The sequence below is a fragment of the Toxorhynchites rutilus genome, chromosome 1 (assembly GCF_029784135.1).
Source record: "Toxorhynchites rutilus septentrionalis strain SRP chromosome 1, ASM2978413v1, whole genome shotgun sequence".
In the NCBI taxonomy this organism is placed as follows: domain Eukaryota; kingdom Metazoa; phylum Arthropoda; class Insecta; order Diptera; family Culicidae; genus Toxorhynchites; species Toxorhynchites rutilus.
The window spans coordinates 130,917,899-130,989,987 of record NC_073744.1 but is presented as its reverse complement, the minus strand read 5'-3'; the positions used below and the strand labels follow the sequence as shown (position 1 = coordinate 130,989,987).

At 39.8% G+C, this 72,089-nt stretch overlaps 3 protein-coding genes across 9 annotated transcripts; 2 read left to right on the top strand and 1 right to left on the bottom strand.

Moving 5' to 3' along the window:
- The first annotated feature begins 272 nt into the window (after positions 1-272).
- On the top strand, positions 273-3,650 carry LOC129770504 (phosphoribosyl pyrophosphate synthase-associated protein 2). Of its 5 annotated transcripts, none has more exons than XM_055773402.1 (7): positions 286-426; positions 633-779; positions 1,058-1,177; positions 1,330-1,449; positions 1,517-1,805; positions 2,664-3,086; positions 3,147-3,650. In XM_055773402.1, the coding sequence occupies exons 2-7, from the start codon at positions 760-762 to the stop codon at positions 3,303-3,305; spliced, it is 1,131 nt and encodes a 376-aa protein (XP_055629377.1). In that variant the 5' UTR covers positions 286-426; positions 633-759; the 3' UTR covers positions 3,306-3,650. The 5 variants fall into 5 exon arrangements, with proteins under 5 accessions (XP_055629392.1, XP_055629377.1, XP_055629383.1 ...); XM_055773408.1 differs by lacking the exon at positions 286-426 and adding an exon at positions 823-990 and having other exon boundaries at positions 439-754; XM_055773417.1 differs by lacking the exon at positions 633-779 and having other exon boundaries at positions 273-426.
- Positions 3,651-4,478: 828 nt separating this feature from the next.
- On the top strand, positions 4,479-5,909 carry LOC129761446 (uncharacterized). Its single transcript, XM_055759166.1, has one exon. The coding sequence runs from the start codon at positions 4,479-4,481 to the stop codon at positions 5,907-5,909; it is 1,431 nt and encodes a 476-aa protein (XP_055615141.1).
- A 15,138-nt stretch (positions 5,910-21,047) lies between these two features.
- LOC129762827 (sodium-independent sulfate anion transporter-like) lies at positions 21,048-63,471 on the bottom strand. Of its 3 annotated transcripts, none has more exons than XM_055761376.1 (5): positions 63,140-63,471; positions 31,170-31,321; positions 23,213-23,451; positions 22,371-23,151; positions 21,048-22,310 (listed from the first exon to the last, which is right to left on the bottom strand). In XM_055761376.1, the coding sequence occupies exons 1-5, from the start codon at positions 63,142-63,144 to the stop codon at positions 21,517-21,519; spliced, it is 1,971 nt and encodes a 656-aa protein (XP_055617351.1). In that variant the 5' UTR covers positions 63,145-63,471; the 3' UTR covers positions 21,048-21,516. The 3 variants fall into 3 exon arrangements, with proteins under 3 accessions (XP_055617351.1, XP_055617350.1, XP_055617352.1); XM_055761375.1 differs by lacking the exon at positions 63,140-63,471 and adding an exon at positions 52,262-52,400; XM_055761377.1 differs by lacking the exons at positions 31,170-31,321; positions 63,140-63,471 and adding an exon at positions 29,951-30,500.
- Between the last annotated feature and the right edge of the window lie 8,618 nt (positions 63,472-72,089).

Here is a 72,089-nt window from a genome sequence, read left to right as displayed (position 1 = left end):
ATAGTTTTGCCGCTGTGCATGAAAATGTGATGTGATGAAACGCTGATTAAATAAATAAAAAAAAAACAATATTAGGGCAAGATAAAAATATATTGAATAAGGAACTTTTTTTATAAACATTTGGTCAATTATTGACATTTTTACGGAAAATGCACAAGTTTAACATATTTTGGAACTTCTTTACAAAATTAAAGTTAAACTTTTGTGTTACACTTCTCATCTGGCACCTCTGCCTCCGAGACTGTTTTTCTATCATCTCGCTTTCTCGTTCCATTCTTTGTTTTGATTGTGTGCAGAACAGACGAACCAACGTTTTCGCCCATCGAAAGTCAACAATACCACAAGAAATTAAGTGCCGAGAAGATTGGAGAAGAACAGTTCGGCTCAGAGATAGAAATTCACTGTTTTCGATCCAAACTTTACTGTGTGCGTAGTTATTTTTTTGTTACTTCGTATATTTCTCATTCGTTGCGGGTCCCTTCCTCGGCATCGAGTGTCAAAATATTGCTGTCAAATTATTTCCAGCATCCTTGTTGACACCCCTGTGTTTTTAATTGAAACTTCCATCTGCTCTCGCGGTGTCTATATTTTCGTTCATTTCTCCTATCTTATTCGATAACGAATCTTCGCAGCAAAGGAAAAGCGTGTGATCTACCGAAAGAAACTTTGCGCTAATTGAATTATATAAGTAGAAAGTTTGGATACCACACGCCACGGCTCAATCCTGCACCCCAAAACAGGAGGAGAACCAAAAGTACGATGCTTCTGGGCCGAAATAAGTAAATCTGGATCATTTTTTATTGTTTCTTCCGTTCTGTTTAGCGTTCTTCTGCAAGCAATTCACCTCCCGTTTTAGGCGTTTCCTCGTTTTTCTACGTTGGTTGAAACCGAATAACCTCGTTTTTTGTTGCTCGATTCCACGCTTACGGAATCCTTGTTCGCTTCCGAAAATGCGCTTTTCATTGGCGAAGTTAATGCTTTTTGTTGATGGTTTGAGTGCTTCGAGTTGTTTTGAAATTATTTTTGCAGTTCATTTATTCGTACCTTTCTAACGTAGATTTGGAGGGTTCCGACCGGCTAAAATTTTGAAAATCGATAAAATGGATGCCCCGGCCACCACGGACATTGTGATCATCAACGGGAACTCCTATCCGGATCTGGCTAACTTGATCGCTAGGTAACTATGGCGATGAAAATATCTATGCAAGGGAATTATACAATATCGATTAAGCAAGTCTGAAAATTCAAGGTCTTGATTTTAATTTTAACGTGCCGGTTGTTATTTAACTCTCGATTGAGCATTCACCTCAATATTATATCGTCTCACAGCCGACTTGGTGTTAAGAATGGAGGCGTTTCGGTGTACCACAAAACCAATCGGGAGACCATGGTCGAAATTGGAGACTCGGTTCGTGGCAAAGATATTTACATCATCCAAACGGGAACAAAGTAAGTTTACCACCGTTGAGCCCATTTTTCTTCGTTTACTAATCAACAATAAATGTCCTCCTCTCAGGGACGTGAACAACAACATCATGGAACTGCTGATTATGGCATACGCGTGCAAAACATCGTCCGCAAAATCCATCGTTGGTGTCATTCCCTATCTGCCCTATTCCAAGCAGTGCAAAATGCGCAAACGAGGTTGCATCGTGTCGAAACTGCTGGCCAGGATGATGTGCACCTCGGGTTTGACCCATATCATCACGATGGATTTGCACCAGAAGGAAATTCAAGGGTTTTTCGATTGCCCAGTGGATAATCTCCGAGCTTCCCCGTTCTTGCTGCAGTATATCCAAGAAAGCGTAAGTATAGGGTTGGGGAAAAAGAAATGTATTTCTGATCGAAATTTGACGCTTTATTGAACGTACTTAAAATTATTTGAGTCAAATATGCGCCGTTTTGTTGGCAAACTTGTTGCCATTTAGAAGGCAGCTTCATTATTCCCCCCCCCCCCTTTTTAACCATCCACCCACCTCTTTATTTGCAAAAAAAAAACTCAGCCATTTTTCGCAAGTCTTATTTGAGGCCAACTAAGCGTTTTGCATGGACCGGAAGAGATGACAATCACTTGGAGCCAGGTCGGGACTATACGGTGGGTGCAATAGGACATCCCATCCGAGCTCCCGTAGCTTCTAGCGGGTCATCAAATATGTGTGAGGCCGAGCGTTGTCCTGGTTCAAACGGTCAAGCTGCTCACAGTAGAGAACCGAGTTAAAGGTCTGGCCATAGTTGAGCAGCTCATAGTGGATGATCCCCTTCCAATCCCACCAAACACAGCAAAACCTTCCTGGCCGTCAATCCGGGCTTGGCGATGGTTTGGGCCAGCTCACCGCGCTTCGACTTCGACTTTTTTCGCTTCAGGTTGTCGTACATGATCCACTTTTCATCACCAGTCACACTCTTCTTCAAAAATGGATGGAGTCCACCATCTTTGACGCGCTATAACTTGAGACTGAAAAGGACAATCACAACACTGTCAAAACGACACTTCTAGCACAGATCGTCTTTAAATAGCCGTATAGTATGACCCGATGCGATAAGTACAACACAAGATATGTTTAAGTGTTGCCATATATTGACAATATACGACATTTCTTTTTCCCCAACCCAATATTTCGTTATAACTTTGAACCACTTTGCATCGGTTTCTGTTTCCTCAGATCCCGGATTATCGCAACTCAGTGATCGTGGCTCGGAATCCAGGTTCAGCCAAAAAGGCTACCTCTTACGCCGAACGTTTGCGGCTGGGAATTGCCGTGATCCACGGGGAACAGAAGGAATCCGAGACGGATGAGGTCGACGGCAGGAATTCGCCGCCAACGCTGCCGAAGTCACGCACAATGGACGTTTCCGGTGGTGTCCCTGTGCATCCGGCCAAGGAGAAACCTCCGATCAATGTGGTTGGGGATGTTGGAGGACGCATTGCTATCATGGTGGACGACCTCATTGACGACGTTCAATCGTTTGTGGCTGCCGCAGAGGTCCTGAAGGAGAGGGGTGCGTACAAAATTTACGTCTTAGCCACGCACGGACTGCTCAGCCAGGATGCTCCTCGATTGATCGAGGATTCACCGATAGATGAGGTATATATTCACATGTCTTCCCTGTTGATTGTTCTGATCTGATGCCCATCCCTTTCACAGGTCGTCGTTACAAACACCGTTCCACACGAGATCCAGAAAATGCAATGCCACAAAATCAAAACCGTTGACATCAGTGTTCTGCTGTCGGAGGCAATACGCCGTATTCACAACAAGGAGTCTATGTCTTATCTGTTCAAGAATGTGACCCTCGAGGACTAAGGATTGGGTTTCGGGCAGACCGATGATGTATTTACAAAAGTAAAGCATTTCCTGGAAATCAGAGATAGGATGAACGGTGTTCTATCACGGACAGTCTTTTTCTTTTGTACTCTGTTAGAACTTAGAATGCTTATCAATTTACTCTCCTTCGTTAAAGTATTTTATCACAGATGGAAACAAAACAAAAAACAAACTCACCTGAAGATTTAGTCAGTTTTAGGAGCAACGCTGGCAAGTGATTGCGTATCATGTCGTATACACAATTTTTTATAAATTGTACACTTCTGTGAGACGAAACATATGTAGATGTACGAAGAGAATCAGCAAATATAAATCTATCGTGTATGTTTTTTTTTTGCCATTTCAATGAACAAAGAGCAGTTATCCCACAAAATAATTTTTCATTCCCATTCCAATCGTTATCTCTATCCAATCCACTCCCTTGCTAAAAATGAAGTGTACGACACAACTAGGAACAATCACGTTATATTTCGACCCAGAACATTGGAAGTGCTGTTTGATGATTTGAAATGGATTATCTCAAAATGGAATGGTTTAGATTGATTTTCCTGCCTTCCCTGCGGAACCTGCCAGCCCTACAGTGATAAGCATAAAAAAGCCCACCTTGCATATTTAAAAATATTTCTCAATTCCTGGACTAATTCATCAAAACCTACTACCGTAATTTCCTAGAATTGTATATAAACTATTACTCTTTCAAGTAATTAACCCGCTTGTACTCACGTACAAAATCACACGTATACTCGCGCACGGTGTTACAGACCGAAAATTGAACTTCTCTATAATGTTGCCATTGTGTATTTTTCAGGCTTTATTGGCATTTGAAGAAGGGGGTATGATTGAATGAAAAAACTCCAAAAAATGTTTTCTTCGTCTTTATTAAGTTTTAATAGTCATCTAATTCAGCCTCCTCAAAACAGAGTAATTTTGGATACTCCAACACAACCTCCTGATAGCGACGAACAGCCTGTTCCGGGTTATACCGAAGGGAGTATGCGTATTCACGTATGCGGACGACATCCTTTTGGTAGTGGTGGGGAACACGCACAGGGCACCACGCATCAAGATCCACGCAGCTACCAATGCTATCGGTAAATGGGCTGTCGAACGAGGTTTTCGACTTTCGGCGCAAAATAGTGGTCACATGGTGGTATGCAAATCTACAACGACCGCATTCCCCGCCGTAGAACGTTGAGAATCCTGAGAGTGGTGGTCGATTGCAACCTGAACTTCCAGCACCATTTCCACGAGGTGAAGAAAAGCTGTGCCACCCGGTTAAACCTCATAAAAACCATCTCCAAACCTCACCGGAGTAACAACCGAACGATCCGTTTACGGGTGGCCAAAGCCATCATCAATAGCCGCCTCACCTACAGTCTCGAAGTGACATGCCTGGCCAGAGATAAACTCATAAAAACTCTATCCCCGGTTTACAACAATGCACTACGGATTATCTCTGGTCTGCTACCATCAACACCAGCAGCCTCGGTATGCGCCGAAATAGCAGAACCTCCGTTTGACATTTTTGTGGACGCGGCGATAGTTTCCAGAACTGCGAGCTTTCTCGCTAAAACCAGCGGAGATAAGGAGACACACCTGACTGTTTTAACGAACGAAATCTTGCAGCAGGTGACACACTCAAACCTCCCATCGATAGCTAAACAGCTTTGGTTTGGGACTAACGACTGGAGGTTGCCGGTGGTCCAAGTGGATGATACAATCAGGAACAACTTTCGAGCTGGGGCGAGCTCTGCGGGTCTGAAGCAAACCTTTGTCGAACTTGTCTCAAGAAAATATCACAATTATGAAATTCGCTACACGGACGGTTCCAAAGGGATGCAAGGATTTGGTTTCGGGGTAAGCGGTCATAATAACTCTCTTATTTCCAGCAAGAAGCTCGTCGACATTTGCCAGGTTTTCTCGGCCGGAGTCGCCGGAATATTTGAAGCTGCCACTATACCGTCAAGCAAATCGATCCTGATAGTTACCGACTCGGCTAGCGTCATCGATGCCGTTGGCGCGGCTATAACCAGGCATCCATGGATACAAGCTATCAGGAGGTATCTGCTGCCGGATACAGTCCTCATGTGGGTCCCCGGACATAGTGACATAGCCGGCAATGAAGCGGCCGACCGTTTTGCTGGAATCGGTCACCTTGGACAACTTTTGACGCGCAAAGTACCGCTAGACGACATCAGACTATGGATCGCCAACACGTTCAAAATTTTTTGGGCGAAAAAATGGTCCGTTGAAGCGACGCTGTTCTTCCGGAGAATCAAAGGATTCATCACCAGATTCGAAGACGTCAAAACGATGAGACAGCAACGAATCTTATCCAGGTTAAGAACCGGCCACTGCAACATGTCACACAACTTCAACAGAGGACCCTTTCATCCCCTTTGTAACTTGTGCGAGGTTCGCAATTCAGTCGAACACATCCTCTGTATTTGCCCAAAGTATGAGAACCTCCGGAACTTACACGGGATCAGCGGGAGCATTCGAGATGTGCTTGGCGACGACCCTTCACAAACTACTGCACTGCTCTGTTTTTTGAAAGATGCCGATCTGTACTTTAAAATTTGAACAAAAAACAGGACGGCGTTTCAGGTCAGGTCAGGCGATATAATCGGCCTGATTCTACGCGGCATGTGAGGTGAGATGACAATTGTCACATCACCATCACGCAACTCTCCTCACTCTATTCCTACAGTCGTTTCGGATGCCGTGAGAGGTTCATTTGATGTATGTGAGAGGATGAACAGCAAGTGACAAGGCGTTCATTCTGCTGGTTGCCAAATCTGATCAGAGATGCCACATTCGCACATGTGTTCACGAATTTGCAGACATTTAACTTTTATCACAACCTTTTATTCCTGCTGCAGGCTATTTAAAATAGTGACAAAACATTATTGATTCCATATGATAAACGAAGCTGGTCAGTATGTCAGACATTAGCACACATTTACAAATATTTCAGATTTTTATCGCATATATTTGAGAAAAAACATCTGGCATCCCAGAATTTTATTTGTTTCGCTCAGAGAGGTCAGATATTTGTTTTGCTGCAGTCAGTACCGTATCTATAGATCTGATTTAACCTGGCCTGTTGTTAGTGTATCAGGACATTCTGCCGAATTTGCAGGTATTTGATTTAGATTTGGTGAAACAGTTGATTGCATCCTGTAAAGTTTAGCATTTTTGTGTGTTTTGGTCGTAGTTGCTGCTGCTCTCTGCACTCTCAGTGTTAAATTGTTGCTCTGGCTCCGGCTCGGGCATATACCACGGCTTCTGAAATGGATATGCAGTTCGGTGACGATGACTCGCGGATAGATAGATGAAACACAAGACCCATATGATAGATATATTTTAGAGAAAATAAATAGATTTCATGAAATGAAAATAATTTTTGTGTGCTTATTCGTCCAATTGAGGAATAACAGACTCACTACCGCTTTCACAAAAAAAACAAACTACTTGCAATTTGTCTTTCGTACTGTGAAAATTGAAGATAAATTGAATTTATTGATACATATAATACCATTACTATCGATTCTATACGACCCAAAAAAACACTTATTATTCCTCTTCCTTTTTTCATTTGTTTTCATGCACTGTCAACACCTCAAGACATGTCGACGATTGTCACCTAGAAATCCCAGTACATGTGACAATCGTCACGTATATTTGAGAGCGGGAATAAAGTGAGAGTTCATTCAAGTGAGATTTCTCACGGCATACGCCTGGTGGAATCGCGTGACATAAGTGACAATTGTCATCTCACCTCACACGCCACGCAGAATAAGGCCGAATAAATAACCCGATCCCTCGCCGTCCAGCTCAGCCAGCCCGTTCATATCGTTCAGTTCGGTCAGCTCGTTCAGTAACGATGTTGTCTTGTCGATGTCCTCACGAAAAATGAATGCGTTTCACCACCAGAATATCGCTTAAGTATGCTTTTTGTCCGTGATTGAATCGAAAGAAGGTATGGGTTACGATGGCAATTTGGAAGGTAAACTAGAGGCGAATGAACTTTTTGAGTTTGAAACTTTCGGCGACTGAGCAATAATTGATTGAAAATTATATGATTTTCGCGATGCAAAACATTTGCCATTTCGCGCGCAAACTGTATTCGATACGAAAATATTCTACCGATGGGGGAGAATAATCTTCAGAAGCTTTCTGCTAATTACACTTGATTGAAAAATTATAAAATCAAATGTATTTGGTCGCTGTTTATATGGTTAGAAAACATTAAAATAAACTCTTTCGCATGAATGTATTTTTCAATTCCCACGGAAACTGGCAGATTATTTTTCAGCAGCGATTAGATCTTTCCGGAATTTTCTCGATGCTGATTGGCATCCAAACGAAAAGTTCCGCGTGTGTATGTGTTTGTGTGGCGGCTGCTTCGATGTCTTCCCGGGGAACCTTTATTCGATGCTGATACTCTCTTGGTCACCTTCTCTTCTCCTTCTGATGGCTCGACTTTTCTGCCCTCCCTTACAGTTCCAAACAAACTGCATGTCTTTCAGGTCAGGTCAGGATAGGTAATGAATCCTTCGATCCCTCGCCGTCCAGCTCGTCCAGCACGTTCAGCTCGCTCAATTACGATGTTGCCTTGTCGATGTCCTCACGAAAAATGAATGCGTTTCACCACCAAGCGATATTCTGGCTTAAGTATGCTTTTTGCCCGTGATTGAATCGAAAGAAGGTGTGGTTTACGAAGGCAATTTGGAAGGCAAACTAGAGGGGAATGCACTCTCTGAGTTTGAAACTTTCGGCGACTGAGCAATAATTGATTGAAAATTATATAATTTTCGCGATGCGAAACATTTTCCGTTGCGCGCGCATACAATATTGGATACGATACGTGTTACATGGATAGAAAACATTAAAATAAACTCTTTCACATGAATGTATTTTTCAATTCCCAGGGGAACTAGCAGATTATTTTTCAACAACGATTAGGTCTTTCCAGATTTTCCTCGATACTCGGCGCCCACCAGTAATTAATGCTAACTCGATAACCACCTGTTAATAGCACTTGATTGAAAAATATTTGGTCGTTGTGTTACATGGTTAGAAAACATTAAAATAAACTCTTTCGCATGAATGTATTTTTCAATTCCCAGGGGAACTGGCAGATTATTTTTCAGCAACGATTAGATTTTTCCAGATTTTCCTCGATACTCGAAGCCCACCAGTGGTTAATGTTAACTCGATAACCACCCGTTAATAGCACTTAATTGAACAATATTTAGTCGCAGTGTTACATGGATAGAAAACATTAAAATGAACTCTTTCGCATGAATGTATTATGCAGTTCCCAGGGGAACTAGCAGATTATTTTTCAGCAACGATTGAATCTTTCCGGAATTTTCTCGACGCTGAATGGCATCCAAACGAAGAGTTCCGCGCGTGTATATGTGTGTGTATGTGTGCTCCGATCTCTTCCCGGGGAACCGTTTGTGGCATCACTCTCCTCCTGATAGATTCCCTTCTGGCGCACAAACAGGCTCTTGGTGACACCGTTCATCCGCGCTTTCATGATAAACATGATAAACGAAGAGCTTCACCACAACAGCGACAACATGCTCCAATCGCTGTTCAATTTGAACTGAGTGGATTTCCGAGCGGCGCTCGCTTATATACCGATTGGTGATTTCAATAGCCTGTTTTGAAAGGGATTTTAAGACTATTGAAACAAGTTTTTGGATCAAAAAGTAACAAGTATATAACGCGTAGATATTTTATCTTTCGAATGAAGTGTTTATCATACCATTTCGTTCAGTTGTTTAGGAGCTATTAACGCTCAAAATCTCGGTCTCCGGCGTAACGCTTTCGTTTTCGAAACTTTGATTTTACACCCCGGTATAGAAATGAAAGACGTAGTCCTACGTCAAAAAACGCACAAAAACAGGTTTTACTGTATACGAAAGTCAAACATTTATATTTTGCTTTTGAACGTATGAATCTAAAGACGAATATATCGACGAATAGTTCATATATGGATCCGTTCAATGCAGTTACAAAAGGGACTGAAATCAAATAAGAATAGTCCGTAATGATCTTATGCGTTATCTTCTATCTATATACAGTGGAACCCCGATTATCCGCGGAATAGTCGGGCTAGCTCACCGCGAATCACGGAAATCGCGGATAACACAACAAATGACTAAAAATGAGGTGCAAACACGAAAAAAAACAGATATTTCAGTATGAAAACAATGTTTTATCAATACAGGAATCATTGAACTATCCATCTGTAAGGTCGTGTACACCAGTAGTCAAATGATGGGCCTGATTCTCGAATACACTTCGAATACACTTCACGGTGGAAACGGAATGAAACGTATCTGCGATGACAACGGTACGGTGTCGACATCTGGAAATGAAATTTTTTCCCATTAAAACTTATCATTACAATATCAAATTATCTTCAGATAAAATTTTGAACACCAGTTTGATATGAAGACTTTAATTTTCACTAATGATTTTTATTTGAAAAGTGCTCATTCTGCCTGAAAACTCATTATTATCTTTGACACTTCACTAACTCTTAAAACGTAGTTCAGTGGCGTGCCGTTTATTTCGTTTCCACCGTGAAGTGTATTCGAGAATCAGGCCCGGTTAGTTTATTTCATGCGACGCTTGGAAAACAATTCTGTAACTGTGAACACATCAGCTGGTTACTTATATTCGAAGATGTTAAGTTTTCATTGCTTCTGCCTCTGTTCGATCCTTTGATGATTAGGTTTACCCTCGGCGTGAAGTTGATCCATACGATTTTCGAGGCGGTCCAGAATCTGATCCCGTGTCGATGGATCTATTTTGAATTCGTCGAAAATCTTTTGGGTCTCATTGCGGATGCTGGGTCGGGGTCCTCTCATGTTTTCCTCAAGGGTGGCACCGGCACCATTCGTCATTCGTCCAGCGGCAGGTTGATTTGCCAGACTCAAATTTATCGCTCCGAAGAAGCACACTGCGCAGAGTAGAATCAATACCGTTTTGAAGGCCATCGCCCTTAACTGGATGTGTTTGTTGCACTTCGGTTGTCCAGTGGCTGTCCAGTGACACTTCTGGGTTTGATCCATTGCTTTTATACCAACGACATGTTTGTGGTGATGAGATTTTAATCATCATTTTCGGAACGAGTTCATAATGCCATCGCTAATTCATATTACATTATTGCTATTCATGTGGATAAAAAAAACTCTAACACCATCCAAACGAAGCTTCCGGTCACTGAAAAATCATTCAATTACCCTCCCACCGAATGACATAAATTCTTCCGCACGGTCGGTACGCTTCAGCAGATTCCACAAACGGCGGTCAATTGCACAGTTTCCAAGTGGATGGAGACATCGCCCCATCGCATCGCCCACTTAGCCCCGGTATGGTACACCTCAAGCTTGCCAGGAATTTCCCCATTGAATAGAGTGAATGAATAGAAAGTTGTCAAATTTAGGGTAGGTTCATAAAATTACTATGGAACTAACTTTCGCGGATCATCCGCTCGCGGATAATGGGGGTTCTACTGTATATGAAAATGGATTTCTGTCTGTCTGTCTGTCTGTCTATCTGTCTGATTCTTAGGGATTCTTATCAACATGAAAATTGGTATGTAGGGGTTTTTGGGGCCGGGGAAAGTTTTCGTGATAGTTTGAGACCCCTCCCCCTCTCCAAAAGCCCCCCAAACATGTCGTTGGTATAAAAGCAATGGATCACACCCAGAAGTGTCACTGGACAGCCACTGGACAACCGAAGTGCAACAAACACATCCAGTTAAGGGCGATGGCCTTCAAAATACAAATTAAACACAAATTTCTGCATAACTCGAAAACTAGTCAAGCAAATGGAGCCAAATTAGGCATGTGAAGGTTTTACGGGGCACGAAACGTTTCTATGGTGAATACACTCCTCCCCCCTTCTCTAAGGGGGGCTGCCATACAAACGAAACACAAACTTCTGCATAACTCGAGATTTTTGGATATGAGAAATGTTTCTATAATGGTATGACTGGTATGACCTCCCTCCTCTGGAATGAAGAGGGAGAAATCGGAAATACTCGGAAAATAATCAATCAAATGAAACCAAATTAGGCATATTGAGATTTTAGGGTGCAACAAATATTTCTATGGTGGTTAGACTATCCACCCCCCACCCCTCTAAGGGGGGTTGCCATACAAATGAAACACAAATTTCTGCATTACTCGAGAATTCTTCAAGCAAATGAAATCAAATTAAGCATATTGAGGTTTTAGGGTGTAATAAATGTTTCTATGATGATTAGACTCCTCACCCCCGTCTCTAAGGGGGGGCTGCCATACAAATGAAACACAAGTTTCTGCATTACTCGAGAATTAATCAAGCAAATGAAACCAAATTTGGTATGTGGAGGTTTTAGGATGTAATAAGTATTTCTATGGTGGTTAGACACTACTTCCGCTCTCTAAGGGTGGGCTGTCATACAAATGAAACACAAATTTCTGCATAACTCGAAAACTAGTCAAGCAAATGGAGCCAAATTAGGCATGTGAAGGTTTTACGGGCCACGAAACGTTTCTATGGTGAATACACTTCTCCCCCCTTCTCTAAGGTTTTAGGATGTAATAAGTATTTCTATGGTGGTTAGACACTCCTTCCGCTCTCTAAGGGTGGGCTGTCATACAAATTAAACACAAATTTCTGCATATCTCGAAAATTAGTCAAGCAAATGGAGCCAAATTAGGCATGTGAAGGTTTTACGGGGCACGAAACGTTTCTATGGTGAATACACTCCTCCCCCCTTCTCTAAGGGGGGCTGCCATACAAAGGAAACACAAACTTCTGCATAACTCGAGATTTTTGGATATGAGAAAAGTTTCTATAATGGTATCACTGGTATGACCTCCTTCCTCTGGAATGAAGAGGGGGCCCCAAAAAATATTACACATATTTCAATCAAAAATATTCCAACCAAACATGACAATTGATAATTTTCGAAAAACTTTGAAGGAAAAAGGGGAAATTCGGAAAATTAAATTCCCATATGTTCTACAATCACATAGTGACAAGTGCTGTTAGTCCATTTGATGTTTGCGCTAGCGAAATTGATCTTTGTTCGAAACTGGAAATGGAATTTAATGTGAAGAAACGCATTAAAAAAGAATCGCCGGATGTGTTGATAAGAGCAGAACTCGAGGGAGGAATTGTCCGATTTAGGGCTGTCTTTATTCTATGATATTTTCTGTATAAAACATTTATTCCATGTAACGGAGAAACATGTTATTTGCAAGTGGTTGAAAATCTTGAACGAGAATTATGTCTGAAAATAATCTGATATTATAATGATGAGTTTTGTTAGAAATACTAGGAATTTTATAGTAAAAGATAAATTCAACGGGGTCGATTAGAAGATCAATCAATGAACAGTTCTGCGATTGGACCCATGAACTTGCTCATAGTAAGAAAACGTGAATGTTTGAAGGTATTGATAACAAAAAAACAAATTTTGGGCGGGACGAAGTTTGCCGGGTCAGCTAGTAAAATAAAAAAAACATCACATCCCCATCCGTGTGTAGTCGTATATGGTCCTTCATCACACCTCCGCCCGCGAGGATTTTCTTTGGAGCATCCAAACAACCTTTTATGGCAATCGGAACTATAAAAGTGTTGTTTGCTGCTTCGTCTATCGGGAATGTTGTTGACGGTTGTGAACTCTTGGCGTTATTTCTCGCACGAAGGATAACTGCTTAACTGGGAAGTAAAACTGCTCAATTTCTTCAAAATAGTTTATAGTTTCTTCTTTCAATAGTAAGTTGGAACCAGTTCGTGAAATTTCCCATTCTATGTGTTAGAGTAAAAGCTGCACTGGTCACTGGAATATGCATACGAATAACAAATGCGACTTGCAATGATACGGTTTCTCAATAAACTTACATGTTGTAGCTGATAAACGCCTTCTCCCTCTTCCAGTGAAATTTTATTTATCCGAATGAAGGTTTCTCGAATAGTTTACCGACAGCTAGGGCTTCCACTTTTCTTAATGGCATAATTTCAAATGGAGAAAATTACATTGCATGTTTCATTTGATTGAACAGTTCCCTCTCACCGCTAAGATTGACATCGAACCAATCACAGTAGATAGTTCTGGTTTCATTAAGGTAAACTGACCAGACGACCCGCTTTACGCGGGACAGTCCCGCATTTGGCAAAAGAAACGAAAATGTCCCGCGATATCAATATATTTCAATATCACAATTTGATCATGTTGATTTTCTTTAATGGATGAACCTCAAAAAAGATGGGTGAGTAATGTCGGGGACACATTATTCGAATATCATGGAGCACAGATCCCAGAATGAGCAGCTTTTCATGTACAAAATTACACAAAAAAAATCAAAGAATAAAACAAAACCTCAGCACTCAGCAAACACTCAAACGTTTGGATTCAAATACGAAAAAATCAAAAGTCGTCGTGCAAATGTCGTGCGGTGCAAATGTTGTAGGAGTTATTGTTCAGACGGCAACGAACACACACTTGATGGAAAGCATATCATAATAGGAATTTACCGTCTGGTATCGTGATATAATTGGGCTTTGCACTCCTCATGAATAACTGTGTTCTACTAGTCAAGTCCTTCATTTGATACCCATATTGATGGGGCTTTGAGAAACTATGTAATCCGCCATTTTGTAGCGGTCGCCATCTTGGATTTTCAAGATCATGAAATACGCAGTTTTATAATGACTGCGGAGATAAAGGTGTGTTCCAAATTTCAGATCAGCCGGTCAACAGGAAAGGGGTCAAATTTCAATTAATGTGGTACCGCGCCATAGACAAAGATGTTACATATGAACATACAAATATGTCACAGCTAAATAAAACCGTTTAAAAACTCCAGCATTTTATCAAATCGAGCGCTATTAGCCACTCATTCACCCGGCGCGACGCTTCCACCGCTTCTAACACACTTCGATAGGCTCTCCTGCTCCACATCCCATTTAAACTACTGTCTCTCACTCTTGCGGTATCGCACTGCATACATCCCTGGCAAATGCAGCGATATCTCTTTTGCTGACAATCAATTTCAAGATATCGTCGATCCTGCTTGGCGTCCGATGATAGAATGTGGCCAAGCCCCACCATCGCTCACTTTAACGTTTACGTTGTAGCGACCGCCTATATTTATTTATAATCTTTTTTTTTGTCTCCCTCCTTTACATTGTCCATACGTTTCGCTCGAACCCGTGGTTGCTTGTAATGAATAGCTGTTTGCTGCGGGAGCGTAGATTGGAGAGTAGGGAATTCTCTCCAATGTATTGGAGAATGTATTGGAGAGTGTGGAATCTTTTCTTCCAATTTTTCATCAATTTGAACTTTATATGAGCTGAAAACCCGTGATGTGTAGCATATAAACAATTGTTGAGGATATTTCCTATCAATGTGTGTATTTGGAATCAAAATCCATTCATTAATTGAGGAGGTATTAGCGTTCAAAAACTGTACACTTATTGAAATCGAAATATTGAAATGGGCCCCTATATTGAAAGGTTAGACGTAGTCCTACGTCAAAAAACTTTTAGATGGCAGACTGTTCAAGAACGCTTCTAATGCATCCAAAGATTAATACGTTAGGCTGGTTTCATCGCACCGACATTGGGCTTTTTGTTTAGAGAGTGTCAACTGGAAGCGACAGCAACACAATTGGAAAATGATTTTTATAAAAGTCCCCTCCGCAGGGACCAACGTGAGTCATACGAAAAGTTCATCTTTGATCTCCTAGCTCGATCAGGGCTTAACGTTTCAAATAAGCCGGAAGAACTAGTGTATACTCGACAGGAAGAGGCAGAGTTGTTTTATGAAGTATCGTAAATGAAGCGCTGAGCGGTCTTACGGAAGTTGGCCGGAACCTGAACCATGGCCAATGAAAAAATGTATATCGGCGTGTTATTTTACCTTTTCGTGGCTTTGGTGGTCGTCTGTCTCTCTATTTTGGCCATTCGCCCAAAAGTTTTCTATCGGGCGCACTCCTTCTGGATGATTGCCTGTTGCTCAGATACGGCCGGTCTCGTCTGACGCTTCCGCATAAAAATGTCCATTTTGGCCAGATTCTTCTTCACCGTTTGGCCAGTTGCTTTGATTTCCCGTCTTAAGGAGCGACAGAGAGATGATATTGTAAATACCAGATCGGCCATATCTGACGGATACAAAGTGCCTCAGGATGTCCAACTCTTTCGCTGTGGAGTGGAGCTTGCAGTATGGAAAAATAATCAAGTTACTTGACAGTGCTGCCGCAGCGAATCAACAGCCTTGAATCATTTTTGTTGTAGACTTAATAAACGTAAGATTTAAAGAAAATTTGTTCCTATAAATTATCTTTCATCGCCATCCGAAATTAGTCCATTTTTTTGAATGCATACGTTAACACTAAAATCGATGAAAAATGAATTGGAATTTTCGAGCATTCCATTCGGTAATTTGAAGAAAATTGTAGAATTTAAATCGTACTTGCCAGGCGTAAATGCTCTGATTGAGCGAGTGATTCTCGGGCGTAAACAAAATCTAAACCACCGAAAAATCACAACTGAGTGCCGATACTCAGAAAGAAATAATACTGATCAGTCTAGACTCGCTAAACTATGGCTTATGTTCACATAACGTTATCAATACGATCAACGAAGGGAAAGTATTAAGGAATTATCATCACCGAGTTACTATGCGGAAGAACTTGTTAATACCAAAAGAGCCCCAATTCGCATGTATTATAAATTTGCTCATGTTACGCTCGCGTATAATCAGAATTTTACTTCATATGCAAATGCACCTTCTATATATTTATATTAGGCTGTCAAAAAAGTCCTGCGGTATTTCCGCGAGGTGTCGTTGTAAGCGCGTAGTTCTAGTTGTATTCATTGTATCGAGTTATACTATAGCTTGTTGGAAAGGTAATTTAATATAGTCCTTGACAGTGTTTTGTTTGGTTAAGTCGTTCGTGAGTTATAGTGTCGCAAATATGGAGCAAAATAAAGAGATAATCCGACATATTTTACAGTACTACTATGACGAAGGCAAAAATGCATCTCAAGCTGCCAATAAAATTTGTGCAGTTTATGGACCCGATACAGTTTCCATTTCCACCGCACAACGATGGTTTCAACGTTTTCGTTCTGGTGTAGAGGTCGTCGAAGATGCGCCACGCTCCGGAAGGCCTGTCGTCGAAAATTGAGACAAAATCGCTGAATTAGCCGAGAAAAACCGGCATAGTAGCAGCCGTAGCATCGGCCAAGAGCTGGGGATAAGTCATCAAACCGTTATTAACCATTTGAAGAAGCTTGGATTCACAAAGAAGCTCGATGTATGGGTGCCACACACGTTGACGCAAAAAAACATCTTTGACCGTATCGACGCATGTGAATCGCTGCTGAATCGCAACAAAATCGACCCGTTTCTGAAGCGGATGATGACTGGCGATGAAAAGTGGGTCACTTACGACAACGTGAAGCGCAAACGGTCGTGGTCGAAGTCCGCTGAAGCGGGTCAGACGGTGGCCAAGCCCTCATTAACGGCTAGGAAGGTTCTGCTGTGTGTTTGGTGGGATTGTCAAGGAATATTCTATTATGAGCTGCTTCCCTATGGCCAAACGCTCAATCCGGACTTGTACTACCAACAACTGGACCGCTTGAAGGTAGCACTCATGAAGAAGAGGCCATCTTTGATAAACAGAGGCCGCATTGTCTTCCATCAGGACAACGCCAGGCCACACACTTCTTTGGTGACGCGCCAGAAGCTCCGGGAGCTCGGATGGGAGGTTCTTTTGCATCCGCCGTATAGTCCGGACCTTGCACCAAGTGACTACCACCTGTTTTTGTCCATGGCGAACGAGCTAGGTAGTCAGAGGTTAGCCACAATAGAGGCCTGTGAAAATTGGCTATCCGAGTTTTTTGCCAATAAGGAATCGAGCTTCTATAACAGGGGTATTATGAAGTTGGCATCTCGTTGGGAACAAGTCATCGAACAAAATGGCGCATATTTGACTTAAAACAGATGATTGTAACTAATTTTATGAACAAATGAAAATTCAAAAAAATACCGCAGGACTTTTTTGACAGCCTAATATTAGCAATTGTTCATCGGAACATATCGTTCATACATTTTACTTTAGTATTGAATTGTTATTTTTTTTTCAAATGTATTCAAAGACTCGTGTCAATGAAGCGCCACACAGTCTGATAAGTGAATTGATCTATTTATATCTTCTCTTACAAACACTATAACCCCATTTTTACTCGTGAGTTTACCTATACTACTACAATGGCTAGCTTCCATCTTCACCTTAAGATTCGCCGTATCGAATCATAACGATACTTTGCTACTATTCTCGGTATGGTTTTCAAAATAACGTTTTCTTTGAAGACCGCAACAACAAAACAAAACCGATAATTCACAAACTAAAAGAAAGCTTAGGCTACGAACTCGATTGTAAAGCATCGCGAATCCATATCTTCTATGGGTGATAACATAGTCGGCGACAGTCTGTTTGTAAACAATACCGACAGCAATTCCAATATGACTGAAAGGACATATCGTATGATTGCTTCACCTGCTATATTATATATTTATATACACACCTTGGTTCGAACAAAGGCGCCTAGAAGTATATCCTAAGGTGGGCCAACTTGCTAAAACCACCCTTCAGCCATCTTGGAAGTCTACTGTGATTTGTTTGTAAACAAAACACAATACGCTAGTACCGAAGCTTGCTGGTGATCAGTCTGTATCTTTCAAGCTACAGGCAAATAATTCCTCTTCTGCTTTCTTCCGTACTGTTATCATATACCGCTCCCTTAACCAACTTAGTGAAGAAACGGCCTCACCTTAGGATATACTTCTAGGCGCCTTGGTTCGATCCAAGGCGGTATAATAAGGTGGAACGTTATGTCAGAACTGCTGTTCAGCCATTACTTGAGTTCGAATTGACAGCGGCCAAACGAACGGCTAGAGTTTTCCGAGAAAGAGGATAACAAATGGCATGCAATGAGGAGTGCATGCCGCTATGTGTTTGCTGCGCATAAATGTTGGTTTTGTTTACGCTGTTGGCATCATTGTAGTGTTTCGGTGACTGCTGCAAGTTATTGTCTGCATTGCTGTTCTACGGGACGTGAGGGTTGTTGCCGTTGCTGCTGGGATTGGTAACTCAGCGATTGTGGGAGCTTTGCTAGTGGGTATATAAAAGAGGTGGCTCTTAATAACCGGTGGGCTTGTGCCGTACTGCTTTAGCTGAAGACTCGCCTGATCGTTCGGGTTGTGAGACACAACAGCTAGTTCGATTGAAACCAGCCCAGCGTAGGTATATGTTGGTGGGGACCGCTATGTAGCATAAAGATTTGATCTACTTTGTTTATAAACAAAAAAAGCCGCTGTCATTTTTCATCCCCTCTCGCATCATCCATGCCTTATCCTCATACTGTCGAAAACGAACCACCTGTCAATTCCAGCTCCTTGGTTCGAACCAAGGGATTACCCCGACGTAGGAAGCAAGATGTTGATGTCCTCGCACTTCGCACCAGTTGACTTGACTCCCGATCGTGATCCTGCAAACTGCCAACATCGCTCAAGATAACAATGAAATACTGGGAATGTTGTTGTGCAATGCTCAAAACCGCTCAAAACGAATGACTGATAAGTACACTGCAAAACAAACGTTAAAAGTTCCACAATATAATTCAAACACAAGACGGAAGCATTTTTGCATTTTTGATAGACGAACACTGTAGATAGGGTGTTCACGAAAAAAAAACTATTACAGTAGAACCCCGATTATCCGCTGGATAGTCTGACTAGCTCACAGCGAATAACGAAAATCGCGGATAACGCTATAAAAGACAAAAAATGAGTTTCAAACACGATAAAAAGATATTTCAGCACGAAAACTATGTTTTATCAATACAGAAATCATCAAACTGTCAATCTACCAACTCGTGTACATCAGTGATCAGATAAAGTGAAAGCCAAAACAAAAGTGCATGAACGCGTCATTCACTGACAAATTCGGGAAAGCCCTATACATTTACATCCACTCGCGGATAATCGGGGTTCCACTGTATGCGTAATATTTCTACTTCTACTGAGGGGAATATTTCAACTCATTGAGGCAGACTCACATCACAAATTCAATTTCAGCTTCGGTTGAAAAAGTACTCCAAGCGCAGTGATTGCAAAATATATTTTATCTGTTTCGGCAAATAAAGGGTGTGTCACATCAAATTGCATCACGGAAAAAACGCTGTAGAAATTCGCCCAGTAGACCCATCCTTTTGAAAATTTTAGACAGTAAAATAAAAACTATTAAACAACTTTTGGCATTTTCTTTTTATTCATACTTCGAGCCCAAGCCCGTATGCTCGCACCTTCCTCTTTACCCCGTCCATAAGGTTCTGTACAACGTCAGGTTGTAGTTTTTTTTAACAGAAATCCATTTTCCCTTGAAGTCCGCCTCCGATTTGACAACTTTTGGGTTCTTCCGGAGGGCCTCCTTCATAATCGCCCAATATTTCTTCATTGGGCGAAGCTCCGGCGCGTTGGGCGGGTTCATTTCCTTTGGCACGAAGGTGACCCCGTTGGCTTCGTACCACTCCAACACGTCCTTTGAACAGTGGCACGAAGCGAGATCCGGCCAGAAGATGGTCGGGCCCTCGTGCTGCTTCAATAGTGGTAATAAGCGCTTCTGTAGGCACTCCTTAAGGTAAATCTGCCGTTTACCGTGCCGGTCATCACGAAGGGGGCGCTCCGCTTTCCGCAAGAGCAGATCGCTTGCCACACCATGTACTTTTTGGCAAACTTGGATAGTTTCTGCTTGCGAATCTCCTCCGGAACGCTGAATTTGTCCTCTGCGGAGAAGAACAACAGGCCCGGCAGCTGACGAAAGTCCGCTTTGACGTAGGTTTCGTCGTCCATTACCAGGCAATGCGGCTTCGTCAGCATTTCGGTGTACAGCTTCCTCGCGTCTTCCCCACCATGTTTTGCCTTTCGTCGCGGTTAGGAGCCTTCGGAACCTTGTATGTACGCAGGCCCTCCCGCTGCTTGGTCCGCTGGACGAATGAACTTGACAAATTCAGCTTATTGGCGACATCCCGGACCGAACGAACGAACTCGGATCACGTCTAAACTGCTTAACTACGCGCTTGTGATCTTTTTCACTGACGGAGCATCCATTTTTGCCGTTCTTCACCTTCCGGTCGATGGTTAGGTTCTCGAAGGATCGTTTTAGTACTCTGCTGACCGTGGATTGGACGATTCCCAGCATCTTACCGATGTCCCGATGTGACAACTCCGGATTCTCGAAATGAGTGCACAGGATTAATTCACGACGCTCTTTTTCGTTCGACGACATTTTTCCAAATTAACGAAAAATTGACAGTGAAGCATGGCCAACGTGATCTATACACTCTTATCTGATTATAAGCGAAAGCTGAAGATATAATTCCTAAAAATTAAATTTCTACAGCGTTTCTTCCGTGATGCAATTTGATGTGACACACCCTTTAGAACGAATTTCTTCTCTCCGAATTTTCTATGAAACCAGTGTTCTCTCTAGAAAGCAAATGAAGACCCAACCCTTTCTAATGGATATTTTGATATCTATTGGATATTTTGAACATGTGCAAATGGAAACAAATACGTACTCGTAATGTGCGTTACTTTGAGTTTGTGAAAGGAAAACCAAAATCTCCAAAATGTTATTTTAATAGTATTCGAATAAAGGAACTTTAGTTTTATTTCAACAGTCTAGACTAGTAATGTTACAAAATTAAGTATTTGACAAATCGTCTAGATTCGGCGCATAGACGACTCGAAATAATACGTTGAATAGATACCGCGTGCGCTTCTCTGCTTTTCTCTATTTCGTGCGATTCAATATAATAACGCTCCCCATCAATATGTCCCAGCATAAGCATTTAAAGGGAAAACATTCAACATATCATTGTAACTATCAGTATATAGTACAGCTCGACCATCTTTCATATTGCTACACTCTGCTTAAAATCTACATCACTTTTTTCGATGACACAACGTCTCAGCTGAATCCTACGGTTGCAGCGAATTATCTACTATTTAATACAACACTTGTTTTACAGCGGTATAATTGGTCCTGAGTTGGTTGTCTTTTGCCGCTTCTAAAACTATCTACAAACTATGGGTGACTGACTAGGCTTGGAAGCTCTTCCTTCGGATTTCCTGAATCGCCCTATCCAGCTGCTCGAGATCGTAGAAGACCCGATACTCAAGATCCGCCCCCTCGAATACGTTGCACACCGAGGGTTTGAGATTCAGAAACAGCAGCATCTGGTTCCGACTCTTGAAGTCCTTGATGAGTGTATCGATGACCTGAGCGGCTGTGAAATCCGCACCGTAAATGTGCGTGCAATCTATCACTACCGGAGTTTGGTTCTTCAACCCGTGTTTGTTGATCAAATTTCGCACAAAGTCGGAAGACGGGAAAATCAGACTGCGATCCGGAGTTAACATGAGGTACTTGATTCCACAAGGGGTAATCAGTTGATCCATGTGGATCTTCGGTCGGGCAGCGTGGTACAAGATGAACAAGATGTTAAGGCCTATGCCAACAAGAATGCCGTACTCAATTGGTAGCGCCAGACAAGCGATGAAGGCAGCGATTCCGGGAACCAGGTCCGATTTTTTGCTCCGCCACATGGGCTTCACAACACGCACCTCGACCATGAATATTACGGCGGCTATGATAATGGCAGCCAGGGCTGCCTTTGGGATGTAGAAGAAGTAGGGTGTGAAGAAAAGTAACGCTAGGATAACCAGAATTCCTGTGTAGATGCCACCGAACGGAGTTCGGACGCCACTGGCGTTGTTGACAGCCCCTCGAGATAGTGCTCCTGTTCCGGGATATCCTTGCACGAATGAGTTAGCGATATTGGATGTGCCGATCGCGATTAGCTCCTGGGTAGCGTCTACGGATTTTCCGTCGGCTGAAAAAAAAAATTTGAAACAAAAATCTTTTCAAGGGAGAGATTAAAGCAGAAACCTACCAAAAGCCTTGCAAATGGCGATGTCCTCCAGGAGAGCAATCAATGGAACGACGATCAACATCGAGCCGAGGTTGCTCAACATATCACCAAACCCTTCGTACTGCTGGATCACAACTCCTTCTTCGTTCGTTATTTCGGGAACTGAGAACGGTGGTAACTGGACTGCCGGTAGACCACTTGGAACTTCCCCAATCATTTTGAAAGGCACCGCTCCACTGTTGTAAAAACTAGCACCGATAGCTCCACATACAATCACAATAATGGCATTCCTAGCCGTACCAATCAACCACAACGATTTGTTGATGATCTTCTGGAAGAGCATCTGATCTTCCGTGTCTGGGGGTCCCGCTTTTAGCCGCGGCAGCAGCCTCATCAGGAGCAGAACAATGATACACGTGAAACCCATGACAGCATCACCAAGCTGTGTGTTGTGAATGTCGTCCAGAATGGCGGTCCACTGCTCCACGAAGGTATTACCCTTCGCCGTGATCCCAAGCAAATCTTTGACTTGTGAGCTGAGAATAATCAACGCGGCAGCAGAAGTAAATCCAGAGCTTACGGGTCCGGACACAAAGTCTATTAGAAATCCAAGCCCAAAAACTCCCATTAGCAGTTCGATTATACCACTCAGGAAGCACAACAGAACAGCCCGTTGCCATATTCCTTTGCAGGCTTGGAAAGTGAGCAGAGATGCAATCGCTGTTGGTCCCATCGGGACATCCTTGCACGAGCCCAAAAAGATGTACACGAAACAACCCACGAAAGAACCGTAAAGACCGTACTATAAAGGGAAGATGATCAAACTAAACACGTTTAGAGCTCAGTGGTCTGTTGATGCTTACCGCCGCAGGAAGACCTGCGATACTGCTGTAGGCCAGTGCTTGGGGAATCACCGTCAGGCCTACGGTAAGGCCGGCCACAAAATCACCAATGGCATCATCAGCGGTGTATTTTGGCAGCCAGTTCAGCACCGGGACACGCTTGTACAGAATTTTCTTCCGAAATATGTTTTTATACTTCCGTCGGCACCATGGTCCAATCTCGCGAATGTGATCCATAGCGGATTTGCTGTCGTCGGATACTGAAATGGGAAGTTAGTGTTGGACGCTTAGTGCATTTTATATAATCCCCCTTATTCTACGCGGCGAATGATGTGAGATGGCTCAAGTGACTGCATTCCCGTAGAAGAATGGCGTGACTATAGTTCGTCACTATGTGAGATTTGAAGTCGTGTCCTCATTTGTTATCGACGTCAAATAGGAGCCCAAAAGTAAAGTGGCTTCCAGAATAAAGTAGTAAACTTTGCAATCTCACGTCACTCGCCGCGCGGAATAAAGGGGAATGTTCTGTATATGAAAGTCTCAGTTTTTCTGCCAGAACTCAGCGCATCTTCTTATGGAGATTGTTTATGATAGTGTTTAAAGTCATCGGCAGAATAAAAAGCCCACAATAATATTCTATTCAATTTCTTTAAAAAATTTTATGGATAACATCTTCGTATCGGTTGAAATCATATTTAATGTATTTGTTTTAAATTCCATTCGTAATACAGAGAGAAACAAAAGAAACTCAGTTTTAATCATGGGAATGAGATTTGTTCGACAAAAATTCATTGACAAAACTTCTAACTTGGAACTTTTACCTCGGAAAAAATGCAATGCATTTTGAAATCGTTCAGTGATCGATGTATCCTCCATTCACTTTCAGTACCTTTTGTGGGCGTTTCGGCATACTCTCCACGAGGTTTTTTTAAGGTACAACGTTAATTTATGAATACACAAAGGAATTGTCGAAACATTTGATTTGGCGAAACAATAAATATGTTTCTGAGACATTCAGGGACGTGTATCTCGCTTTGTGAATTGGATGCACAACAAAAATTGAAAATCACATACCAGTCTACCGCATAAATTAACCCTTTGCGGTCGTTTGTCTGCTCTCAACCACCACATCAAGGAACTATACTAATCTTATAGTTTATTCAAAAATGTATCATTTCACACTTTTAAGACGAATCTTAATGTCTAGTGAACCTTTCCCCGTACCAAAAGGGTGCTTTTATGATAACGTTAATTAGTATAAACAAAAGTTGTCACCTATTCCTATGTTTGCGGACCACATTATATTGGCTGTCAAAAAAGTCCTGCGGTATTTTTTTTTGAATTTTCATTTGTTCATAAAATTAGATACAATCATCTGTTTTAAGTCAAATATGCGCCATTTTGTTCGATGACTTGTTCCCAACGAGATGCCAACTTCATAATACCCCTGTTATAGAAGCTCGATTCCTTATTGGCAAAAAACTCGGAATGCTAATTTTCACAGGCATCTTTTGTGGCTAACTTCTGACTACCTAGCTCGTTCGCCATGGACAAAAACAGGTGGTAGTCGCTTGGTGCAAGGTCCGGACTATACGGCGGATGCAAAAGAACCTCCCATCCGAGCTCCCGGAGCTTCTGGCGCGTCACCAAAGAAGTGTGTGGCCTGGCGTTGTCCTGATGGAAGACAATGCGGCCTCTGTTTATCAAAGATGGCCTCTTCTTCATGAGTGCTATCTTTAAGCGGTCCAGTTGTTTGCAGTACAGGTCCGAATTGAGCGTTTGGCCATAGGGAAGCAGCTCATAATAGATTATTCCTTGACAATCCCACCAAACACACAGCAGAACCTTCCTGGCCGTTAATGAGGGCTTGGCCACCGTCTGAGCCGCTTCAGCGGACTTCGACCACGACCGTTTGCGCTTCACGTTGTCGTAAGTGACCCACTTTTCATCGCCAGTCACCATCCGCTTCAGAAACGGGTCGATTTTGTTGCGATTCAGCAGCGATTCACATGCGTCGATACGGTCAAAGATGTTTTTTTGCGTTAACGTGTATGGCACCCATACATCGAGCTTCTTTGTGAATCCAAGCTTCTTCAAATGGTTAAAAACGGTTTGATGACTTATCCCCAGCTCTTGGCCGATGCTACGACTGCTACTATGCCGGTTTTTCTCGGCTAATTCAGCGATTTTGTCTCAATTTTCGACGACAGGCCTTCCGGAGCGTGGCGCATCTTCGACGACCTCTACACCAGAACGAAAACGTTGAAACCATCGTTGTGCGGTGGAAATGGAAACTGTATCGGGTCCATAAACTGCACAAATTTTATTGGCAGCTTGAGATGCATTTTGGCCTTTGTCATAGTAGTACTGTAAAATATGTCGGATTTTCTCTTTATTTTGCTCCATATTTGCGACACTATAACTCACGAACGACTTAACCAAACAAAACACTGTCAAGGACTATATTATAGCGCACAAAAATACCTTTCCAACAAGCTATAGTATGAATCGATACAATGAATACAACTAGAACTACGCGCTTACAACGACACCTCGCGGAAATACCGCATTAGGATACCTTTTTTGACATCCTAATATTAGTAATTGTCCTGTTTTTATGCAACTGACACTGGTGATCTTTACATTTGAGATTGTGGCTCTAATTACCGATGTCGAACGTAAGAAGCATTACACTTTACATCAAAATCACCATCTGGTTTTTGTTAGGCGGCTGATACTCAGTTCTTAAAGAATCTCAATCAATTGGTTCTGGTGCTCTTCTGATTTTGGCACTCGCAACGAAAATTCCTCAACAGTCTGTTCAGGGTTGGGTGGCCGATTCTAGCGGATCGCAAGCAAATCTCGTCAATAAGAATGCCAAATGTTCAAGTTACACAGAAAGTTGGCAAGCATACCGTTCTCCGGTGTCGGTAGTGCATGGATACAAATGAATAGTGCTGTGTGAACTTTTACATTCCTATGAATTACTCGTGAAAAAAACGTTGCAGGTGATCAACCGTTGGCAACTATTCCGATCGGTAATTGGATCCTCCCTTCAGGCATGACCTTGGCGGACCCAGGATCGATTCTCTTCTGGTATTTATACGCCGCGTAAGCATCACCCTCTTCGCGATCTTAAGGGGGTCTCCGTAACCACAACGGTTGCGCGTCCAATGATTGATCTTCTAATAGTTTCTGAAAAAAGTTTCATGGCCCCGTTCAGCACGATAAGAAACAATAAACTGAAGAATTTACAAGACTGATTAGGACTATTACTTTATCTCGTCTCAGAAAATTGAATATAACCACTTCAATCATGGTTAGATTCAATTTTCTGAGACGAGATAAAGTAAAAGCATTATGTTCGGAACATAACACACAATGCTTCGGAAGGCAGCAATGCTCCAACCACTGCACAATCATAACTAAGTGGATTTCCGAGCTGGCACCTGTTTATATACAGATTTTTGTGAATTTAATATTCTGTTATCAAAAGTAATTTTCAGGCTATCGAAACAAGTTCTTGAGTCAATAAGTAACAAGCATCAGGTATGGGCAAAATCGCATCGAAATTCGTTCAAAAACACTCATCCACAGATAAAACTCACCCTTCTATTCTCCGTTTATGCCTCACTTCATTTGAGACAGAAAACATTCACCTATCATCTTCGCAAAGTTCATTCTCGATTTGAACGGAAAATCATCTGTTTTCCACTCAAATAGCAATCATTGAGCCTCGATCGCGGCAGTAGAATATAAGTAGATAATTGAAATCGAGTTGTTTCCTGTGCACTTTTGCAATGACATTTTTTTGTTTCTAGTATGAAACGATCTAAGCCAACGTATGTGGTATGCCATACAAATGAAACATAAATTTACTCGAGAATTAATCGAGTAAACGAAACCAAATTTCCCATGTGGATAAATGTTTTCACGGTGGTTAGACACTCCACCCCTCCAGGATCAATCAATGAACAGTTCTAGTAAGAAAACGTGCATATTTGAAGGTATTGATAACAAAAAACAAATTTTGGGCGGGACGAAGTCTGCCGGGTCAGCTAGTGTGAAATAAAATACAACGTGCGTTTTATCCATCGTTCTTATCGCAATTTTTTTCTACCGTTTTACCAAGTAGAAGATGATAAATTATCAGTTTTTTTTCAGGACTATTTTTTCAAATAGTTTCAGCTGTTAATATTTAAAGTTTATGCGTCCAGAGCATCCACTATAGCATTTCTGGTATTGTGTTCTCTTTTTGGTGTTTTTGGCCATCCTTAGCAATCGTGCGATCACGTTTGGATTCACCGACCCAAAAATGGACAGTTTCATACATCATGCTTGAGTTTGATCTACATCTTCCTTGATGACAGCTACTGATGAACATTTCTTAAAACAATGAATTACACTATGAATTTGAAACTTATTTTTCACTGAACACAGAACGCCTGCACCTCAACTGCCTGTCATCTCGACTTGAATATTTTGCTTATTATTAGAGGAACTGGTACAAATTCAGCACCTCATTTCGTTTTTTTGGACTTAGCTCTTGGCCAATGCTCGGAATTTCTTCATATTACGTCAGCTTATGAAGGGATCTATTGCGGACATTTCCCCGCAAACCGATTTCAAAAATCTTGATTTGGCTCGGAGCTTTGAGCATAGAAGTGAAACAACTCAAATTCGAGTACCCGAGATGCCTGGGTATAAGTTTGGCACCCCATTTTTTAATTTTTTCAAATTAAAAGAATCGTCCTGAAATCACTGAAAAATGTATGTTTTGACATTTTCATACAAAATAAAAGTGAAGTACACTATCTTACGTAAAGGGTGTGTCACATCAAATTGCATCACGGAAAAAACGCTGTAGAAATTCGCCCAGTAGACCGATCCTTTTGAAAATTTTAGACAGTAAAATAAAAACTATTAAACAACTTTCGGCATTTTCTTTTTATTCATACTTCGAGCCCAAGCCCGTATGCTCGCACCTTCCTCTTTACCCCGTCCATAAGGTTCTGTACAACGTCAGGTTGTAGTTTTTTTTTTAACAGAAATCCATTTTCTCTTGAAGTCCGCCTCTGATTTGACAACTTTTGGGTTCTTCCGGAGGGCCTGCTTCATAATCGCCCAATATTTCTCTATTGGGCGAAGCTCCGGCGCGTTGGGCGGGTTCATTTCCTTTGGCACGAAGGTGACCCCGTTGGCTTCGTACCACTCCAACACGTCCTTGGAATACTGGCACGAAGCGAGATCCGGCCAGAAGATGGTCGGGCCCTCGTGCTGCTTCAATAGTGGTAGTAAGCGCTTCTGTAGGCACTCCTTAAGGTAAACCTGCCCGTTTCCCGTGCCGGTCATCACGAAGGGGGCGCTCCGCTTTCCGCAAGAGCAGATCGCTTGCCACACCATGTACTTTTTGGAAAACTTGGATAGTTTCTGCTTGCGAATCTCCTCCGGAACGCTGAATTTGTCCTCTGCGGAGAAGAACAACAGGCCCGGCAGCTGTAGAAAGTCCGCTTTGACGTAGGTTTCGTCGTCCATTACCAGGCAATGCGGCTTCGTCAGCATTTCGGTGTACAGCTTCCTCGCGTCTTCCCCACCATGTTTTGCCTTTCGTCGCGGTTAGGAGCCTTCGGAACCTTGTATGTACGCAGGCCCTCCCGCTGCTTGGTCCGCTGGACGAATGAACTTGACAAATTCAGCTTATTGGCGACATCCCGGACCGAACGAACGAACTCGGATCACGTCTAAACTGCTTAACTACGCGCTTGTGATCTTTTTCACTGACGGAGCATCCATTTTTGCCGTTCTTCACCTTCCAGTCGATGGTTAGGTTCTCGAAGTATCGTTTTAGTACTCTGCTGACCGTGGATTGGACGATTCCCAGCATCTTACCGATGTCCCGATGTGACAACTCTGGATTCTCGAAATGAGTGCGCAGGATTAATTCACGACGCTCTTTTTCGTTCGACGACATTTTCCCAAATTTACGAAAAATTGACAGTGAAGCATGGTCAACGTGATCTATACACTCTTATCTGATTATAAGCGAGAGCTGAAGATATAATTCCTAAAAATTAAATTTCTACAGCGTTTTTTTCCGTGATGCAATTTGATGTGAAACACCCTTTAAATTAACTCAATTTTGACGAAAAAGAATGCAATTTTACAAAACAAAGAGGATCAAAAAAACCATTTTTTCAACAAAAAGTGAACAAATTTCATCTCGATTTATTTCTTACTAAAAAAGTAAAACGAATCGAAAGCCTTTACAAAAGTCGCAAGCGTAATAATCAGTCTCGCATAGTGTATCATCAACACTATGTTTACATTGGGGTGCCAAATTACCCGCATACCGAATTTTCACTTTGGAATGAAATCTATGAAATTTGTGATTAAAATCTCGATACACTTACTCGAATTCGTTGAAGAGCATCGATTTCTTGATCCAAATCAGCTTTAATATTTAAATTCGACTCACTATTCTATTTTTAATGATTTTTCAAAAGACGCACATGAAAAATTTTCGAGATTTCAAAAACAACAAAACATGATTATTTTTTTAAAACGCGCAGATATTTTGGGTTTTTGGAATCGTTTTTTACTTCATTACTAAAACACTTTTTTTATTCACCACCAGAGTGCGCTCATTCCGCCGGAGATCCGGGTGGGTACCAAATTACCCACGGGGTACCGAATTTGTACCAGTTCCTCTATGATTGAATAAATCCTTCGGAACTATTACCTGAGAATGACCTTATTTACCTTATTGTTAAGCTTTAAAAGTACGATCAGGAAGCGCAAAACAAACACGGATGAGAACTTGATGATTATGTATACGTTTTGTGGAACGTTCAAATTGCTGCTATGCAATTTGGTATCACGGGATATCACAGCTGCTCTTTTTAGTAGACTCAAAACTAGTCAATTGTTTTCACTGTATTGATGCACAAAAATTTGCTTGCACTTTTGTTTCCGATCAATTCTTCACTTCATCTCAAACAACCATAATCGAACTGGGTCGCACAAATCCGATAGAATGTGGTTCATTGCACGAAACTTGCTTGTAGGGGTTCACAAACAAATGATTTTAATATTCATTGATAATTACAACACAATGTAACAGGCATAAATATTCTGTCAGTTTCATCCTGTCAAACACCAGAACACAAAGTTTTATTTTTGAAAAAAAAAATAAATTTGATTCTTGCGACACGCGATTTTATTCAATCCTGTTCCCCGCGAAATTCAGAACCAGAATAAAGAATCACACTACTTGCCAGATTTTTGAGTCACACGCTTAGATTTGTGAGCAGCCATACGTGTCCGCTCTCACTCTCTGGGGTTTTCACATTTTTTTTTTTCTAAATTAGCCTTTTTTGTGTTTTAATTACCATCAAATCGAGATCGTTTTTGGTGACGAGTGCTAGCGACTGTTCACTTGAATAGGTGACTTAATTGGAGAATGAAATTTAGAGACAAATATCAACGGTTGAATGCTCTAGCTACAGTGACCGACGCAAAGCTAGATCCACCTTCAGTATGTGTAATCATTTGAATAAAATCTTTTCATGTTATAAAAAGTCAAGCGGAGAGGATTTTCGATGATTTTCAATGCGAAATTTTTTTTGAAATCTGAAAACTTTTTGAATTGATTTTCGAGGTTGATATAACATGAAAAATATCGATTTTGTGCTAAAATGGAATGATAAAAAATAACCAGGTCAAAACAAATAACTAAATGTCCGTCTTTTTTTCAGTCTTTAGCCGTCTAGTCCCAAGTGAATACACAGTGGCGCCGGAATGTAGAACTATTGAAACATTATTTGCTTCTAAGACATCTAGCATTAATAGCAAATAATGATGTTCCCCAATGTGTGACGTTAGAGTTGCTGCGGAATTACTCGCGTCTCCATAAAACTATTCCAATGGAGACGCATAATGCATTTTGAACAGAAAAAAGGAATACCCAGGTAATACTTACGAATGAATTCATTGCTGCCCCGGTAACCTGGCACGTCTTTGTGAATAGGCGGAATACCGAGTGATGCCTGTGAGCTGGCCAGCCCATGGATGTTGTAAACCGAGGCGGATTTGATGTTCACTTTGTCCAACTGTCCGTCACTCGATGTCCGTCTGGAAAACGCAGTACAAAAAACCAAATTATAAGAAACAGAGTTCAAACCTCAAAATACAGATATGGTTGTCAACGATTACAACAATACAACCACCGAAACACACATGTCGGAGCGTCCTACTCAAACAAACCAGTTCAAACCGGCCCTCTGACCATGCCGCCATTCGAATCGCGTTTGTCGCTTAGCGTAGATTTTCCTTTTTATAATCTGGTTCGCGAGTGACGCGCGCTGCTTCGTTGAGAATGAAACGTTTTTTTTTTCTAGTTTTTTGAAACAGAAAAAAAGGTAACGGTTGTCACAAATTGAGATCATAGAATCAACCAAGGCGGATAACTTTTTTCCGCTCGCTGCCAAATTCAGCTCGAAGGGATATCGAAAATAGGATGTTCGAATCAAACATGCATCTTTAAAACTTTTGAACACATCCGGTGGGTACTTCCGAGAAAGTATAAGGAAGTGAAATTTGAAATAGAACAACTGTATTTTAGACCTCGTTTGATCATTGTTGAGAACTGCTGCTACTAGGTCAACGTTTTCTTTGTTGAATAGATAATGAAAACGTTGACAGAGAGGGAGAAAAAAAAGTAAATTTAGATTCATTGCGGCTCTGTGGGAGGAGAGAGAATCCATCAGCTGACATAAGCCGTCGTCCCGACTTCAAGTCGTATCAGATTTGATGCAGATAACGGAAACTGATGGTGTTGCCTTCAACAAAGAATCGGTGTGCTCTTCACTTTATTTTCATAAATCACAACAATTGAATTTTTGTTTCATCGCGTCGTGATAACAGTTCTGCGTTGAGCGCAGAAAGGTTTCAGTGTTGGCAATCGGCAGAATAATTGGAATGTGAATGATATCAGAGGAATGTGAATGAATTCAACAATGGCATGTTATGATGAGAAACTGTCGAAAACATTGTAACATGTGGTGTCCAAGAACAGCTGAGATTAGCTGTCTTTTCAGACAATCATAAAATCTAAATTACGGCTGACAAAGAAAAGGAGAACCAAGATGCTATCATTTCATTGGTAAATGTCAATTATATCAGCACATTTTTGCAGAGCATGCATATCATTATATGACGGATTTCGCGCCAACTCGACCAGATGTTGGCATGACCCACTCAGAATTTATCTAGACTAACATATGGAAAGGGCTAAATATTTTTGATCATTTTATTATCAATTTTTTTTACTCGAAAATGGTAAGTTCTGCAAAAAAGTGATCTATGGTGATAGTGATAGGTGTGTTCCAAAGAAAAAACTACGTATAGATGAGGATAAAACTAACCAAAATATTCAAGATTCACAAGCTTCATCAAATGGTCCGGAGTTCGATAATGCATACGTGTGGTAGTGTCTTTTTTTTTTTAAATAAAATATAACGTTTATTTCAAAAATATAAGAGTATTTACATCAAAAAAATTAATTTTCGCATCTTAAGTAGAGTGCGCCAACATCAATTCTTCCGTTAATTTCATTAACATAATTGATGAACAGAATTAAAATTTTCAATATTTGACTTCGTTTGGTAGTTGCTATGTTCAGTAGTGCTGGTCGCATTAGTTCTTCGAAAGAAAGACGTTGCCATCCCTCGAGTATTCCTGTTATTCTCTGTTGTACGTAAGCCCAAGCAGGTGCTACCCGGAAACAGTCACTAAATTTGTGTTGCAACGTTTCAATCGCAGTATTACAGTGCAGACAGTGTTCATCATTCGCTCTTTGAATCCTTTTCATTAATTGCCTATGTTCTGTCTTCTCATTTACGAACAGATACAAACTGCTTCGCTGGCTCGACGATAGTTGTTTCGTTAGAATATTCTTCCAAACTCTTTTCCAATTTGTTCCCGGATTTCTCCGTTCAACACGAGGTGTTTCTGTTCGCTCCAGAAAGATTCGGTGGATTTGTTCACTAGATGGATTCGCTCTAACAAGTGGGGGGAGAAGGGGGATTTGTTGGGAAATTATGTTGAAGCAGGGAAGGTCTGCGGGGGGAGGAATAGCCTGGTTCAGAAGGGATTGGTAATAGGGGAGGGAGCCACTTGCCTGTATGTGACGATTCAAGAGCAACGCTTTGCATAGTGTTGGCAATCGTTTGTTGTGGTATTGTCCAAGCAACATCTTCAAAATCCTCAACCATCGATAAGTAACCTATTGTGCCAAACAAGATTCACAAATTCCAATTGTGGCATCCAACGGTATATCCAAGTAAGCGTATTTTCTCTATTCCTGTTAACCGCCGTAGTTTATTACGGTTACACTTGGGATTGTTAATACCAGCTTGTTAATCCAATGTCACACTTTTCTTTGTCGAATTCTGATGATTACAAAGAAACAAAATAATGATATTCATTTTCCGTCACTTTATATTTGCTGCCGGTAACGACTGGTCCTTTTCAAACAACTTCATAGCCATTTTGTTCATCCTTTAGGTATCTCTACAATCCATTTATTATTATCATATCTACAGTGACTTACAATGACTCTTAATAGATAACTAAATCTACAACAACTATTCGATACCTGACCGACCGATCAAGAGATTTTTGGCAGATGGCTATTGTCCGAGAGCTGTCGTTGCTCTCTCTGGATTGAAACATATTGTATTTGACTACAAAAACAAGCTGAAAACTGTAACTTAGCATCCAAGGGTAACCATAAATCCATTTCTACCTGTTATTCATTTTTTCTATAGCTGTACAAAGAAAATGGGAATTTTTTGACGTAGGACTACGTCTAACCGGAAGATATAGGGGGTGAAATGGAAATCTAGGCACTGAACAAGTAGGAAAAAATGCAAGATTTGGAACGCTTATAACTCGAGCATTTCTCAATAGATCGCAAAGGTTTTTGCATCAATTGATAGGAAATATATCCACGCATCTATCATAACGAATAACATTTCATTTTTCTTGAGATAAATAATTGAATAATTGTGAAATATCAAGCATTGTCAAAATGCACTATGTGCCCATTTTTGAATGGTCCATTTTGTGCTCCTCAAATCGAACCGACCAAAACGGGCAACCAGAGCAGCAGCGAAATAGAATGAAGCACGATTGGAAAGGAAAAAGAAAAAAATGAACGAAACATTGGTCGCAGTCTCACACATGCGTAATTCTCGAGCCAGCCAGTCAGCTTAAAAATCCCCTCTCCGCTGCCGTAACGATCATTCTCATCCGAACCGTACACCACATCGTTTCGCATCACCTCACATCAACAAACCAACACAAGCAGCCATGGTTGGATATGGCAAAGGAGGAAAAGTGAAGGGAAAGGCAAAATCCCGCTCGAACCGTGGTGGTCTGCAATTTCCCGTAGGTGTATCCTCCAATTGCACCGGAAAAGGTAGCTAGGTCGAGCGCGTTAGTACCTGTGTACCAGTCCACCTAGCCGGCGTTATATAGTTTCGGCTGATCGTGATCGTGATCGAGTTAGCTGGCAAAGCTGCTCGCGACGATAAGAAAACCTGCATTCGGAACATAACACATTCGGTTCGGCGGACATCAAGACAACAGGCAGTTGCAGCGAATGGCGAGTGGCAAACGCAATCGCAAAACGGCATCAGGTAGCAGAAGAAAAAAGTTTGTTCTTTATACAAACTGCTTTGGTGGCAAATCCAGAACAAGGCGGCATCGAGGGCGTTCGAAATGGTTTTTTTTCAAAACCACGAGTACTAAGTTTTCTAAATTGGAACCATTCCATTAAACAAGGCGCTTTTCAGGGCCATTAAACCTTCCAAAAAAGAGTTTAGGAAATAAAGTTCAATGCTTTCTAAAACATTATCCAAAATAATAATAAAACACAAATTGATGTTTTCATAATTTGTTTGCCAGGATTTGATGAGTATGTGAATTTGGCAGTTGTTCTGAGCTTATTGATAGTTGGGGACTTTCCTGATTATTCAATTTTCACCAATTCTTCAATTGTTTCCAGATTGAAAGTACAGTAATCTACAATTAGTTCGACATTTAGCTAATTGGACGGACATGTAATGTGACTTATTAGTTGGACATTTTTGTAAACATAGAGATCCAAATTATGATCCCACATTGAAAGTCGACACTGTACCACTGTCATCGCAAATGTTCAATTACAGGTTAAAATTACCTCCAATCCGGCACTGAGTGGTGGTAATGCGACGTGCCATTGAATGTAATTTACTGTAAAATATGTCACAAGCTGGATGGGAAGAAATTTTCCAACTGTGAAAGCTGTGGCGAGTGACAACAAATCGCTAAACAGGAAGGTTTAGCCGAACAAGATGGGAATATCGAGTGATAACAAAAACACAACACCAAAGGTTCTTTTCAGAACCATTAACATATTCATAAAGAGTAAACAGTAAACTAATCCATTTTTCAGGTAGATAGGTAGGTATTCACGTAGGTGAAGAAAATAAAACAATATATTTAAAATATATATTTAACAAAAGCTGTCCCCTTTGCATAGTCCTACGTCACTCCGGTTATGTCCCCGACATTACCCACCCGTCTTTTTAGAAAAAATCTTGAAAAAGTTTTTGTTAGGAAAACTTTTTTGCCTTAAATATGCACAGATTGCGATGTATGGATGAGTTGTAGGGCACATATTTATCTACAGTTTATCAACCATTTCATCAAAATCTGAGATGACCATTCTGAGAAAATCGACTCTTAGTTTGGGAACTCGATTTTTGACGTAGAACTACGTCTTCCATTAAGGGTGCCCAATCAGAAAACAGGTCACGTTTTTATGAAATAAAGTTAACGTTAATAACTATTTTTGCCGTGAACGGATTTTGGCGATTTACATACTAAACAAATCGGAAATTCCGTAAGATTTGTTTAATATGTTATACATTAGAATCCCCTGGTTTATAAATGGTTAAAATTCATGAAAACTTTAGCGTTTCCATTTTCCCATACATTTGTTCTGTCCATTTGTGTGCTTTCCCGAACAGAGCTGTCAATAACGAGCAACTTATCGACAACCAACGGAGGAGAAATCGTAGGATTTAATGTCTCCGTGAACAAACGAAAAGTAGAAAAATTAACGGGAATACTTGCCTAGAGTATAAACAGTGGATCTCGCTGGGGCCAACTTTCATTCGGCATCGAACTGTTGAGCAATTCAGTTCACTTTGCTTTCGCTGCGCTTCGATCTAAGATTGGACCCCACCAGTGGTAATCCAACTTGGATATCGTCGTTTGGTTGTTCTGCTCGTTTTTCGCGTTATTCGTATCGTGTGTTTTTCTTTCCGCGTCATAAATTGGACGCTTTGCGTTGTGTGCGATGAGCAAGAAGAAGAGGAAGGCAGGCTCGAGCCCTGCAAAAAACGAACGCATTGCCAGGGGCAATAAAATTTCGAGGCAAGCGTCATCCAATGATGCACGCGATGTTGATGCAGTGAAAAGCGCTCGCACTGAACCGAGCCTTCGTGAGTGTGATACCGCATCGAACAACAGCGAAGTAGGCGATTTCGGCGCGTCGGTTGAAAATGTAAACGCTGTTACCCAGACAGCAACCAAAATCAAGCTCCCCCCGCAGGTGCTTTTTTTTTCGAGAACAGTAATATTAAAAGGAGCGTATCTTTTGAGAATAGCGCAAAATGATGAGAAGTGTTTATATTCCTAGTAGTTTCAAGTCACCAATGTATGGCTCTGTATGCATGCTATGGCGAACGCTTGTTTGGAGCTTGGTTTATGTTGTACGAACGATGCCTAGAGGTGCGATTCCTTTGAGGCAATACTGAATAACATGTATCATGATATTTGATACTTGCAAGTGTTGTCATTGTTGATGTTTCCATGCGGTGCGAAAGATATATTGATGCAGTTATGTGATGTGGAATAATGATGCTGGTACAACATGTATATAATCGACTATAGCCATGTCTATGTCAATTGCGAAAAAGGCCACCGGAATAACGTTCGAGGTAAATTTTCAATGCATTGACATGAAATAAATTGCGACGTACGACCAGCTAGTGTGCACCCATGGCCGAGTGGTTAGCGTCTCACATTATCATGCCGGGTGTTCGGGTTCGATTCCCGTTCTGGCCGGGGGATTTTTCGTCAAAGAAATTTCCTTCGACTTGCACTGTGGTCTCGCGTATTCAAGAGCTTGCCCCTCGGAATTCATTCAAGGCGTGTTATTTGGCTTAAGAAATCTCAACTTAGTATTAGCAAATGACGCTAGTTAGTAAATACGTTGAGACGGCAAGAGTTCCACAGGGAACGTTAACGCCATTCAAGAAGAAGAAGACGACCAACTAGTGTATTGTTTTGCGAGGGCAAGAATGAATCATTAATCAATTATCGTCAACAGATTCTACAATGAAAAAACCACTTCAGAGATTATTCTACTAAGCAGTTGTTTCTAAAATTTCACAGCATCATAGAATAATATCCCAAGGTATAAACAAGCGAGTTATATAAAATAACAGCGTAGTTCTACGTTAACAATGCGGTCGTATCTTGGACACAACCTTCTATAAATTTTTTTTCAGTGTAAGATTTTAAAAAAAAAAATTCTGTATTTTTTTCTGAATATTCAATTATTTTCCTCAAACTCCTCCATATATCACCTTTTTGTAGGACCAATTTTTGAGTAAAAAAAAAATATAAAAAAATGATCGAAAATATTTAGCCCTTTCCATATGTTAGTCTAGATAAATTTCCGGAAAACTATACTTAGTTGGCATCATTAGGTAAGGTCTTCACGCCCAGAAAGTTTCATTACATTCTGAGAGGGTCATGCCAACACCATAGACGAGTTTGCGCGAAATCCGTCATATACAAGAATACACAATGGTCCAGGAGGTGCATTTAAGTGGAAATTAGCATCTAGAGCTCGACAGTTATTCTCTACACAAAAACTGTTTCGACAAAGTTGTTGCATATGATAGAGCGCAAATTTTGATGTTGTCAAAAATAGGGCGACCAACATTTCCGATGAAATAAAAATTCTAACTTTGTTATCTTCATAGATAGAGGTAAACATTAGGGTGACAATGGATGTATGGAAAAAAATCATCATCGAATTTCAAAAACCGACCATGTAAAATTCGTTTATTGGCCCCAAAAAAAATTATCTGTGCAAAGTTTCAGCTCAATCGGATATGATTTAGGGGTGCCTCAAAGCACTCAAAGTTTTGAATGTTTGGCCCAAAAAGTCGATTTTCGGCCAAAATTTTTTTTCGAGATAACACCAGATCTCGACGTTTTATCCCTTTTTTAGACATTTGGCATCGAAAACAAAATTTCGATTTTCAAATTTCCTTTGTCCCCCCTTCGAAGATTTTCGAGGATCAGAAAATCAAAACTTTGAGCGCTTTGAAGCACCCCTAAATCATATCCGATTGAGCTGAAACTTTGCACAGGTCATTTTTCTGGGCCAATAAACAAAATGTACATGGTCGGTTTTTGAAATTTGACATGACCATTTTCGCTGCCACCCTAGTAAACATAGTTCTACAATATTATAGCCCCAGTTATTTACGAAAACTTTTTGCTCTAACTTTTATGTTTCGTATCCTACATTAAAATTGTATTAGAATGACTTTTAGAGCTTATTAAAACAAATATTTTACAATGCAAAACTTGTCAGTATCTTAGTCTTACTTAAAGTTATTGATTTCAATTTTAGTTTACAAAAATACAAAAAATAACACAGTTTTGGAAATCCCACATTACGTAGAGTCAAGTATGCTCTTTTAAATGCCGTCAACGAACATTTTTTATGTTTGTCCCAAAAAGAATGACTAGCGAATGAAGAGAGCGTATTTTTTGGGAAGAAATATCAATAACTTTGAGTAGAGTTACGATATTGATAAGTTCTGCATCACACAATATCTTAGTAAGCTCTAAAAGTCTTCTGAAGACAGTATGCATGTAAAATATGTAATATAAAAGTTAGAGCAAAAAACCGTTTCTTTGATGGCGACCCCAACGCAACTTAGAAAAAAAGCGCTATATCGGTTATTTCAAGAGATAGAAAAAAAACTTTGTTCTCAAAAGTTTTCTTAAACAACTGGGGCTATAATATTGTAGAACTATGTTTACCTCTATCTATGAAGATAAAAAAGTTAGAGACTCTGTTCAGGGATAATCGCACTGTTAGTATAGGTTGGGAGAATAAATTAACGGTGATATAATTTTGAAACATAAAATACATCAAAATTGTCAGTCAGATAATATCATGCAAATGTTGGTTGCAGCGAAGGTCCAACTTCGCGCCACTTTTCGAACACTTCGACAGAGGTATGGTGCAATGCAAACAGTGCGAAAGAGTGTTCGAGGTGCACCTGTAAATTTAAAAAAAATAGCGGTTCATATCTGAAACACGACCACATTGTTGACATAGGACTTCGAAATGATTTCATTACATCATACATTTTATAAGCTAGTCTTTTGTCCCAATTTGTTTCCTTATGTCCATGTACGTATTGTACGCGATCTTTTTTGCAGTTGAAACAAACTCGGTCACTGGAGATTGGCCATTAGCACACTTATTCTATGTTCCTTAACACTTCAATCGACCTGAGGCATCACATAAAACCAACGATAATGTGTGCGATACTCGATCGATAACACGAACAGCCGCTGGTCGGGTGGTGCACGGTTCTTTCGGAAACACAACGGAAACTCGGAAAAAAGTTCTGAAAAGAACTGATAAAAAAAATTCTGCTGCTTCTCCTTCGGTGGAATAAAACCCGTTGTGACAGGAACGATACAGATGATGATGATTTTCCAATCTATAGAGGCTAAAGTTTTTCAGTCAATTCGGCTCTAGCCGTGATGAAAATAAGTTTGTAAAATTATGTTCATGGGCCTTGAAAAGATCATTTGGAGAGCCTCGCTGCCGCTGCCATCTGGACGCTAGCTAGATTACTCATTAATCGTGAATGAGCAAAGCAGAAACACGAAACACAAAAAAATGTTACAGACTATCCGATGCGATTGGTATGCTAAATAATCCAAATCAGTTCGCTGCAAGAATAGTTATGAACGTTACTATTGTTTCAGAAAAACGTGACCTGTGTTGTGATTCGATACCCTTACTGAAAAATGTAGTCCTGCGTCAAAAAACCGTTGGTCTTGTTTGAGCATTTGTTTTTAAAAAATGCCAAAAACAATAAACCACAAAGCGAAACGTAACTTCTGATTATAAAATGCAACAGTTCTTTTGCTGAATAAATAAAATTAAACACAAAATACTGAAAAGGAAAATTGTAACGTTTTCGTGTCCATTGAAACAGAATTCAAAACTAAATATAGGACCAGTTGAACATTTAACCACCTGGCGCGGAAATCTGAGAGGTTTGTTTGGCACCCTCAACCGCTGGGACAGAGAATATTCTTCCCCCCCTGAGAGTTAACACTTACGGTAGCAAGTGTCTGTCATTCTCTCGTTGCAACTGCGCTCATTGGCTTCCGCTAATAGAGCAGATGTCGTGGTATAAATAACCCTATCGCACAGTTGACAGTGAACGATTTAATCACACGCGAAACTACTAACCTCCCCTCCCCCATCCTTGGGAACGAAAATCTCATCATTAGAAAAAAAATGATCATGTTCCGCGCAATTTGGCTGTTGTTTAGATGAATTTGCCCCCACCCATTCCGGTGGAATTGACTGATAATAATGAATCAATCAAAATTAATTTGCCCCAAGCTTATTGGAAATGCTGGTAACAAGTGGGGATTCCGGGACAACAACTGTTGTTATCACAGAATAATTTTCGCTGACTGTAATCACGAGAATGCACATCACGTGTATCTGTCGGCGTGGAGCGATGTTTTGTTTTGAATATTTTCGGTGACGGGAACAATGATGAATGAGGTTAGCTTAGCTACTTACGAATATTTTGTTTGTTTTTTCTTGAGATTCTATCACTGATTATATCGTCATATACCTAACCTAAGATGGCTGTCGCATGGTTTGGAAAATAATCTGACGTGAAACTTGTAATGAATTTAGCTGTCGAAGAATGATCGTTCTTGAGAGATTATTTTCGGCAGTTATGATAGTGATTGACAGCATTAGAACGGTAACAAAACAAAACAAAAATAATAATTTTTTCTCGAAGCAGCTTCTGATGTTATTTTCTATATAAAAATTCGAAACAAATGAAAAAAAAAACAATATATTTAAATTGACAGCTCTTGGTGAAGTTCTGTATCTCTCCGGTTACTAAGAGATTTCAGATTACACATTTGCATGAAAACTATGTTTCACCAATACAGATTTAGAGCGATTTTTGTATCAATCGATTCGGGTATTCCATAACAATGTTTTAATAAAGATTATAATATATGTTATGAAACTAACAATCGAACAATTGAAAAATTTGAAGCATTATTTTAATGCAAACCCCCTGTTCTGATTGGTCGATTTGCAAAAGTATTCTTTTCTCCCACACCCAGTGCATCTGCACTCTGTAGAAATAGTATATAATATGTTTATGAAGACCGAGAGTTTAGATTAAGTTTTTGTTATCATTGATTCGACTTCAAAGAGAATTCATCCGTCTCTGATCCTGATCCTAAGTGGCCTTTCCAAGCCTCTATTCCTCAAAACATCTTCATCATCATCACAAATGCTAAATCAAGCCGCGGCGGAACTCAATCTAGGGAATTTTTGCATAAATTGGTGCAGAGTGCAGGTGTTGAGTCCCTGCAGAGAAGCCAAAACTGCATCGCAAGCCGCACCCCTCGTGATTTATTAGTCAGTGAGAACTGCATTAAAGACATGGTCTAGCAGCGAGGAACATTGAGTATATTTCGCACCACGAAGGTTATATACATAAACAAACGTGCGGAAATTGAGATAGCTCCCTCAAAGCCAAAATGTGAATTTTCACAACTGCGCTTTTTTCACAATATTTTTCAAACGCTTTCAATGTTCGCGTATCGAGAGCATGGTTTATGGAATAAATTTATTTTGACTGATCAGCAAATACTGATAATAGTATTCAGTCAAAGTGGACCAAGTGCATACAACCATAGCGACTAGAGGGAAGCCAAGTTTTTTGACATCCAGAAAATGGAAGGAATTTCAAATGAAATTTTGGATTCCGCATCAGAAGATTCTCTCCTCATTCTTCAATGAACACAGAAAAGTAACTCATATTGAATATATGTTTTTCAGACAATTCATAGTTATTTAAATATCTTATTACATCTGGTTCAGACAGAGTGGTGTAAGTGCCAGAGAGCGAAAGAAATATAATTACTGATCTTTTCATGATCGACCTTGTTAAAGAGTAACTAAAAGCTGTAGAATTGGGGAGAATGATTGAAAGCTACTAAAACTACACAGCTTAAAACTCTGAGCACGGTCTGACTAAACACCGACCATATGTTTTGCCGTGAGATCATAGTAGATGTTGTTAGTCCGATCAAATTTCTCGTTAACACGTTTAGCTTCGTGTTCTGACGGTTTGTAGCGTAAATGACAATGGACAATCTTTTCATTCGCCCTGCATATATACCTTTTCATCATTTTATCCATATAGAACGCAGGAGCCATCTCATCTAGAGGTACAGATAACAGTTTTCAGCATATCTCATTCCACTTCGGTATATTTTATCGTGATCTCACCATCCAACGACTAATCACCGTCCATCTGTGATCCTTGTAAAAATTGTACCACTGGTGGAGTGAACAGACAATACCCACCAGTCAAATTAAACGGTACATCATAAAAAATAAACGGTACGGTCATAAAAAATGAAAATCAATATACCACAAATAGCATAACGTAATCCTGCGGTCATTGCTTGATAATGTCCTAAAAAAATGAGCAGCTGCTCACCAAATCGTCTTGCAACGTGGATGGATGACAAAACCATGACGAATTTTCGAATTCAAGTCTGAGTTTGCGGAGCATATTGGACAGAAAATGTCGAAATTTGAGATTAAATTCCTGAGTGTTCCCCACATTTTTGTGAAGCTATAAACGGTAAAATATTAGATAGTCGCGGCTTATTTTAAAGCCACGACTTATTCAGATGTAGTGGTTTAATTGAGAGCCGTGGCTGATTCGAGAGCCACTATTTATGTGAGAGATACTGCTCATCTGAAAGCCATGTCTTATTTGAGAGCCACGACTTATTTACGAGCCGTGGTTCGTTGGAGAGCCGTAGATTATTTGAGAATCACGACTTATTTGAGAGCCGCAGCCTATTTGTCAATAGTCTTGATTTTTTGCAGAGATGCAGCTCTATTGTAATCCGTGGAAAACCGACGCTTGCTAAGGGACTTGATTTCTTTGAGAGCCGCAGCTTATTACAGATCCATGATTCATTTGAGAGCCATGGTTGATTAACATCCACCGTTTGTTTGAGTGATATGTTTTTTTAGAATCACGTCTTATTTAAGATTTATTTTTCAAAAAAAGTGGTTTATTTGAGAGCCACGGCTTATTTTAGACCAATGGTTCGTTCGAGAGCCATTATTCGAGAGTCACGGTTTATTCGAAAGCTGAAGTGGCTCTCAAACCCATATGTTTTGATAACCTCTGGTCAGTGTCTTAGAATATCAACAAATATTCACGAGAAACGAATTTGATTTTGTTCCAGTGTAAATGACTTTTTATTTTAGCTTGAAACACACTGCCCTCATTATATTGATGACAATAACAAACGAGTTCATTTTGTTCATATCGCTGTTGCATGAGCAAATTTGCTATAATGAATGAATGCGACATTGAGTGGGGTTCATAACTTCGCCATGTTTTTGATGCCAACATCTCACACGTTAGAAGTATTTGTTTTCTTCAAAACAGCGATCCGCGTTGACGGCAGTGAGCTTCGTTTACTAGTTTAGGGGAGCGTCAAAGAACAGCTGATTTTCAGTCGGAGTGAACGTTTTCAAAATTAAAATTATGAATGAAAATTAGCTTTCCCATATCAAATTAGTATTCTGTTTAAATTTAAAACATTTTTGTTTGCAGGTGGGGAAAAAGTCTCATACGAAAATTGTTTATGAAGACAACTTTATATTATAAAGAAAAAAAATCAGCAACAATGTTGGAATTGTATGACCATATGGTTGAATGAAAGTCAGAAATACGTGTTTCTAATAATTAAATAACATAATGTGAAAATTTTCATTCAAATTTTAAAATTTGAAAACCGGCTTCGTGTCTTCTAATCTGGTAGAGATTACACTAACGATTTTGGGACCCAAATTATGACTCAAACTTGAAGTCGCCACCAGACGTCGACGTTATCGCGAATTACCAATTTACCACCATCTGACATATCGTGATGTCGATGATGAATTTTTATAGCAGAGGGATAGTGAGATAGGCGGTGACGGTAGGTAGAGTGAGATAGCGATAATCGTGTCATACACCTGCTTTGGATATCAAAAGCTACAAATTGATATTCATCACATCCGAAACGATATTCGTTCTGGCAGTGAATTTAAGTTCGAAATAAATTTTATTTGGCGAGACGGTAGCAACGGCATATGCAGAATGGATACAACGAGTGGTTTTAGGGTGGGTTTAGACTAGTGATATATTCATGTGAAGAAATATGATGAGATTTATAGAAATCGCATCAACCGTTTACACTAGCGTGAACTTCTATAATGAATATATTCATATTTTCGGTGAATTTATTCACCTGAAGTAGAACTGCATCCAACTTTAGTGATTTCTCACCAGTGAGAAATTCACAAGCGTTTACATATGCAGAATTTATTCAAGTTATATATACCTCGAATAAGTGTATCATATTTATTCTCACCCGTTTACACCTATTTTCACGTGAATAAGTCCATCTATAGCTATAGATCTCTCTAGTGTAAACCCGCCATTAGCTACCGTCAAGTCATTTGCGACGTCGGGAATTTCATAAGGTATTTCCGATTACGGCATCCGGCAACTGCAAAACCCAACCGCACACAGCAGCCTCAGGTTAGAAGTTAACAACAGTTAACTTTGCTGAAATGAAATTCAGTTCTGACGTTTCCGATAATCAAGATGAAAATAACACTGGGTCGAAAAATAAACATCAAAACATATTGAAGTACAAAAGTTCATTTGCTCATATTCAATGGTTTCCTGGATCTGTCATTTTAATTTTCGTTTGGAATATATAGGTTTTCGATGCAACCTAGCCCGAAAATATGTGCATTTGATTTTAGCGAAGATGATTTTTTCCAACACTGCCTCTGGTCATTTGAGACCCGCTTCTTATTTGTCAAGAGCCGCGATTTTTTTGAGAGCTGTGACTCATTTGCGGGGCATGGTTTATTTGCGAGTCGCTGCTTATTTGGCAGTCGTGGTGGGGTGCTGTGACTTAACTATGATCTGACGTTTATGTGAGAGCCAAGGTCATTCTGGCGAATCGCCTAAAAAAAACGGCGAATGAGTATAAATGATACAAATGAAGCATACATTTCTGCATAATTCAAGAACTTATCAAAGCAAACGGAACCAAATTTGGCATGTGAAGGTTTTAGGGGACAAGAAACAGCACACTCCTCCACCTTTCTAAGGGGGGCTGCCATAGAAATGAAACACAAATTTCTGCATAACTCGAGAACTGATCGAGCAAATGGAACCAAATTTGAGATGGGAGGGTTTTTAGGTACGAGAAATGTTTCTATGATGGTATGACATCCCTTCCTCCTCTGGAGAGGAGAGTGGGTCCCATAAAAATAATGCACACATTTCAACCAAACATAAAATTTGAAAATTTTCGGAAAACTCTGAAGGAGAATGGGAAAACTCGAAAAATTCAATTCGCATGTGTTCCACAATTACATATTGACAAGCGTTGTTAGTCCATTTTATGTTTGCGGTAACGAAATTGATCTTCGTTCGAAAGTGGGAATGGATTTGATTGTGATGAAACGCACTCCTATATCGTCTTCTATCTATATAAATAAAAATGGATCGCCGAATGTGTTGATAAGAACAAAACTCGAGAAAGGAATTGTCTGATTTAGCACTGTCCTCATTCTATCATATTTTCTGTATAAAACATTTATTCCATGTAACGGAGAAACATTTGCAAGTGATTGAAAAATCGCTGAACGAGAATTGTGTCTGAAAATAATCTGATATTATAATAACAAGTTTTGGTAGAAGTCCTAGAAAATTTATATTAAAAGTAAATTGTAAAGGCCAATTAGAAGATGAATCAATGAACAGTTCTGCGATTGGACCCATGATCGTAAATAAGATAACGTGAATGTTTATGGAGGTATTGATAACAACAAATAAATTTTGGGTGGGACGAAGTTTGCCGGGTCAGCAAGTATATTATACAAATGCTATGCCAGTATAAGAGAATAGTACATTTTCTGTCATTTTTAAGCTTATTTAATGTAATAAATTAGGATGCCAAAACATTTGCTAAAAAATAATTTTGGATGCGCCGATAAAAAACAGTAATGGAGAAAAACTTAAGTGGTTTCAGGTCATCTGATGATTTCATTACAATGTGTGCCATTTTTGGCCGTAACTTTAGTCAAAACGTTTCGTAGTTGAAGTGCTTTTGGTATTGTTGAGATATTTCGAAATTACGTGTCGATATGGCTTTCAGCGAATATTATCAAGTACATCGATCAACTTACTTTCAATTTTAGCAATACTATTTCTTATTACTGCGAAGCGCTGATATAATGAATTTCTCTTAGAGATTCGCACAACCAAGAAAATCGTGTAAGTCATCCGAAGCAATTGGTATCCTAAGTATTGTGCGAGATCGCCAATAGGAATTCTATAATGCTTTCAAGACTTATCAGTTCCACCAGCATTCAAAAAATTAAAAATATTAGAGGAGGTTGTGTTCAAGGCACGACCGCATTGTTGACGTAGAACTAGGCTGTGCTTTAATTCAAGTCGCTTGTTTACAACTGCGGATATTATTTTATAATGCAACGAAAATTTTGAAATAACCATTCCATAACCATAACTACCAGTTTGATCGCTCTGGAATGTGTTTTTTTTTTCATTGTAGAATCATTTGATGATAATTGCTTTGCTCGAGATAAGCGCAGCTGTCATCCTTAGTGGAGAAAGTTTTGCTACTGGCAAACGAAACCAAATCACATACCAAATTCCAGAACGACATTTACTCACTTGGTGACTAAATAAACGAAATAAACTCTATCTGTTAATCTCAACAACCTTGAAAAAAGTAGCACTGCTTCATTATGATCAAAATTAGCGCAAATGCAATCCTAGTTGAAAATAATTTTGCGACTGACACACGAGCCCAAATAAATTAATAACTTAATATAACTTATTGAATAACTTGGTATTCCCCAAATAATTTTTTGGAGCACAACCTTAACACCTGCTTCACCATAGCTTCAATTCAATGCATTGATTACAGAAAACAGACAATGTTAACTGCTTGGAAAAAGGCTGAATATTTGCCTCAGCAGAGATTCATTATTTCCCTCCCGCTATCTTCCCTTCTTGTTTATATTTATCATTACGACTGCATAATTTGCAACACAGAACAATCGGCAATCATAACATAAAAAAATAGGTGTTTGTTGCATCGTTACAGGGCCAATGCACACGGGAGCAGATACAAATGGGGTTTCAGCGTAGCGAAAATGAACTATTTTTATGTACGGCTTAGCTATCATCCTTTGTGGAGAGAGTTTTCCTACCGTCATGCGAAACCAAATCACTGACAAAATTCCAGAACATTTATTTTCTTGGTGAGCTGATTGCCTAGCTTGATGATTCCCCACACAATTGTGTAGCGCAGAACCTTAAGATGAAGGTGGAAGCACAATGGCGCTCATTTCTTTCACCTCCGTCCCTCACCCCTCGCCCGAAAATCAATAATTGCGCGAAACTATGTGAAGAAAATGATCGTTTTCGCACACTTCCCATGAAGTAATATCAACCAAAATCTAATCGATTACTCACAAGATATTAAATTTTCATCTGCTGTCGCACTGTATAGTGAAAAACGTCGGAAAACTCGAGCAAGTGCTCTGAAAGTTAAATTTTCATTTTTCAATCTTCGGCAATGGTTTTCTTTGTATTGGTGAAAGCATCGTTATTTTTTCGACACTGATGCCAGACAACATCATCGAAACAGCTATCAAAACCACTCAATAAAATGTTATTCCTGAGTCATAGCCTTTCATGTCATGAAAATCAATAGAATAAAACAGTGTTGATATCAATACAATCATTATTTTTACGTTTAATGGGTCTATAATGTAAGTTTTAGCAACTTCAACATTGGGTAAGAAAATTGTATTGCAGAGCTCGGAACACTGCCACGGCTGCCTATGCTTTCAAAAACAATAAACGGAAAAGTACTACATTCAATCAAAATGTCTCGGCCAACGAAGAGAAGAGTTAAGGCTCTCCAACGTGAATATGTTAAAACAATACGACCAACGAAGGAAAATATGAAGGAATTATCGTAAAACGTAAACGTAAAAATCGTAAAACGTTAAACGTAAAAATAATGATTGTATTGATATCAACACAATTTTATTCTATTGATTTTCATGATATAAAACGCTATGACTCAGGAATAACATTTTATTGAGTGGTTTTGATAGATGTTTCGATGATGTTGTCTGGCATCAGTGTCGAAAAAATAACGATGCTTTCACCAATACAAACAAAACCATTGTCAAAGATTGAAAAATGAAAATTTAACTTTCAGAGCACTTGCTCGAGCTTCCCGACGTTGTTCACTATACAGTGCGACAGCAGATGAAAATTTAATATCTTGTGAGTAATCGATTAGAGTTTGGGTGATATTACTTCATGGGAAGTGTGCGAAAATGATCATTTTCTCCACACTGTTTCGCAAAATTATTGATTTTCGGGCGAAGGGTGAGGGAGGGAGATGAAAGAAATGAGCGCCATTGTGGCAGCCATTTGTGGCTAGCTTCCACCTTCACCTTAATGCAATTGAATACAGAACGATACTGAAAGTTTGCCTTCCTTCCTTGCTTGAGACTTTAAACTTCTTCAGTTCATTCATCTCTAACCTTCGAAAAGGCCCTTGGAAAACTTTACTTTATCCATCATATTACTCCTCCACCCCCATTGCCTTTGAGAAAGGCATTTGATCCCTCGCCGTCCAGCTAGCCCAGCAACGATGTTGTTCAGTCGATTTCCTCACGATGAATGAAAGTTTGACTCAGCGAGATCAACTGTTTATACTCTAGGCAAATATTCACCTTCGTTCTTCTTCTTTTCCTTTGATCACTTTACATCTTACGATTTCCCCTTCGTTGCTCGTCGATAAGTTGCTCGTTATTGACAGCTCTGTTCGGAGAGCACACAAATGGACAGAACAAATGTATGAGGAAATGTGAATGCTTCCAATTTTCATCAATTTAAACCATATACAGACTACGGGATTGTAATGTACAGCATATTAAACAAATCTTAGGGAATTTCCGATTCGTTTGGTATATAAATCGCCAAAATCCGTTCGCGGCAAAAATAGTTATTAACGTTAACTTTATTTCATAAAATCGTGACCTGTTTTCTGATTTGGCATCCTTTATGAAATACGTAGTTCTACGTCAAAAAATGATTTGCCTAGACAATGGTTCATGTCGTCAGAAAGAAAGCAGTAATACATTCAAAAAATTTCCTTTTAATTTTTTTAAGTTGTCAAAATTTTGTTTATTTCATAGTTTTTTTTACATACATCGCATTCATTGTGAAAGAATGTTATTCATTTAAACTTAACAAAAATTTCAACGCATTTGCATCAACGTTGCTATCAATACTATTTACAAATTCAATGTAGGTTATTACTGTTTTCAAGAACTTTTTTCGTGTAGTATGTTCGGTATTAAGGGTGCTCATACACTGTTTGACCGAAGCCAAATATTTGACTCTTTTTGACAGATAAAATTTGGTCAACGTGTACTGATCAAATATATTCTACACAAAACACGACAAGCAAATATTCAATTATTGGATGCCTAAAATATTTTTTCAGTCTGTTCTTCGAACCTGTCGGTACATGGTTAGGTTACCTTGGATATTTCAGTTGATTTTTTTCCATGTTCGGTGTTTGATATTGTTTACTACTGTTTAAAATTGAAGAGTGGCAAACAAAATAGTGTTTGTACAAATATCAAATCAAACCTTATCTGTCGAAAAATATCAAATATTTGACCTCCGGGCAAACAGTGTACGGCCACCTTAAGTAGTATTGGTCGCCTTGCATCCTCAAAAGATGGGTTTTGCCACCCGCCGAGTATCGTTTTTAATTTGTTTTGTACAAAAGTCCACGCCGCTACTACACGTGGGCATTCGCTGTATTTGTAAGCAATCGTTTCTACCGCTGCATTACAATACAGGCAATTGGCTCCGTCAGTGCGTTGCATGACGTTCATCAGCCTTCTGTGTTCCACTTTTTCGTTAACAAATAGGTACAACAGGCTTCGTTGATTGGAGTCCTGTCGAGGAGATATTTTTCCACACTCTCCGCCGATTTGTTGACGGGTGATTCCGTTCCACTCTGGGTAATTCCGTTTTGACGTAGGATTACGTCTTTCGGGAACATATTGGGGTACAAATTGAAAATCGAAAATCGTGCACATCGTGAAAATTGGTGGTGGTGGTTCGAACTCATACAAAGTGTATTAAACACGAAACAGAATACTTTACAAAACAAGCCAATTCAATGTCAAATTGGTTGGAAATCACGAAAGCGTTTAGTTCAGGAATTACAAATGGTTCGTAACGGTATTGAGAACCCTAAAGATATCGAGCATAGTGGGTGGGCATCTGGTAATTACAAGTACCATTTGAGAGCTTCCGTGTAACTTAATCCGCGTACAAATGTTTGAGAGATTGCTTTGGGATTAGGAATATCAGACAAGGTTTTCAATTGTTTACAACATATCGAGGAAATAGTTCGCATTTGATTTATAGCAGTATAGGAAATGCAATCCGTGAACTACTTTAACTAAATTCTCGACGATGGTCAACGAAAGGAAGTTCTTCAAATCACATAGTTTTTTTCTGTTCTAATGGCTTTTAATCACAATATCTTTGTTTTTCCCGACATCACCGAACGCTGTTCATGAACTTGATTTTCGTTGACGAAACGTTAGGATTTGTGCCAGACGAAAAACTGAATGGCGAGGTTTAGGAGCTATTTTTATAAAACATGCTTGCGCGGACATCGCACCATGCGCCTGAGTAGGATGCGCCATAACTAGTGAGTCATTTATGACAACGGAAACATCGCAAAGGATAACCTGCTTATGACAACACCTTCTTCCTTAATCTGCGCAGTTGATTTACATCAATTTGATTGATAATATTTACACATTGATAACCCGGATAACAACAACGCGTCAGCTTGTCACGTCAGCTGTAAACCGGTCACTTTCGCGGAATATTTTGCAAAACAACCCGCAGCAAGTGTCGAAAACGTGCTTCTTGACAACAAAAGTGTGTGTGTTGCCAAAAATCCACAACGCTCGGTAAACCTGTTATTTGTTTCCGTGCTTATCTTTCGCACTGGGAACTTCTTCATTCACTTTCCGTGACTTCATGATCCGTTGCAGCATCAATTTAGATAAGATTTTACGATCATCCATAATTGGGACCATAAACTCATTGGCGAATTGGAGCGATGAGTGTTGGGTGTTGTTATTCTTGAGAAAGGTCCAGCGAGGACTAGCATAAACCCGTCCGGACGGGTTACATCAAACATGCCCTGGATCATTCACTGAAGGTATGACGGTTTGTGTATTACATAAGCAGGAATTCTGTCACTTGCATGATGCGCAGACAAACGTGACAAAACCCTAGCGGACCTACGGACAGCTGGTAATTGGAGGGCTAGGTTTATGTTCAGCATTTCCTGATTACGCCTCCCACTGGTGCTCATGTATATATTTGCACACTGATAATACACAAACGATTATACGTCGTCCGCGCGTGGGAAGCACATTACTTCGCTGCGTCTCACCTTACTTCGATCCGAGGGATCTTCAGATCCATACTTGCGATGTGTTCAGATACGCGGGTTAAACAGTAAATCACTTCCGCCACCGTTCATCGAGTGCATCCAACTAAACCCGATGCAACCGAGAAGTTGGTCGATCAGTTCGGAAACTTTCACCAATACAGCACGGACCTCCCCTGTTTAAGACGAAGAACGGTCGCGAGAAGCTGAAGGGTTTGATCCGCGGGAGACCAATTGTTCCCGAAGCGTTTACCGCTGGTGGATGCAGCTTTGTCATCACATCGCAAACACCTCCTATCATGAGACGCATCCAATTGAATTGGTCGAAAATCGATCCCTAACGGTGAATGGCGACATCACGAGCGTAACGAAAGTACATTTTTGATACTTCGGATTTTGGGAGACCGCCAACTTGGAAAACCCACATGTGCTTAAAACCTAGACACGATAATAATAGGTTTGGGAGATGAGAATCTTTGAACGGGGTTCTTTTCCCTTTAGAAAAAAGTGCAGACATACAGGTAGCGTCGTTCAACAAAAGAAAGGTTAATTCATTGCCAAAAATTGCGCGAAATGAGATGTACAGATTATTCACTCTGATACTTTTTGCTATGAGATTCTATTGGATGTTGCTTCCCTTTCAAAAATTGGGCGACATGCAGCAAATTGCAGTTCATTTGGGTACCAAAATACACAGATCGACGCATTTTGCGGAGGTGTAAATGCCACATCCATTTGTGCGATCTGTTCTACAATGTCGCATTAAATATTTAAAACAATCAAGTCGCCACAGGTTGATAATGCCAACATATGAATAAATTCCGGCAATAGCAATAAAATTATATGTACAGTGATTTTAGGATACTGTGACTTGAACTCTGCATGGTCCATTGGACGCCTATTTCGCCTATTTCAAATATTTCCCATCTAACCGAGATGTTTATACTTACCCTCATTTCCAGTTGTGCTCCACCATCGCCAAAAACTTCTCTGTTTGTCGGAACGAGGGACAATTTGGTGGATTCAGTTCTTTTGGGATGACTATGACATCACTATCTTGTTCTAACAACAGCTAGCTAGATCTGACCAAAACGTAACTTTTTAAGACATTAGGTAGTACGATGAAACGTACATATCCAGCTTGAGCTTGCACTCGTAGTTGCTCTCCGTGACAGACTAGAACCAGCGAAATTGCACAAAACACATTAAATGACGCTTTGAAATAGCAAACTATTCTCATTGTGCAAGAAAGCTATAGCGTGGTCTCGTTGCGATTATCATACAAGGGAGAAGTGAGAATCAGGATTCACTGAGGTAAGTTATCTAGAGGCGAATGAACTGAAAAGTTTAAACCTGACCAATTGGAGCCCTGTCAAAAAGTCAAAAAGAGGAAGATGATGGGGTAAGTTATGTGATTATGAAGTCGCAAACCACTAGACGAAACGAAAATCCGAAAATCCAATGTGTCACATGCGACAGAGATTATCCTCGGGTAACCTGAGAAAGAAACTACATCTAGCCGGAATATAGGGGGGTGAAATGAATACCTAAAAACAGAACATGCAGGAAAAAATGAAAGATTTCGAATGCTTGCCGAATACACTACACGTGAAAACAAAGAGTAGTGAGTAGGGGAAATCAGGATAAAACCGAAACCCCGTTAGTAGCAGTTTTTTGAAAATCTTCCGATTTCACCTGTACACACTTGTCATTTCTTACGAGGTACCTCACATCTGCGGAAGTCGCTTTGCTGTCAAATTAAACAACAAAACAGAACCGGGCAGCAAACATAAGATAGTTCATGTAAAATTTCGCTCGAGGAATTTAGGTGTTTGAGTCGGAAAATTCGATACTTTTATGAGCTTAATTCATCGTAGATCATTGTTCAATGTAGTTTGTGAGACAGTAGATGGTATTATTGCCTATCAATTCTCGAAAACATTGATTTGAAATTTCGAGTCCATTCGGGGTAAAATCGACACCTGGTTTGTGTTTCACAGACAGGAAAAATGCGTTCTTACTTTTTGTAGATGCCTCGTGTTTATATCCGATTTTAAAAATCCCGCGGAGCAAACATGAATGACACTATTACACTTTTTCTCAATCTCATAAAGCTCACGATTAGTGTTTTTTTTCCTTCTTTCCTTCTTTCCATCTAAACTTGATCACTCTCTTAATATAGACACTATAGACACTATTTCTTTAATTGAACTACTATCGACATTACATTAAGGAACTTTAAACCAGGCCCGGCCAAGAGAATATGATTCGCGAGTCAAGATGTGTTGCAAATTTAACTGCCAATGCCAAACTATCAATCTACTCGGTGAGCTCAAGCCAGATCTATGGAACAAGGTGCACCCATTCGCTAATCATATTTAACTCGAAACAATCGTCAAATTTGCGGCAGAAGGCAGTTTTGCAATCCTAAAATTTGAATGGAGATTCTTAGGTTATTCGATTACTTAAAACACGACGCTCTCTTAACCATTTGGCAACACACAACATTTACAAAAACTCGCCATTATAATATAAAATCATCATCAGATACAATTCCAGTTCAATATTACGTAATACTGTATTGCATAGAATACATATTCAAAACAGAAAAGTAAATTTTCATTCATTATTTTTTATTTTAAAAGCGTGTTAAGGTCATCCTGTAAATTCATGGCTGTAGAGTGGTTTTCACATTTTGACCCACCTGTCAGTATGTCAAGCGCCTTGATTTACACCAGGTTGAGAGTTTGGCAGTTCTCGCGAGTGACATGTTTGACGCTGTGAAATGCTGTGTATTAGTATATGGATGCCCTAAGGGCGAGATGAAGAATAGAAGGTAGGAAGATTCACGGGTTTTGGTTGTGTTAAATTTTGATTGTGTTAGTAGCCAGGAAGATAGGAAGTTCACATACCAGGCATACCAGTCAGTTACCCAAATGGTACAAAATTGAATGTGTCATCGAATAACGTTGAAAGAGGATATACAAAAGCTAATTACAAATTTCCAATTCATATTTTTCGCATTATGGAAAAAATCAGAACATATCACGAACTAAAATGTTTAATTTTTTCTTTGATTTCAGAAATAGTATTCTAATGTCTACTATGTTTGGAGTCTAGAGCAACTTCATTGAAGTTTGACTTTTTTCAGCAATTGTAATTACTTTTTCACAATTAGGGTGCTGAAAACTTCAGTCGTCTAAAACTAAGACGCAAGCGGAAAACTTTTTGTCTCAATCTAAGTTATACGGAGTCAATTAAATTTATTTTTCAAGTTCATTTTACATGAAATAACTTGCAACCTTTTTCCCATGCTCTGTCAAATGTTTATCCGTCAAAGGAACAAAAGATTGTGTGACTCTGACTTTGTTCGTTAACGTTTTTGGTCGATGTAACGAGAAGTAAAATTGAATTGAAATTAAGTTTAGAACACTTCAAAAATATTGGAATTTCAGTTTCTGTTAGAATGTCGGGACCCTATGATTTTGAACGCTAGCATTGATTTAGGGAAAAAAATAGATCGTTCATTTCATTTGCTTATTTTTACTTTTAATAACAACACTTTTCATATGTAGTGGGTTATTATAAGAAAAGTAACATACATAAACAAAATCTGTGGCGTCACAGATTTAAAAAATCTTCCACCTTTCATTTTCCATCTCGCCCTAAGGGTACTTTAAACCGATAACCATATCATACAGAAACATAAAACAAAATAAACAAACCAACACAAAGTTGATCGTCGTTGGGGCAAGGTTATTATACAGATGGGATTGATTATTCTGGCTTACACTACATTATCACGTCAGTGTTAACAGAGCGAATTCTCGTGCATTTTTTTCACTTGTGTTTTAGGAGGTGGAAAAAATCACGCATGGATTAAGTATATTTTTTTATTTATTCTCATATTTGAACTAATTGTATTTTTTGTTCCGATTTAGGAATAAAACAATTAATAACAAAAAAAATTATAGGGGGTTGTGCCCGAGACACGACCGCATAGTTGACGTAGGATTCGGTTAGACTATCTGTTGATTTTGGATATGTTTGAAGAATTACATCATTAAACTCTTTGATAATGATTTGGCATTTTGGTTGGTTGTTGGGTATTGTTTATTCACTCCACCAGTGTTTACAACCGAGCGATGATGACAGAAGCATGGTAATTAGTCATTAGATGGTGCGTATCAGATAGAAGAGACCGAAGTAGAATGAGATATGATGAAAACCGCCCTCTGTGACCATAGACGAGATGCCTCCTGTGTTATGTATGGATGAAATGAAGAAAAAAAACTCACCAATGTAATATAAAATAATTACCAATACCGAACACAATTATCAAGTTTTATCATCAGTAAAAACATAATACTTCAATATAGAGAAAACAAATTTGAATTGGAAAAGGTAATTTTCTTTTATTAGTTTTACTTTCTGAGTGTTTATTCAACTCAATGCGAATTTTGATTGGATACTATATACATATGGGAAAACACATTTTCGAATATTTCTTCACTTTTCCAATTTTTCTCGCCGTATGAAATTTCCTTGGGTGGAAATGAACACAACAAAATAGGCAGCTTAACCGAACGACCCGTTCTCGAGCGGGAACACACCTTGGTTTTTATTTATGAAAATTGAAATAAAATTATATATCAATTAATTTTTAACACAACTGCTACCATATATAATTTTACACCTACACATGTACTAAATTTTTCACAATACACGATCGGAAATTTCACGAAGCAATCAATATTTAATTTGCAAATTTAAATTTTATTTGCTAGAAAAAATGTCTAAGCAATAAGCGTTTGAAATTGGACAATTTTCACGATGTGCTCGATTTTCGATTTTAAATTTGTAACCCAATATGTTCCCGAAAGACGTAACCCTACGTCAAAACTAAATCCAGACAGCGATTGAAATACTTTTCTAGGGAATCAACAACATCCCCGTCATTCCTTTTTTGTTGTTTGCAATGTCCGTTCTATTACAACTTTTTATCGGTCAACTTTTGATTATCAATTTGTAATCTAAGAAAACGAAACTTACTTTTTGCCATACTGGAACTGAGCGTAGGGGGACCCATACTTTTCAGTGAGTCCTCTATTGATTCCGAATATGAAGGACTCGCAGAACAGTTTGGGTCCTCCCATGCGCTCTGTTTTAGCGAGGTAAAAGATTTCTTTACTACACCTTATATTTCGAACAATTCTACTTCTCTGAACAATCATTTTTATTGTTCCTTCTTCTATTTGAACAGAAATCCTTTTATACTCGTTATGATGTACATCTCTAAAAAAAATCCTATCACCTGTAATGACTCAATTTTAGGAAGCGAATTGCGAAGAAAATATTTTTACATTTCATCTGAACTAGCAAGATGCAGCTCATCAATCTGTGTACTATCTATCTCCAAAACCGATAGTGCAAGGGAGTAATAGACGGATCAAAAGGTCAATAATAGGGTCAATGATTATGTTTAACAAAATAGCAAATTTATTATGTCATTCAGAAACCCTATCGGAGATACATCGATAATTGGCGCCATGTTCACCCACGATAACAACGAACGATGGATCGCGTTATCGCATCAATCCTGGCAATCAAAAGGGATTAAGGTTTAGCGCGACATATATATTTTATCATCAAAATGTCGCTTGATAACACAAGTAGCCATCGCGTAATGACAATGGAATTGACAATACTGATTGCTGCTGTCTGTACATCTAATTGTTGTTGTACTCATCTTAGCCTTTCCCTGACTATCAGAGTGTTGTAAATAGCTTAGAAATTCCACACATATAATGTCACCTAGAGCGATAATTACGTTTTTATGTATGCCTTTACAAATGAGCTGAAATCAGAGATCGACATGAAATCAAATGAGATATGATTAAAATTAAACGTAAAAGTTGATTATGTCAAAGTTAAGTTAATTTTCACTATGCCTCGTAGGCTAAACGGACTAAATAGCACCGTACATATATAATTATTGGTATGGAAAAATGCAGTTTCTATTCATTGAGATAAAATTTTAGTTAACATTTTTCTGACGTAGGGCTACGTTTTTTATTTCTATGCTGGGGTCTAAGTTTTAAAAACGAGAGCTTTACGCCGGAACAACAAGATTTTGAGCGTTAATACCTCTTTGCCGGCTGAACGAAATGGTATGATATCCACTTCATTCGAAAGATAAAATATCTACGCGATATGATTATAAATTATTGACCCGAAAACATGCTTCAATAGCTTAAAAATAGCTTTTAAAACAGGCTACTTAGATCAGACAAATATGTAGACAAGCTGGCGCCTGCTCGGAAATCCATTTAGCTGTGATTGGAAATCAACGGAAACATGCGCTCGCTCATTCGCTTAAACACTTCTCTCCTAATTCCATTTCTTTTCTGAAGCCGGACCGAACGAGATCTAATCTCATTTGTTGACGAATGCCGCTATCGATCAGTGAACCCGCTTTCGGGGATAATTGGCGGGGATGGGGGGTATTATTTGTGCTTAGTATATTCGAGGAGAAATTGAGTAATCTATTCTTCGATCTTATATGTATTTGAATATATAGAAGTTCCATTCACTATTGCCGATAATATTTACGGATCAATATTTTTTATAGCAGCAGGATTCCACGGGCTTCATGTTTTAATTTGAAAGGTGAATTCGTCTTCACAAAGTATTGTTACTTTTGTCCTTCGTTTCTTCTTATTTTTATTGGAATTTGGCAAATGTAGGAATATAGGAATTTTCTCAACGAAGACATACCATAATTTGATCCGGAATGAACCACAATATTTTTTTCAAAATGGAGCATTGGTAGCAGAAGCGTGATAGTGTGGGACATTGAAAGCACCCGGGTTTCCTGATCTACCATTCACGTTGTCGAATGAACAGCCATCGATGTCCTTCAAATAAGTAAGATAACTTGCAAGAATTAATATTAGTCGTGAGATGATGGAATGGTTCTCAAGTAACAAAATTGATCATATGATTGGCCAGCTTATCAGCCTGACCTCATCCAAATGGGAACCTTTGGATGTACCATAGTTCGACGAATTTACAAACATATTCGCCACCTCGAAACTGTTGATGAGCTTAGAGTAGCAGCCATGGTCACTTAGAACTCTGATGACGTTGTTGCATGAGGCAGGAAATTGGACGAATGAAAAACTTGTTAGTTTAAGTTTGTTTGAGAATATTTTTACTTTGTTGGTGGCGTTATATCTGAATAAAAATGTTTTCTTGAAACATGTCTTCCTTGTCATCCAGTTTCGAAAAATCAAACAGTCGTTCTTAGCACATTGAGACATTTGTAACCAAACATATTATTATTGATATAATATGAACAAATATTAGTTGTTCGTTGTAAATCACTGCACTGTAGATGAATACCCAACAATCTTAGTTCATTGTAAGATCCTGGCAATCCCAGCAATGTTAGTTCAACGTTAGTACTTCCTTTAACCAGTAAGAAAAAGGTATGTAATCAACGCAAACTACAATGCAATGACATGTTTACATGCTAAAATACACAAAACATTTTTGACGTAGGACTACGTCTTTAATTTGTATAACGGGGTGTAAAATAAAAGTTTCGAAAACGATAGCGTTACGCCGGAGACCGAGATTTTGAGCGTTAATAGCTCTTAAACAACTGAACGAAATGGTATGATAAACACTTCAATCGAAAGATAAAATGTCTACGCGTTATATACTTGTTACTTTTTCATCCAAAAACTTGTTTCAATAGCCTTAAAATTGCTTTCAAAACAGGCTATTGAAATCAATAGGTATATAAGATCATTACTTTCTATACTTTTATGGTTTATAAAATGACGCTTCCTTTGCTTTCGTTCATTTCTTACTCTACTCTCGCACCGTGAGGACGGGTTTGTTTGGGACCAAGCAGACAGCTAGTTAGTCTTTCGGTGGTAAGACACACGAAACCAGCTCGGATAAGCGCACCAGCCACAGGATAGGTGAAGAAGCCACATCGCTATCGACCGGGAACTTTGCGTGAAATTCGTCGCTATCAGAAGTCGTCCGAATTGCTGATCCGCAAGCTACCTTTGCAGCATTTTGTCGTGGAATTACTCAGGACTTCAAAACCGACTTGCGCTTCCAAAGTTCCGCGTTTATGACGCTGCAGGAGGCCTATTCGAAGATACCAATTTGTGTGCTATCCATGCAAAACGCGTCACATCATGCCCGAGAACATCCAGCTGGCCCATCGTATCCGAAGAGAGCGTGCTATATTAGCTTGGCAAATAATCAACGGCCCTTTTCACGGCTCCAAATTTGATGGATTAGAGTTCAGAAAAGTTTTTTTGCAGGTCAAACTGAAAGGAGTATTTTCGTTTGGATGCCATACAGCATCGAGAAAATTCCGGAAAGATCTAGTCGTTGCTGAAAAATAATCTGCCAGTTCCCCGGGGATTGAAAAATACATTCATGCAAAAGAGTTTATTTTAATGTTTTCTAACCACAGCGACCAAATATTTTTCAATCAAGTGCTATTAACAGGTGGTTATCGAATTAGCATTAACCACTGGAGGGCTTCGAGTATCAAGGAAAATCTGGAAAAATCTAATCGTTGCTGAAAATTAATCTGCCAGTTCCCTGGGAATTGAAAAATACATTCATGCGAAAGAGTTTACTTTAATGTTTTCTAACCATATAACACAGCGACCAAATACATTTGATTTTGTAATTTTTCAATCAAGTGTAATTAGCTGGAAAGCTTCTGAAGATTATTCTTCCCCATCAGTAGGATATTTTCGTATCCAATATTGTATGCGCGCAACGGAAAATGTTTCGTATCGCGAAAATTATATAATTTTCAATCGATTATTGCTCAGTCGCCGAAATTTTCATACTCAGAGAATTCATTTCCCTCTAGTTTGCCTTTCAAATTGCCATCGTAAACCACACCTTCTCTCGATTCAATCACGCACGAAAAGCATACTTAAGTGATATTCTGGTGGTCAAACCCATTCATTTTTCGTGAGGACATCGACAAGACAACAACGTTACTGAATGAGCTGAATGGCGAGGGATCGATGGATTCATTACCTGGCCTGACCTGACCTGAAATGCAATCAGTTTGTTTTAACTGTGAGGGAGCGCAGAAAAGCCGATCGATCAGAAGGAGAAGAGAAGGTGACCGAGAGAGTATCAGCATCGAAGAACGGTTCCCCGGGAAGACATCGGAGCAGCCGCCACACACACACACACACGCGCAACTTTTTCGTTTGCTGGTTATCGAGAAGAAACCTGGAAAGAAGTGATCGTTGCTGAAAAATAATCTGCCAGTTCCCCTTGGAATTGAAAATATTATTCAAGCGAGTTTATTTTAATGTTTTCTATCCATATAATATTGCGACCACATACATTTGGTTTTGTGATTTGTCAATCAAGTGCAGTTAGCAGGAAAGCATCTGAAGATTATTCTTCAGAACAAGGTTTTTTGTATCCAATATTGGATGCATAAAACCTTGAGCCTCCAGCGTAACGCTCTTGTTTTCGAAGGGTCCCAAATATTCATTTATTCATTCATTCAGAATTGATTTAGATTCAAATTCAAACAAAAGATCTCTAAATCAACGATAGTCCTACGTCACCCTTGCGGTTATACCATAGATATAACCCACTTCCTGTTTTTTAATACGCAAAACAATTAAAAAAATTGGGAAATTTGGTGGCAATATAGTTGTCATCGCCCGTCTAGCGAGCAATGATGTTTTACTTGATGGTAAAAATGTTTTTTATAATTGTATTTTTGATGTTAATTTCAACAAAAACAACTAATGGAACTCATGATCAGACTCAGCAGGTCCTAAAAATTTCATATGTATTGAAACTCCAACAAAAAGACTGTTTTCAATGACTTTTCAGGAAATTTGCTTTTGATGCTCTGAACTGGGAGTTGTTAAAACGAAAATTAATAGTTTTTGATTTTTTCGCGCTCAAAAAAATCAAGCATGTTGCTAGATATCAGAACTAGTTGCCACATAAGGCTAGAAGTGGGAATTTATTGTTAAAGAAGAGAAAAAAAAATAAAATCGTTGGTGCCAATATAGTTGCCACTGCCCGTAAAAGGGTTAAAATTGCAGTCAAAAACAGAGCGGTTTTTCCCGGTGCAACGACTTTGTGATACCTAATTTAGCGTATCAGCGGTAAATGTACGAGCAATGATTAAAGTTCTTTGTGGTTCTGCGCCAAGAAATGCAGTAAAACCATAAAACATTTCTAAGACAGTATCACTAATAACCGGGTATTGATTTCGAACTGGAATGTCCCTGCACGTCAATACCAAACAATGCGCCTATCAGTACCTTGATTGTTGAGTACTATATTGGGCAGATTATCCGCTATCAATCTACTTGTTCTATTTTTTGCCCAGTACGTATTATCTATTACAAGGCCAATTATCTTCACAAGAAAAATGTTCAACGTTGGCACGTTTCGATTTTTTTCGTGAAACATTGTAAATTTATAATGTTTTGGTGTCGAACTTCCTAGTGCAAAATCGCATAATCGATCCTCACACTGGGCGCCCTAATGTCTAGCTGAACATATTCATCTTTACGTATCACAGATGAGACACACCTGCGCAAATCCGCTATATTGCAAAATAAACCATTCGCGCACGTGCACTAGTTGGTCTCCTGGTTGCATTCCAACTGCATACTCATTCATTCTCACGGTTTTCCAACTATTTTTACATTCATAAGTCGGATTTACCATAGCACACGAAGGTTTGTGAACAGGTGGGAAAAATAGAAGTTTGGCGACGCACCGAAAGTAGTCTGAACCGTTTTCTTTGCAGCGTACAAAGTTTAATAATAACAATTTTTGTTTGAAACTTACGACATTCTGCAGTTTTTGTGTTGCTCGGTTACACGATAACCAATTCGTGTTAATGTTCCGACTTTCACCGATCACTGATGTCTTCTGAACTTCTGGACGGATGAAAATAAATTATCCTCAATGTTTTCGTCCAATCTCTTTGGATCCTTCACTGACGAAATATCAACTTCTTGGCAATTGTCCACCCGGAACTCCTCGTAGCTTAGCAAACCACAACGACTAGATCTTCTCCGGTAAGATCCACCCACCGAGCGAGTTGACAGATGACTGAAAAGTCGCCGGCTGCCGGTCACAAATTTTAATCAGTTCTTACAAAAACACTACCGGACCACATGCGTGCCACTCGTATTTAATCGTCACAGCTGTGCGGGCGAACCTTTGCGCACATTTTCTCGCACAATCCGTGCACCCGTGTAGCTCATGAGTTACCTCTGCACGATACGCACTCACTCTCTCAGTGAGCTCAATTGACGCACACTTTGTTTTCGCGCCGAGTTTTATTGCTCCGAAGTGCTATCGTACTTTACACTGTTGCAGCGTATTTACATACCTGTGGAAAGAGGAGAAAGATCGGTGGGAAGTATCGTCAGTTTGCTATAAACGTGGATTGATTTACATGCGCTTGTACGACCAAATAGCTTAGTTTATATCAGCGAATAGCAATAGACCAGATAGGCCCAATGCGCAGGAGACTATTGCTAGCGATAAGATGAGAGGAATGTTTAACAAATATGGGTGAATTATTGCGGACACGGTGACACATTTTAATGGAACAATCCTGCAGATCTATCCTCTAGGTATCACACAATTGTCCGGGATTAACTGGTTGCAGAAGTATGAGATGTATATACAGGGTGGCGCAAAAAGGTGGGACCAGAATGCCGCGCTATGCGTCGCGTTGCGACAATTGTGCTTCATTTTAAATATATGTGTGTTTCCATTTAGTCGAACACAATAATGCGTTGCGTCGTTAGCATCGTTGTACTAAACGCTAACATTTGTTCTAAACGGCTTGCGCCGAATTCGCGATGACAGTTGCATTGTGTCGACGTCTGGTGACAACTTCAAAATAGGGCCATAATTTGGGTCCCAAACTCGTTAGTGTAATCTCTATCAGATTAGAAAACACGAAGCCGGTTTTTAAATTCTAAAATTTGAATAAAAATTTTCACATCCTGTTATTGGATTACTTGAAACACGTGTGAGACTTTTTCACCACCTGCAAACAAAAAATGTTTTTCATTTAAATGCAATACTAGTTTGATATGGAAAAGCTAATTTTCATTCATAATTTTAATTTTTAAATCGTGTTCATTCCGACTGAAAATCAGCTATTCTTTCACTCTCCCCTAAACTAGTAAACTAAGCTCAATGCCGCCAGCGCGGATATGTCAATGTGTGGTTTTCAAAAACATTCAACTGATCCGTGGACACAACAAGAATAAGATTTTCATACCAACTTTATATTGTTTTTGTTTACATGAAAAGTGGTGACACGAATGCTAGATTGTGACCGCAAATCAACAGACTGCGTCGGGCGAATTTTTTAGTACAAAACGCAAGCAATGACAGCTGATGAGAAGCAACGCATAACGCGGCATTCTGTTTCCACCTTAAGTCACGCAACGCTCTCTGAAGGAAAAAAGTCACAGGAGGGTTGTGTCCGAGACACGACCGCATAGTTGACGTTGGGTTCCGTTAGGCTATCTGTTGATTTTGGATAATTACATCGTTAAACTATTTGATAATGATTTGGTGGCCCTGAAAAGGGCCGTTTTGTTTGGTTGTTGGGTATTGTTTATTCACTCCATCAATGTTTACCGAGAGATGATGACATAAGGATGGTAAACAGTCGGTGGATGGTGCGTATCAGATAAAAGACACCGTAGTGAAACGAGATATGATGAAAACCGCCCTCTGTGCGAGATACCTCCTCTGATATAAATGGATGAAATAAAGAAAAAGAAATATTTTCAAAAAACGAAAAATATATGCATAAAAACGATTAGAATAAAAAAAACTCGATCATATACAGTGAAAATAAATTCGAGACTGTATATAATCGAGTCCGCCCTGTACTTCAAAATAGAGAAAACATATTTAAAATGGAAAAGGTAATTTTCTTTTATAATTTTAACTTTCTGAGTACGAATCATATATCATATATCAATTCATTTTTAAAACAACTGCTACCATATATAATTTTACACTTTCACTTGTGCTAAATTTTTCACAATACACGATCGGTCATTGATATGAAAGATCACGGAGCAATCAACATTGAAGTTCCAATTTTAAATTTCATTTGCTAGAATTAATCATGTCACTCATTTATATTATAATGGTGAGTTTTCGATGAAATAGCAATAAAAGTATAGACAAATAGTTAAGTAAATATCAGGACTACATGGGTTAAGTAATCGAATAACATGATTAAGTAATCAATAACAAGAGCTTTCGGCCCTGCTAATCTGGTAAAGAGTAATATTCCTTCCAAGCACGAATGTCACCACCAGACGTGGACACTGTACATTTGTCTTCGCGAATACAAACAACTCAGACTAAATAATGCACATCCACAAATCGTGAACTCTTGCGTAGATTCTCAGAAATGATATTGTGTTGAATTACGAAGATTTTAGAACTTACAATCAAACACAAAAAAACAAAAACAACGACTGAAACTGAATTCTCGGTTTTCAGAAACATGTAACAGTTCGGCTGAAAAGTTCATAAGGTTGATGTCTAGATGGCGCCTCTAACAAAAATCTACTTGACTATCACAAAGCACCACCTTTCAATAGATACGTGTCAAAATTTGACAACAATCGGTCGATTTGTTCGTGAGTTACAGCATTGAGAGTGAAGCGATTTTTGTTATTGTGAAAAAAATGGAAAAATCTCAATTCAATGAAAACGATGGCAACATTACATGAATTGGGCTTCGAATTGCTTCCGCAATCACCGTATTCTCCACATCTGTCCCCCAGCGACTATTTTCTGTTCGCAGACCTGAAGAGAATGCTCGCTGGCAAGAGATTTAAGACCGATGATGAAACTAAAGGGTGTGTCACATCAAATTGCATAACGGAAAAAACGCTGTAGAAATTCGCCCAGTAGACCGATCCTTTTGAACATTTTAGACAGTAAAATAAAAACTAAATATTACCGAAACTCAGGCCTATTTTGAGGAAAAACCGAAAGAGTACTATAAAAATGGCATCAAGTTTCAAGATCGCTATAATCGCTGTATCGCCCTCGAAGGCAATTATGTTGAATAATAAAATTGAATTTTGCAAAAAAAAAAAAATTGTTTTACTGTGTTACCTTATAAACTTTTCAACCAAACTGTTGAAAGTGCACGTCAGCAGAAAATCAAACATTATTTCATTACACAGTCCCGTATTCTTATTTCTACAGAGTGCAGATGAACTGGATGTGAGAACAAGGATTGCTTTTGAAATCGACTAATTAGAACGAGGGATTTCCGATTCAATAATGATTGAGATTTTTCTAGTTTTTGATAGTTACTTAACTTACTTGTGTGGAACAGTCCGTTTATCGGACCAGCGCCGGATGAATTATTGATGTCCAGTATCGTCGGTCTTGGGCAGCCGTTCTCCAGTCGCCTCGAACACCGACGGCTTGTGCATCTTCCTCTTTCGTGGAAGATAGAGACTTTAAACTTTTGCTCGATAGTCAGTTCCATGATTTATATTATTTCTTCAATGTAAAAAAAATGTTTTGGAGTGCCGCAATCGATTGACGCAAAAATTTCGTAAATCCAACAGAAAATGACTGAGCAATAATTGTAAATACAAGAGGAAGCTTGTATTTTCGACTTCGACCAATCAGATGTTAATTAACATCATGAAATGACTGAGTAATAAGCGTTTGAAATTGGACATTTTCCACAATGCGATCGATATTCGTTTTCCAATTTGTACCCCTAATATGTTCCCTAAAATTGTCCATGTTTGTCCACTGTGCGAGGGGTGAGGATATAGCCGATGTCCACATGGGCACATCAAAAGAATATTAAAAAGTAAACTTTCACATCTGAAGGTGTATATCAGGATGTAAATTTAATGGAAAGATGTAAATAAATGAAATCTGTTACGCATTTCCGCTCAACCTTCCACTCATTTCAAGTACACCGGAAATACGAATAAAAGGGTCGAGCTGACTGAGAGTGTTACCCGGTTGAACATTTCATTGAAGTTATTCATGGAAATGTCAGGCTTTTTTCATTGATGTTATTTATTGAATTGGCAGGCTTTTTTCGGTACTTCTGACCTCCTTACGGTTCGAAACAAACTGAATGCTCCCCATTACGAGACCGCCAGTTTTATTTATTTTCAAAGGCTAATGAATCAATAAGTGGGGGTGACAAGGTGGGAATTGCGATTCAATTCACGACACTATGCGGAAATTATCAGTTTATCATTTTTTATCCCCTATAAGTTCGCGAAAGACGTAAACTCACGTTAAAGAAATTGTTACAATATTTAATATACAACATATACAATTATAATTGGGTCCGCTTATATACAGAATTTTGTGATTTCAATAGCTTGCTCTCAAAGCAACTTTTGGACTATTGAAACAAGGTTCTGGATCAATAAGTAACAAGTATATAACTCGTAGACATTTTACCTTTCGAAAGAAGTGATAATCACACAATTTCGTGCAGTTGGTTAGGAGGTTTTAACACTCGAAATCTTATTATTCCGTCGAAACACTCTCGTTTTCGAAATTTTGAACTTCAATCCCAGTATAGAAATGGAAGGTTCTACGTAGTCCTACGTCAAAACTTTATCAACCATATCGCATTAGATTTGTTTTTTTTTTGACGTAGAACTGCGTCGCTCTGTTCCATACATCGTAGTGCGTTTTATTACGCCTCGGAGGGCCGATAATCGCTGATGCAGGTCTCCATCGTGTGAACATTATTTCTTAGTTGTCAGCAAAATGCCTACGTAGGCCATTGATTCACAGAGTCGTTACCCATTCCGAGGGTGAGAACTTCCATTTTCTCCCCCCTTTGGGACGAGGGCGTAGTCTGCCGTCCCAAACTACTCGTGGTACTTGTGGCGGAGGATCATCTTCAATTTCTTCTTGTATAATGTGATTGTCCTTCAAACTTTCGTCGGGTGCAGGTTGTAATGGTTCTTTTTCCTTATTCGTATCATCTTGAGTTTGCAATTCATCAATTCATTATTTGTAATCGGTAGTGGGGCTAAAAGCCTTACGTTTCTCTTGTATATGCCGGACGAAGTCCTGACTGTGGCCACTCTGACAATGTCGTCAGGACCTTTGAAAACATCTGTTATGATTCCGATAGGCGAAGTGTCTTTGTGTCTTCATGAAGTGGTTATGATGCTTGTATTGATACAGATGATCTTCGGCTGGCGTCGCCTGCATGACACTAGTAACTTTTACTCTTTTGACTTCTTCCTCTGTTTGATAGTTGTGATCTAGATTTGCCTTTCTTCTAGATATTTTGGACCATGCATCCAAAACCATTGCCTGGAATCGATGAAGGCTCTTACAGATATGCCTCTTGAAATCATGTCTGCAGGATTTTCTTCTGATGTAACGTGCTCCCACTGGCTAGGCTTAGTATACTCACAAATCTTCACGACTCGGTTTCTTACATATTGTTTCCATCGTTCTGGTGATCCTTTGATCCAGGCTAATGTCACAGTAGAATCACTCCAATAGTGTTCTGAATTTATTCGGTGTTCGAAAACGTTCTTGACTCTTTGAGCGAGTTCGGCTAGTAACACAGCTGCGTTTAATTCCAGACGTGGTAATGACGTTTCTTTTATGGGAGCCACTCTGGATTTAGAGCACAGTAGGTGTGTGCTATGGTTGCCTTCTTTGCTTGTGTGTGATAGGTATATGCACGCACCATATGCTTTGGTTGAAGCGTCGCAAAACCCGTGCAATTCTAAGTAGTATGGTTTGCTTGGGAGCGCTTGCCTGGAAAATTCTACAATGCTTAACTTTGGCAAGTCTCTTTTCAATTTGTGCCATGCGACTGACATTTCTTCCTGTATGTGATCGTCCCAGTCCAATTTGTACTTCCACAATTGCTGAAACAAGATCTTTGCTGCTATGATGATTGGCTGGATTAAGCCCAAAGGATCATATAACTTTAGTATCTCTGATGCTAGCTTCCTCTTAGTGATTGCTTGTGTTGAAGTTAACCGATGGTTTTCTTCCGTCTTAAATGTGAACTTGTCGTTCGTGGGAGCCCATGTGCTCCCCATGAATTGCGTTGAAGGCTGCTGATGGCCTTCTTGTGCCCTTGGTGGCACCCTATGTTGCGTTGAAGGCGGCTGATGGCCTTCTTGTGCCCTTGATGGCACCCTATGATGCGTTGAAGGCGGCTGATGGCCTTCTTGTGCCCTTGGTGGCACCCTATGTTGCGTTGAAGGCGGCTGATGGCCTTCTTATGCCCTTGATGGCACCCTATGTTGCGTTGAAGGCGGCTTATGGCCTTCTTGTGCCCTTGGTGGCACCCTATGTTGCGTTGAAGGCGGCTGATGGTCTTCTTGTGCCCTTGATGGCACCCTATGAATGTAAGGCTCTTCAAAGCTTTGCTCTACCTTGAATGAAAATGTATCGTTTCTAGGCGCCCAATTGATGCCTAGTGTTTTGATCGTCTCTCGGTTACCTATCTGAATGGTTTGTTCCAACTCGTCGGTTGGAATTCCTTCTAAAAGCTCTTTTCGATTTGATGCCCACTTACGAAGTGGGAAGCCTCTTAGCGATACATTTTGGCTATATCCGCGCTTAAGACTACGTCGTCTCCGCGGAACTCAATGGCGAGATCGAACTGATCTCTTTGGATTACAGGCCCTACTGCCTGAATGTCGTTGAGGGATTTTCCCGTTGTGGTTTTGGCGCTGGCGTCAAATACTACTCTTGTTTTGTGTCTTCGAGCTGCCAGAATTTCTAGAATAGCCTCGAAAGTTCATCTTGTTGCTTGACGTTCACCTTTTTTGATGTATGCATCCACGTCTCTTGTAAGATGCCTACTTGGTCTAGCATTCCACATGCTAGCCATCCTAGTTTTGATTTTTGGAAGGTAGGTCCCCTTTCAATCCTTGCTTGCTCGGCCTCTATCACATCATAGAAAAATCGTGCTCCAAGGAGCAACTCGATAGGGCCCTTTTTGTAGAATTGTGGATCTGCCAGTTCTATTTTAGCTGGCGTGTCCACCTCATGTGCTTGAAAACTTGTGGTTGGCTGATCACTCAGTATTTCTGGAATGACGATCAGTTCTATCTCTTCCTCATAGTTCGTGTTCTCAGAGGTGAGCAACACTTTAACCTTTTTGTGTGATTGTATTAAACCACCAACCCCATTTATAATGGTTTCTTCATATGTGTATGGGGCTTTCAATCGATTGAAAGCTTCTTCTGTTATTACTTCGATCTGGCTCCCAGAGTCTAATGAGCATCTTAATTGCGTTGGGGGTTGGTCATTCGATTGAAGGCGTACCATTGCGGTAGCCAAAAACACATAGGATGTAGCTAGTCTTGAGCCTACGGTGGGCTGCTTTTTTCTCCGTCATGTCCCTAAAACTTTGACAACAGCGGCGTATCTGTTTTATTTACTGTTTAATTGGAACGGTACTTATCGTTAGCACTGAGCTGGTCCTTTGCAGTCACGACGTGCTCCACAGGTGAGAATATGAACTCCGAACTGCCGTTTCAGTTTCGCGAGTTCCACATGTTTGCATATGAATCCTGAGCTGCCCTTTCAGCTGCACGAATTCCACTGGTTGAGATATGAACACCTAGCTGTTCCTCCAGCTGCGCGTGTTCCACAGGTGAGAATATGAACTCCGAACTGCCGAAAATGTTCACGATTCGGGAGAAACACATAACACTTTTTCGCTTAATTCGCTCCCCCCGGTGGGAGCAACACATAACACTTTTTGGTTTCCACTCGCATCGCGCGCGGGACGAGTGGGATCACGTCGGGGTCACCAAATGTTTTTGATTAAAACTAAATGTTGTTGAATCACTAATGTCGGGCAAGAGCCCAACATGGATTTCGGATAAAATGAAGTTTATACTTCCAAGGTTGAATCTAGACTGGTCTATTTTATTTCTTAAATTTACAGAGTTTGGCATGGTCTGGATTTTCTTGCCTTCGTGTGCATTTGATGCTTGGTGCTTGGTAAGCACAAAATGTGCTCCTCTGCATGGGTGGCCCGCGCCGTCCGCTCAAACAGCGCTCGCATGGTCCAGGCGGTTTCTCCGCTGCTCCCCTTCCAGTTATTGTAGTCGCTTGGCGTTCCTCCGCCAATGGTAGATGATGATGGCGATTATTATCGCCACGATAAATGCGCCGTCCACAGAATAGGACGCGACATCGTGCATGGTGATTGAATTTTCAACTTTGTCACTGCCGAACATTGTTGTGTGTTTAGATTACGGATGATTTCTTGGAACTCGCTCTGTTCCATACATCGTAGTGCGTTATATTACGCCTCGGAGGGCCGATAATCGCTGATGCAGGTCTCCATCGTGTGAACATTATTTCTTAGTTGTCAGCAAAATGCCTACGTAGGCCATTGATTCACAGGGTCGTTACCCATTCCGAGGGTGAGAACTTCCAGGAAGCATTCCTATTCCCACATACATTTGTTCTGTCCATTTGTGTGCTTTCCCGAACAGAGCTGTCAATAACGAGCAACTTATCGACGAGCAACGAAGGGGAAATCGTAAGATGTAAAGTCTCCGTGCAAAAGGAAAAGAAGAAGAATGAAGGGTAATATTTGCCTAGAGTGTAAACAGTGGATCTTGCTGAGGCAAACTTCCAGGGCCTGATTCTCGAATACACTACGAATACACTTCACGGTGGAAACGGAATGAAACGTATTCGCGATGACAACGGTACAGTGTCGACATCTGGATACGAGATTAGTTTC

Bases quoted from the DNA above. Each gene is read 5' to 3' on its own strand.
- LOC129761446 (XM_055759166.1), top strand. From the start codon at position 4,479: ATGCAAATCTACAACGACCGCATTCCCCGCCGTAGAACGTTGAGAATC.
- LOC129762827 (XM_055761375.1), bottom strand. From the start codon at position 52,293: ATGGATCTGAAGATCCCTCGGATCGAAGTAAG. The intron at 23,152-23,212 runs GTAAGCATCAAC...TTCCCTTTATAG, and splicing joins TCGCAGGTCTTCCTGCGGCG to TACGGTCTTTACGGTTCTTT. The intron at 22,311-22,370 runs GTAGGTTTCTGC...TTTTTTTTTCAG, and splicing joins CGCCATTTGCAAGGCTTTTG to CCGACGGAAAATCCGTAGAC.
- LOC129770504 (XM_055773402.1), top strand. From the start codon at position 760: ATGCTTCTGGGCCGAAATAA. The intron at 1,450-1,516 runs GTAAGTTTACCA...TCCTCCTCTCAG, and splicing joins ATCATCCAAACGGGAACAAA to GGACGTGAACAACAACATCA. The intron at 1,806-2,663 runs GTAAGTATAGGG...CTGTTTCCTCAG, and splicing joins TGCAGTATATCCAAGAAAGC to ATCCCGGATTATCGCAACTC.